The sequence below is a fragment of the Canis aureus genome, chromosome 2 (genome assembly GCF_053574225.1).
Source record: "Canis aureus isolate CA01 chromosome 2, VMU_Caureus_v.1.0, whole genome shotgun sequence".
In the NCBI taxonomy this organism is placed as follows: Eukaryota; Metazoa; Chordata; class Mammalia; order Carnivora; family Canidae; genus Canis; species Canis aureus.
In genome coordinates, this window is record NC_135612.1 from 84,168,906 (window position 1) to 84,238,838 (window position 69,933).

Consider the following 69,933-nt stretch of genomic DNA (forward strand, 5'->3'; position numbering starts at 1 on the left):
GCGGTTACTATGAAGGATTGCAGTTCAAATCCCATCTCTGTTACTTCCAGGTGCCTCAATCTCTCTGTACATCAGTTTTCCCCACATATAAAAAAGAAACAATAATTAATAATTAGCACTTACCTTATGGGAATTTTGTGAGAATCAATGAAGTGCCTGACAGTCAATAAATGTTGCCTGTAGACATTATTTTCCCCTCGATCTATATCTCACAATTAGACAGGACTCACTCTAGCCACACTGTGTGGGTGAGTGGTAAAGAAATAGAGCCAGAGAGGAAATCCAAAGACTCTGGAGCTAGAGCACTTGAGGTTCCAACTGCTTATGAAAGTAATAAGCTGACATTGGAGTTGGATTATCCAAAAGTAAAAACCCTTAGAGAAACGACAAATAATATCTGTCCCCTTAATGCTTCTCTTTGAATTCTAAAAAAAAAAAAAAATATATCCTAGGAGGCCTCATCATTTCCATTCCTACATTTTTCTCAAGTCAGCTGTCCTCACAAATGCTGTTGATGTATATACCAGTGAATAAAACTGAAAAAGATCCCTGCCCATGGAGCTCATATTACAGAACAAAATATATAAATAAATTAATAACAAAATAATAGGTCAGTAAATCATATAATATGGTGTCAAGTGGTATTAGGGGAAATAAAAGAGCAAGATAAAAAGAATCTAGAGTGCCCAGGGTAGGAAATTGCAGCAAACCTTAATTTTAATAGAGGGATCAGGGTAGCATATATCCTTTGAGAAAGGTGATATTTGAGTAGAGTTAAAGGAGACCAGGGGATTAGCCATACATGGATATCTGTGGCAAGAGCATTCTGGGTAGAGGGAACAGATATTGCAAAGGCCCAAAGGAAGGCACATACCTAGTATTTTGAAAGAACGGCAGGAGTTTATACAGACAAAGTGGAGTGAGTAGGGGAAATTCATCGGGTGAGATTACAGAGATCACTAGGCATTATTTTGGGTAGGGCCTTGTAGTTATTACAATGACTTCTACTCTGAGTGAGATGAGAAGTCCTTGGATAATTTTGAGGAATGAAGCAACACACACACAAAAAAAAAGGAATGAAGCAACACAATATAATTTATGTTCTAAAAGTATCATTCTGGCTACTATATTTATAATAAACTATGGAAGGAGCAAAAGCAAGTACAGAAGCCAGGAGATCTCTTGGACTATTCTAGGAATCCAGGAAGGCAATGGTAATGTCTTATCACAAGATGGTAACAGAGTATATGGGAAGAATTGGTCACATTCAGCTTATGATTTGAAGGTAGAGTCCATAAAATTTCCTGATATTGGTTATTAATTCCTCCTTATGTCTTGTCAATCTACCTTCTCTGTTTTGTCTTGCCTCACACTCTCAACCACCATCCCTCCCACTACATTGATGCCAGAGAGGTCTTTCCACACTTCAGATGCTATCATCCTACTTCCCTGAATTATATCCCATGACTGTCCATAAAATTCATAATATAAACTCCTTATGATAGTTCATAGGACCTTTCATGACCTGGCACCTGTCCACATCCCTAATCTCACCTCCCTCTGTTCCTCCAGAAGCACCCTCTTTGCTTCAGCCAGAGGACTCCCAAATGACTTGCACTGCCCTGAATTTTTCTTACTACTTCACACATGTCTGTGCCTTCAGACATACTATTTCCCTTCCCCAGCACTCCACCTGACTGACTTTTACCTTTGATCACTTAATCCAGTGTTTAATGAAGAAAAGAGACTTTAAAATAGAAAAAAAAGTCACTATAAATAATTGATTGAGAAAGTTTCCCAACAACAAGCTGCAGAACACCAACTGCATTTATGAAGAGCAGTGAACATAATTAGATTCCTGAGTTCATTTGATATGATTAAGAAAGATGAAGATTTCTTATGTGTAGAAGTTTCAGTTAATTATGAGTCAACAAAGACAATGCAGTAGAAGAGAATTACAGAAACCATTGCTTTTGTAAACTAAGGGGTATTCTCAGTGTCATTTAGTCACTGGATGACCTTTGATGGTCTGCTGAAGCTTTCCCAAATAGTGTTTCCACTGAGAAGATAGACCCTCCACCTATAACCTGAATTGAAGAGAATTTTAGAAAAAGATTTGATTGGGGCATCTGGGTGGCTCAGTTGGTTAAGCACCTGCCCTCAGCTCAGGTCATGATCCAAGGGTCCTGGGATCGAGCCCCACATCAGGCTCCTTGCTAGTGAGGAGTCTGCCTCTGCCTCTCCATCTCTCTGTCCCTCCCCCTGCTTATTCTCTCTCTCTCTCTCTCAAATAAATAAATAAAATCTTTAAAAAAAAGAAAAAGATCTGATTGAAGTTTAAGTGGGGAAATCATATAACCTGATTTTTTTTTTTTTTAAGATTATACTGGTTCCTTTGTATAGGATGAGTGGGAAGCAAGCAAGCTTTGAAATCAGAAGACCAGTTAGAAAGGTGTGGCAGAGATTCACATAAGAAATGTGGGGCCTTCGATTAGGATTGTAATTCTGAAAAGGATGAGAAGCAGTCAGATTCAGGTTGTATGTCAGAAGTAGGGTAGACGCCTCCCGTTCGTGAAGGCTTGTTGGTGTTTCTATGCAAGAGTCAAAGAGAAAACAAAAATAACTCCAGGCTTTTGTTTGAAGCAATGATGGGGTGGAGGGGGGGCAGTGGCTTATGTTGGATATGGTGTTGAAAAATCTCTGTGAAGTCAAATACCTACTGATACATATGAATGGGAATATCCAACATCACCCTTTCTACCTAATTTTTTGGATACCTCCCATTACCTCGCTACAATCAGTGTCTGCTACATGTGGCCATAACATTAATATTATTTCCTATCTGCCAGATTAGACTTTGCCCCAACCTCTGAGCGCCCACTGTCATCAGCAGCTATACATAATTTCAGGGTGTGATCTCTCCAATATGCCCAGTCATTAACCAGACAAAGTCAGCCCATAATCTAACACCTAAAAAACATTAAAAAAAAAAAAAAAAGAATTCAAGTATTCAGAACCCCAGAAGCCATCTACAAGTGTTTTTCAAATATACATAATTATCAAAATAGCTTATTAAAATGCAGATTCCAGAGACTTGGGGGCTCAATTAATCATCTGCCTTCAGCTCAAGTCATGATCCCACAGTCCTGGGATCGAGCCCCACATCAGGCTCCCTACTCAGTGAGGTGTGTGCTTCTCCCTCACCCTCTCCCTCTGTGTTCTCTCTCTTTCCCACTTTCTCTCTCTCTCTCTCACACACACACACACACACACAAATAAATAAATAAATAAATAAATAAATAAATAAATAAATAAATCTTTAAAATGCAGATTCCAGGACTTACTCCAGATTTACTGAATCAGAGTTTCTCAGAGAGGAATCTGTAAAGTTATTTTTTTTTCTTAACAAGTTCTCCAAGTTGTACCAACGATGAGCTAAGCTTGAGAAGCATGGATCTAGACTCAAGCCCACATTACAAAAGAGAGAACAAAAAGCTCAAAGGAGTTAAGTAATTTCCCAAAGAAGCCATTCGTCTCCCACAATTGAAAAAGAATTTTTCTTTTTTGCTCTTCTTTTAACTCTCCTCATTTCCCTTCCAATATATAAAGCCACATGTTTTTGATCAATCTCTGAGATGACTGATAGCACCTCCTAATCATGTGTCTCAGAAGTGACCTTGGAAGCCTAAAATGTTCTCAGAAACCGCTCCATCCCTTCCTCATGAAAAGCTCACCTTGAAACAGTGGCAGCCACACTACTCTAGGAAAATTATTTCTTCTTAATTGGGACCATCTAGAGAGGGTTGGAACCATAGATACTCCCTTTGCCCAGTTTAAAAAAAAAAAAAAAAAGAAGCATCCCTTTGTCCTTATTATTTTCAAGATGATACATGTGATCTAACAGCTTTTGCACACCATGAGGCTCTCATTGACATCAATAGGCATTATGCATGTAAAGGGCAGCAGGAGCCGCTCATTATCTCCAGCCCAAGCAGAGAGAAATGCAATAATCATCGTTCTCTGCTTTTCTTGAAGCTTTTAACTGGTGTTGGAAACATAAGTAACCTTAGTACTTTGGATTAGAGTGAGTAACACCTTTTACAGTTGGCAGATGGGGTTCAATGCCTGCTTACAGAGCACAAAGTATGGGGGTAAAGAAGCTGTTGAATGGGAGAAACTATTCTTATTTCTGAAACTGGAATGATGGATTCGGCTTTATGAAGAATGGTGACTCCCCATTAATACTTTCCAATACGCCCAAACTCTTAGGTTGGTGAGGATCTTAGGTGTCCATATAGGTTAAAAATATCCATGTCAAAAAGAAAGGTTGACCAGAGAGAATGTGGCACCCACTCTGAAAGCATAATTAAGTCAAACCACTTTGTTTATCAGGCACCTTTTACTCTTTTCCAAGTCTAGGACACTGCTGTAGGATTGATGAAGCTTTACACCATAGATCTCACAAATCCAGTTAAGTCTCAATTATCTGTTCCACTAACAGAACCCTTGGCACAGATCATTTAAACAGAAAAGGCGTATACCTGGATCAAAGCTTGGGTTTCCTTCCTTCTGAGAGTCAGTACCATCATCACTTTGAGTCCTTCTCTTTTCCTGTTCCCTTTCTGACACCACCAAGAAAAGGTAGTCATTCATCGTGTTTCCTTTGCTGAATTAAAAATTGTAAGAAAAATTGCTATATTTCCCTCATAACAATGGTTCCCTCCTCTCTACTTGGATAGTCTCTTAAGCGGTCTACTAACGGGCTTTTTTATTTTACTCTGCTCTATATCACTTCTTTCCCTGAGATCCTTTTAAGATCACAGGGGCATCATCCTTTCCAAAAAGTGCTCTTTTAATTGAGAGCTTGATTTCAGGAGGAGGATTTATGATGGAGATCTGTTAGGCACTGTCTCAGCCACCCACTATTTATGTCGGCATACTCCTTCCAATCCAAACTGACTCCATCAAGGACAATAAACAACAAAATCAATATTAAGAAAATGGAGATGAAAAAGATTTCAATTTGTCTTAGCCATTCAGTGAGAACAGTTACAATTTTTGTCTTTGCATTCTAAATCACTGCAAATATTCTAGGGTGTGAGTGTGTGTGTGTGTGTGTGTTTCCCTTAAGCAAGCTTTTCTTTAGTTTTCTTTTTTTTCTTTTTTTTTTTTTTTTTTTTTTTAAGCTCCTGAAATATACTTTGTCCACAGCCTCTTCAAATGTAGGGAAAGGCAAGAGGAGGCATGACATCCTTGCTCTATCCAGGGTGATCTCCAGAGAGCTGATTCACCATTGATTTACCATGATCCCTGCCAGCTTCTCTGTTGGAAGCCCAGGCCACTCAGCTGTACACTCACCTCACGTGCTCTACAGCAGCCATCTCTCCCCCCCTGTTGCAAATATGCATTTCCACTCTCCTAATTCAAGATTGCAATTAAACACCTGTGTAGGAAGAGAAAGATAAAAGCCAACTATCTTGCCTTCTCATGTCAGTGAAAAAGTGGGAGAATAAAAGCCAAGAATGAATATAAGGATTCTTTTTATGCATTAAACCTATTTTACCAAACTACCTCTCTTTCTACCAAACCACACTGGCCACCTGAGCTAGATTATTCCTTGAGGGCAAGGACTGTGATTGATACTTGTTTGAATAACCCTCAGACCCCAGCCCAATGCCAGTCATATGGTAAGGGTCAAGGTATTTTTATTAGTGGGCAGAAAATGTGATAGGGCTTTAAAAAATTACATAATTAAAAGCCTTATTTTACAAATAGTAAGATATTTTCAGAACAATGAAATGTAGTCTCTAAAGTCACATCATAACCAACTGGAGCCTGAGTCAGGACTGGAATACAGGAATTAAATCCGTGAAAATTCATGCTTTTCATGTTCCAAGATTCTTAACCTATAAGCCCAGCCAACTGGATCCTCAGATGAGGATGTGGGAGATGCAGAGCTCCACGATGCCAGCCACTCGAGCTAATGTTTCCTGTCAGAGGAGCATACCAGAAGTTCACATTACTAGCCATTTACTGAACACCTTCTTTAACAAACGTTGTACTGAGTACAAAACTCAGTGTTAGGCATTTGGAATAAAAAACAGCTAAATGCATTTTTTGCCTATAGTTTTAAAAAAATGATAACTCATTCACCATACATAGATCACTTACTTAATAGATATACATGCTTAATAAGAGTAAACTATAAACAAATACTTTTTAGTTGATTTTTATGAAAAATATATATAGTTCCTCAAGAAACAAATTATTTTCATTCATCCACTTGTTTATTCAAAAAATATATATTGGGCATCAGATACTTCTCAGGCACTCTCCCAGGGAATGATAATACAAAAGTGAATAATCCCAGATCCCTATGCTCTGTGACATTACATATAAACAGCAAGAGACATACACATACACACAAAGTTACGACAATAGAAGGGAAACGATGTTCTATGGGGGACCATTAGCATGAAGCTGGTAGTCAAAGACAAGTGAGAAGTCAGTTTCTAGAACACTTTAAGTTGGAAGAAACTCACTGAATAGTTGAAGGTGAGGTATGTTCCAGATGGAAAGAGAAATATAAGTCAAGGTACTGAGACTTGGTATAATATAAATGAAAGGTGTAGGAGAATAAATAGGTGGAGTGGGAGAGAGTTGCAGGAATCAATAAGAAAAAAACAGATAAGAATCTTGAGGCAAATAATAAAGATTTTGAACTTTATCCTGTGGCAGTGGAAGCCATTGAAAGTTATCTAGCAAAGACTTGGTCAAATTTGAGGCCAACGGGGGAGATGTCACAAAAAAGACATCTCAATGATGCCTGAAGTTGTTGCTTAGTAACAGACTTTGATATATGTAGCAGAAATTTGATATGAAATCAAAAAAGTGTATGGAATCTGAGAGCAAATTCAATTTTGGACTTTGTGGGAAGCAGAAAAATGACTCTGCAAAAATGTCTATGCCTTTATCTCTATACCCTATGAGTACCTTATCTTACATGGCAAGAGGGACTTTGCAGATGTTAACAAGGTTATGGACCTTAAAATGGAGAGAGTATATGGATCATTCAGGTGGGCTCAATCTAATTGCATGAGTCCTTCAAAAACAGGAACTTTCTGAGGCAACTGGGTGGCTATCAGTTAAGCATCTGACTCTTGGTTTTGGCTCAGGTCATGATCTCAGGGTCCTGAGACTGAGCCCCAGGCTGGGCCCCAGGTTCAGTGGGGAGTCTACTTGAGATTCTTTTGCTCTCCCTCCCCCTCTCCCCCCTGCTCCTCTCCACACACATGTTCTCCTCTCTCTCTCAAATAAATAAATATGTCTTAAAAGGGAAACAGAAATTTCTGAGCTTCCTATCTATGGTCATGGAGAAATGAAATAGAAGCAGAGGAGATTCAAAGTGTGAGAGGGATTCAACCCTCCATTTCTGGCTTTGAAAATGGAAGAAGGGGAACATGAGCCATGGAATATGGGAGGCTTCTAGAAGCTGGGAAGGTGCCACAGTGAATATCCAGCAAGTAAGCAGAATTTCAGTCCCACAACCATAAGAAATTAAATTCTGTCAAAAAATAAATGAGCAAGGACATAGAACCTCTTCTAGAGTCTTCAAAAAGAAATATTCCTGCTGGCACTCTGATTTTGACCTGGTGAGACCTAGGTCAAAATTCCAACCTTAAGCACTACAAAATAATAAATGTTTCTTATAAAAGCCACTATATCTGTGGTAACTTGTTATGGCAACAATAGAAAACTAATACAGACTTGAAGATAAAATGAGGAATCTAGAGAATGACCATGTAGAAAGAGAGAGGCGAAGGAAGAGGGTCTTCCAGAGAAATTGAAAACAATCAGAGAGGTAAAGAGGGAATCAGGAGAAGTCATAAAATCAAGGGAGAAAATGCCAAGAAGGGATGATCCAAATTGATGATGGCAAGAGTTCAAGTAAAATTGGACTGGCAGCCTTTGTAAATACCAGTCTCCAAATCCATGAGCGGAGTCTTTGAAGGATTAAATCAGAAGGTGAAAACAACTCTGGCCTTCAACCCCTGAACTTGTACCCCGTGTGCTGTCATCCTATAAATGAATTAGTCATTTGCAAAAGAGAATTTGACCCTAATTTAAATCAAGAAAGGAAATTCCCATAGAACAAATAAAGGCATAGAATATGGTCTTTGTCTTCCTTCTGACTTCATATTTCATGAAAGAAGTGCCTAACTAGATTAAAATTGTTATTTAAAAAGCACTTAAAATACTATTTGCAAGGCTAAAAAGGGTGATTTTCTTTATTCCCTGGGATTCTCATGGCCGTAAGTGAGGCTGTCAAAGAGTTCAAAAGCTCTAGTTGATCATTCCACTTCTCCTGAATACATACAAACTTTTGAGTTACCAGTTACCTTTTTTAATTAAATGCAGCTGCTTTCAACTTACATTCTTCACAAATATACTTGTGAGGACCTGTTTTATTCATCTCAGTAGCCCCAGAACCTAATCAATAGTGGCAACATAACAGGTCAGGAAGATTTATTTCCTGACTGCTTTGATGAATAAATGAGCTTTGTAGTAAATTGGTGAAATCATCATATCCAAAACACAATTCATCAGATGACTTTCAAAGACACCTATTACCATGTATAATATTCATATCTGAACTTAATTCTATTAAAACATGTACCAAATAAAACCACCCATCTTACATTAGAATAGAGATAATATTCAAAGTGCTACATGTTCCTGTATACTCACAGACCTTTGTTCCAGAAAAGAATTGTTCTCAGACAGTACCCTGTTCTGACAAGGCTGGTTTGGCCCACAATTATGATGTATGTCCTTGACTGTATTCAAGTTCATAGAACACAAGTACATATTTTCTTTTCTGAAATAGCAGAGCATTGTCTTGCTCCAAGCATCCCTGGGAATACTTGGGTGTTATTTGAAAATCATTTTGAGATTCTCTAGGCAGCTTTTTGCAATATTTCCCCAAGTAGGTCAATTTTCTCCTTTGTCCACGTCATCCTTAGCTGGCTTCTTTCTTTATACAATGTCCCACCAAAATCTCCAGGGCTCTCCTACAGCCCACTATAACAAGAGCCTACTCTCATCAGTTGAGTTTCATGGAGTTTCCAGACTGCTAGGGGATTTAGAGATATTTAATCTCACCAAGAGAATGAGAAAACTGAGTCTAAGGAAGTGAGGTGAGATGTTCAGGAGGAAAGGCTGGTTAGTGGCAGAGTCAGACTCCAACTGATCTTCTGACTTGTGTTCTTTCCACAACATAGATCGATGTCCACATTTCTTATAGGAGCTAGCCATTAGGCACTTGGCATCTTTAGAAATGGTTCTTTGGGCTCTTTCTCAGAGTGTTAGGCTAAGACTTGCAGATTATTAAGTCAACCATATTACCCCCTGGAAATCGACCCATGATTTTCCAATTTTGGAATTGTGACAGTTTTTAAATTTATAAATTAATTATTTCCCTACCTGACTCATTTCTTTCTACCTATACTAAAAACATATTATCAAATTTTATTTATCCATTCATTCTTTATTATATTTATATATTATTATATTTGTTGTTTGGTTATTTATGTATCATTTAACATTTTTATTTGTATCATTTAATGTGTCAATCTGTTCCTCTTAACCAAAAGTAGAGATGAGAACAGATATGCTTGTTTATCTGCTTAGAGTAGGAGAAGCAAGGAGATTCGGTTTCATTCCCTTTATGTGTTATGTGTGTGATGGGGACAAGTTTAGAGGCCAATATAGATACATAAAGGGAAGGATATTTTAAAATTAAAAAGTTTGAACAGGAATTGTACCCCTCTCAAAAAAAAAAAAACAATTTGTTTATTTCTTCAATGCAAGTGATTTAGTTTCATTTGATAGTTTTCAGGTAAATTCCATTACTTCTTTGTAGTATAAGAGTTTCCTTGGAGATGTGCAAAATTCAGGCTGGGAAGCAGATTTTTTGACTGATATAAAGCCATTTCCTTCTCTTTCAAGCATGACATCTCATTCCCTCCTTGCAATAGAGAAGTACTTATAAATATAAAAATAGATAGATAGATAGATAGATAGATAGATAGATAGATAGATGATAGAATAATGTACATATAATTATTTTAGGGATTTCTTAATCACTTCTTTAAAGGCCCTAATAACAATACAGTTACATGGAGAGCTGTTGCTTAAACACATAAATTTTTGGAGGGTACGATTCAGTGCATAGTCCATCTCCAAAGTCTCACAAGTGTTTCTTGAGTCCTGCAAGACTTTGGCCATCTCATTATTTTTAAAATGGTTTATATGATTATGATAAGAGAAAAAGTAGAAGCACAGATTTTTTTAACTTACATCTTGCTCTTTATCTAAAGGAATTAGTCACCCTTACTCCTTTGCAACGTAAGCATAGGGCCCTCATCCTGTAGGGCTTGTGCCACCAGAGCTCTGGCTCTCTCTCTTTCTACAATATGAGCACACAGCAAGAAGGCAGCCATCTACAAGCCAAGAGAAGACACTTCAGAATACAACATGCTTTGTGTGTACTTTAATCTTGAATTTCTCTGCCTCCAAAATTGTGAGAAATTAATTTCTGTTGTTAAAACCACCCAATCTGTGGTATTTTGTTATGACAGACCAAGCTGACAAATATAGACATTATTAGTCATATGAGAACAACTATTAAATCCATCTCTTTCCAAGGATTGTCATAGAACAGATGACCAAGGGTCTCCTATACTATGACATACAAAGATACCTTTTAAGAAAAAAATAATAATAATTCTTTGCCTTTGGTTAATTTCCCATTAGATAACTTTAGTGCTGTTATATATTAATTAAAATATATAACCCAGAGCCATTTTTTTCTTAGATTAACTCAGAGATGCCTACAGAGTTATCAGAGCCCAAATAGTTTCTCAAAGGAAAATTATTGTAAAAAGAATTAAACTTGCACAGCCAATGCCAATATTAGTCCAAGGACAGAAGTGTATTCTGGGTAAAGGGAGAGGCACATAATGAAAAGAACTAGAGCTGTACAGATACACAAAAGAAAAAGATGCCTTAAAAAACTCCACTAATTACTTGTTTATTTTCTTTTTCATAGAACAACTTTGGAAAATACTGAGGAACAAAAAGTTAACTGGAAGCCCCCTACCCTTCCTGACAGACATTTTCTCTTAAAATCAGCTAAAGCAGTGATTTGATCCTAGTAAAGCAAGGTCGTGTTTTATTTGTTTTATGCAGAGTGTGAATGGATTTTGTCAGAATATTGACAATGGGAAAGCCAAGTGGTAGTTGCAAATTAAGTCTTGGAAAGTCATGCAAGGTATACTAAGTGAAGACTGGTAGATTCATTCATATGGACTCTTCAGTAAGCAAATATGTTAGGATTGCTTTTCTTAAACCGTGCTCTTCAGAGTCCTCAGGTTTCCTAGAGACATCTCGGGGGAACTCCTGGAGAGGGAAGGAGACCCTACTGATGCCTCATGTTCCCTTCTTGACTCCTTTCCATGTCTTTGAAACATTTTAAAACCAATTGTGATAGGCAATTTAATGCCTCCCCAAAGATGCCCACCTCTTAAACCCCAGCTCCTGTGAACATGTTACCTTACATGACAAAAGTGACTTTACTGACGTGATTAACTTAAGGATTTTGAGACAGGAGTTTCTCTCAGATAATGTAATCACAAAGGTCCTTATAAGGGAAAGAGGAAAGCAGGAATGTGAGAGTTAGAAAGATGTGATGGCAGAGGCAGGGACCAAGTGATGGAAGGGGGCATGAGCCAAGAGATGTGGATGTCTCTAGGAGCTGGAAAAACTAAGAAATACATCTCCTCTAGAGCCTCCATAAAGAAATAGAGTCCTGCTGAAACTTTGTTTTTAGTCCATTGAAACCATTAGTTTCAAATTTTTTATCTCCCCTTTGGACTTCTGACCCCATAGTTGTAAGACAATAAATATGTGTTGTCACTGAGTTTGTGGTAATTTATTACAGCACCTTTGGAAATTGATACTGTTGGACTAATACAAGAATTTCTTCAACTTGAGTATGCATAATCTTTATCTGGGATGTTTGTCAAATACTAATTTCTAAACTACACTCCCTCAAATTCTGATGTCGTCTGCTGGTAAGCCCAAGCATCTGCATTTTTTTATTTTTATTTTTATTTTTTGCTTTTTTTTTTTTTTGCTTTTTTTTATGCATACATCCCCCACCCCCACGATTCAGATTTCAAGGTTACAACACTAAATGGAATCAGATTCACCATAAACAATGTCATAAGATATAGAAAACCACGATGCTAGCAAGAATAATGTTGCCACAAATCCCTCCTTGGTATTTCAGCAATCATCCCCATGAAAGATGCACCCAACACTGAACTCTGTATCACATTACACAGCAAGCTCCTACTGTAAGCTTCTACCTTGTGACTGTTCATTATATCAGTGCATTTCAATAGAACTTATATGTTTCATCAAGGAAATATTACTCTAAGAAAGTATAGTAAAAAAAGAGTCCAGGTCTTATGATCAGAAGACCTACCTCGAACACTCTTCTCAGTCACCATCTCGATATAAATCACTGGGCAAGACCTTTCTCTTTTCTGGACCTTAGTTTCTTCATATATAAAATGGGAGTTTTAACAAAACCATCCCTTTAGTACTTTTGGCAATAATATCTTCTCCTAGCATCCATTAAGAAATAATTAAAAGACATTAGGACTTTCCCTTTTGATTTTCTTTAATCTTGAATTAATTTTGTTTGCTAAGGACATTTGTTAATGTGTATGGGTTTCTTTTTCACTTTCAGGGCCCTATTTTCCTGGAAAAGCAGAAAATGTCTAATTTCAGCGATTATTTTTTTACAGTCACACCCTCCCTCTAAAGTCAATTTACATAAAGCTTGATGGCTCTCTAGGAGGCCAACATACTGACAGGCAGGCAAGATGTCTAGTGCTGGTGTTGGCCCCCACAGCCTTCATTGTTCTCATCCCAAAGGCAGTAAGCAGCTCATAAGGCACTACAGCTCGGTCCTCAAAAATGCTGCCAAAGAATGTGTTTTTTAGAGCTGGCTTTCTGATTGGAGCCTACACTGGGGATTTGTACAACAGCATCCATGTTTCTGTGCTTTTTACCTGCCAAGCTTCTACTTCAGCCATTACGTATGTAGGACCCGTGGCAGAAAGACTTGCACTGGGGTCATGAGGAGTGGCCCATTCAAGTTGGGAGATAGTTAGGAATAGCATAAGTCTAAGGAATTTTGGAAGCAAGGTTTCCAGGACCTGGAAGGGGCTAGCCATTTTTAGAAAAAGGTCATTTATTACTGTGTAGTAAAATCTTAGTCATAAGGACCTTCGGTTGTATACTGGTAGGTTACATCCTTGGGGGATGACTGCCAACATATATCTTGGGGGATAGATATAAAGGAAGTTTCCAAAGGAATTTTTATATGATCAGATAGACATACAGGATCCTGGAGGGTCAGGCTAAGATTGCCTTTTTCCCTTAGCAAAGTAGTAACATCAAGGCAGCTGAGTTCCTAGAGGAATGTCACTCCGCCTATTTCAAGGACTTGTCAATGGGCTATAGGTAGCAAGGAAATTTAAGTTTTCTTTTGCCTTCATTTCCCACGTCAACAACTTTTCTCCACTCTGAGTTGTTCAAACCAGACAACGAACATTGAGCTTACTTCATGGCTTAGGCAAGGGAGTTGTTACCACATTTTACAAAGGAGACTATAATGTATGCTTAAGAACATGCATTCTGGAATGCGTGAAGACATTAGTTCAAATTCTGGCTCTGCCAACTACTAGATATGCAGCCTTAGGAAAATACTCAACTTTTGTTTACCATTGGTTTCTTTGTCTATAGAATGAGGATGATAATACCTAACTCAAATCATTGTGGATATTAAAGGTAATGCTTGGGACGCCTAGGTGGCTCAGCGGTTGAGCGTCTGCCTTCCGCCCAGGGTGTGATCCTGGAGTCCCAGGATCGAGTCCCCCGTCGGGCTCCCTGCATGGAGCCTGCTTCTTTCTCTGCCTATGTCTCTGCCTCTCTCTCTGTGTGTCTCTCATGAATAAATACATAATATCTTTAAAATAAATAAATAAAGGTAATGCTTGTAAGATACCTGGTACCTATTAAAAGTTCAATATGATAGCTTTTATTATCATTCTTCCTCTTATCAATAAACTATGGCATGTGTAGAGCTGAGGAATCCAGAACATCTAGACTCAAAATAACATTCTATAAGGACTGGTATTATCAGAAATAATTTAAAAACAAACAAACAAAAAAGAAATAATTGGCATACAGTAGCATACAGTTGGCTTCAAATATATGGGGAAGAAAAGGATTGCATGCATTTTGTCTATCCACTGAGAACAGGGCAAAAGTCAGTAGAGGAATTTCTTCTCAACATAAAAAATAATTTTCTGACCACTAGCACTGTGTAGAAATGAGCTAGATTCCCTTGAGAGGTAGTGAGTATCCCATGGCTAAAGGAATTCAAGAGGATCCTTGCTAGCCCTTTGGTAGGAAGGCAGTATAAAAGATTCAAGCATGGGATGAACTATTGGATTTTTATGACATTTAAAATACCTTCTAAGATTGAAATTCTATGGTTCTGTGATCATTACCAGCCCCAAAAGAGGAGGCAGGAGGAAAATTTTAAAAGGTGAAAGAAAAGCCAATCAATTTGGCAATCTGAGAGCAATTCTTGAGAGAGATAGATGGGCTAAAAATGTTGACGGCATTAGTAAAACTAAGCATTGGGGATTGAAACATTCTGCATCTTCCCATTTACTACGGCTCTGAAATGTGCTTTTCTCAGCTACAGTCCTATAGTGCCAAATTCATTATGTAGAGCCTGAGTCAGTGGTTAGATTGAGACTCTTTAAAATGTAAACGCAATTGCAAAGACCATCATATGAAATTATCTTTACTTAATTAGCTAACGGTTTAAAGATAGTTAAGACAGGTAAACTGTCTTCTCTCCAGCAGAGAGATCATAAAAAAGGGATATGAAGAATGTTAACAAGTATCCAAGGATTTGTAAAATGTCAGGACCAGTGAACTATTGAGTTTTAAGGAAGTGTACATACAAATGTTTTGAAGTCTTAATAAAGGTTAGTTGATCGCTCTCTCAACTAGATTGTTCCCTCTCCCTCCCTCCCTCCCTCACAATGATTCAAGAACATCTCATAGAAGCAAGAAATTAGCAAGACTCGTCATTGAAAAAAAATTACTGTAGGTATTTCGGAAAACATTATGTACGAGGAAAATTCAACAAAAGCATTTAAAACAAACCTGACAATACATGCATGTACGTGTACCCGCACGTACGCACACATATACACACACAACAGACTAATATCCTGCTATAAGACTAGCAAAGACAGGTGTTGGTCTTTCCCTGACATCAACACAAGGATGAATTTCCACTGTGTAGTTCAAGTTCGCAAAAGGTTCTCATGACAATCTTGTTCTATCCTCACTCCGCTAGAGGAGGTCCAAATTTTGGACCAGGCAGGGCAAAATTTGAGGATGAACTGTATTCCTCACACCACAGCATCTGTGCCCGACACACAGATAGAAAACAACACACACCACCGAGAAAGCATTCAAAGTCTAACTATCCAAAGATGCTGGTGATTTTTTTTTTTGTTGTTTGAGACAATGATTACCTTTAAGTGCTATCCACACTTAGGATATTCATTAAAAGGCATGAGGTAGGTCAAGAACCCCAAACACCTAGGAATACACATTCAAAGCTTTTCTGTCACTCAAGAATGTTTATGTACTTTTCAACCGAGAATTGGATCCTTTACAGGTTCTATTTAAGCAAATGAGAGTGACTCCAGTGTGACACGTTGGCGATAAGTTGTACATTTAGTTTCTAAAAGCCTTTAAAAAGAACGTGTATGTAATCAACGCGAAATAAAATCTATCCATTATCCTCTGATTCTATCAGCCAATGGTACTATAAATAGCACCTAATAAAAGGACCTGAACAAAGCCTTCTGGCCAGGGAAGAGTGGATCTGGGCCCCAAATCATCTGAATTCTATTTAGGAGATTAGATTGAAACCAATTTAATCCTTAAACAGAGGAACTAACATCAGACCCTAACAGAGATAACAAGATACTGTGATAAATGGCATCAGAGGTGACCAATAAGCCTAAGAGGACTGGAAAAGTCTAAGAGCCATTCAATTTGCTGCTTTCCAAGTAAATCACTAACCGTCAGGAGCTGGCTCTGTTGGAGCCGTGTTGGGTTTGACTCATGGCTGAACCTGCCAAGCTCAACAGTGTAATTAATGGAACCTGGGAAGGAACTAGCACTGCCCACACCTCTAGACCAATCACCTATTGCCTGCTCATGGAATGAGCAGACATCTAAATGTTTGCCTCCAACGCTCTTTCCCTTTCAAACTAGAATTTTGTGTGGCATGGCATTAAACCTTTAATACCACTACTACTACTACTACTACTACTACTACTACTACTGATGATGATGATGTTGATGATACCTAGGACTTATTGAGCACATATCACATGTAGAAATCAAAGCTCAATAGAGTGTGAAAAGGCAAGAATTTCAGATGTACACAAGTGTCTTGGGTTTCAAAGAGCAAAATGGCAAGATGTGAACAACAAAGACAAGCATAGTATCCACTTTTAGGATTAAAGAGAAACCGGTCCCGAAAGCCACCCTGAAGCTGGTAAAGCTGTGAGAAGCAGCTGTTTGTCAAGGGCAGCTGAATGCATGCAAGGGCCGGGGATACACAGGCGAGCAGGCTGCCTGCTAATAGTTCTAATGCTCCAGAATGCTTTTTGTTTGTGTGGAGGAATTTACAACCCAGTGATTCACACTGCAGAGCTTATACTTATCTCCTTGCAACTCGTGCCAGCTCCTGGCGTGTTCCCATTCCCTAACTCAGATGTCAAGAGAAAGGAGGAATAAAGGTCCAATAATAAGAACTTGAAGAGAAACCACTATATTTAGATATAGATACAACCCTCTGTCAATGTAAGTAGTGTCCGTGAGGCACAAAGCTGTTTCATCTTTCTCTCTTTGTGTGTTTCCAAATCCCATCTCGTTTTGCATCCAGTGTGCTTTGTACAAATGCCAATCCCCTCCAATTCAGCCTTGATGTCAAGTGACAAAAAGAAATACTCCCACTTGAACTCTTTCCCTTCCAGCCTTTTCGCTTCAAGTCTCCTTCAAACAAAGACTTTGCCTCTAATTCCCGGCTTGAGGCCACTTTCTTACATGACGCAGAGCCTGGTGTGGCCTAGTAGTTTAAAAAAAAAAAAGAAAGAAAGAAAGAAAAAAAGGCAATGCCTCAATTTCCCCCCATGATGTAAATGAGAGAGTTGCCTCTCCATCAGGGTCCTCCGATGAAGCCGCCCGCTGTGTGAGGAACTACTGGATTTCCATCCGAGTGTCTCATACCATTGGTGGCTATTGTTTAAATAAACATTACTCTGTATTGCTTTTTTAAAACATTCAATACATGTTGATGCCTGGTTAAAAGGAAAGAAAATTGCAGTATTAAAAGACTAGTATTTTCAGAGTCTTGTGATGTAAATTGCTAATTTAAAACCCAAAATATTGTTAAAGTGTCTTTATTTAATAGCAGGTGATTGCAAGCTGTAATTTGCAAGCTGTAGATGCAGATGGTAATGTTTTTCCTCCCTTTTCAGCAGTGCAGTACAGTATTTACTGCAGATCTGTGCAGACATGGAACAGCCAACTGCGGGAAAAACTCTCTGGAAGAAGAGAGAGCCCAAAGTTCCTAAGATGAAGATGGCTTTTGAGACCTGTTCCTGTCCCAGTCGGAACACAATGCTACCCCTGTCCTGAGATTGAAGGGTGCCTGTTCCCTACAGGAAGGTATAGGTGCTTCAGGTTCCCACTAAGGTTCAACCATGGGAACGGGAGAATGATTTAATTTCGACTTCTTTTGGTTTTTTCCTTGGCTGGAGAGAACCTAGAGTAGAGAGGGAGTGTGGGGATAGCATAACCAGATAAAATGCAGGATACCCAGTTAATTAAATATAAAGTCCAGATAAACAACAAATAATTTGTTAGAGTAAGTATATCCCATGTACTATGGGAGTACTTTATATTTAACTGGGAGTCCTGTATTTTTATGTGCTAAACCCTGCAACTCTCTGTGGGTTACTGAGCACCATGCTAAGGACTTGCCTTCTGCTCCCCCATATAATTGTGGCAACAATTTGCTAGGTAGATATTGTTGTTGACCATATTTCAAAGGACCACAATTGTGCCTCATAGACCTTCGGTCACTTTCCTAGCTCTTACATTTCACAACAAGCCTGGATGTGTTGTCCATGATCTCTATAGCATCAAAGGTTGGGTTCTTTCCATAAAAGGATGCCTATGCCTCAGCTGTGTTCATTCTTTCCCATGACACTTAGGAAACCTACAAGAACTCCAGGGCCTTTCTCTAGCTCCAGGTGGCCTCCTAACTCCCCCACTCATGCAAAAACCAACACATAAACCCATCCACCCTCACCAAGTATCTACTCCTTCCTGTCCTCACCCCAGGGGCAAATAACAGCTGAATTTCCTTTCCTTTTGTTTTGTTTTGAGCTTTGAAGAGTAATAGCTCTTTCCTCAATCATGTTATCCAAGCAAACTCCTGATGATTATCATGTTATTTTCTTTTATTGTAGTCTATTACCAGAAGGTCCAGGAAGGCTGGCCTTCCTAGAGCATTTGGCCATAAGGCGACTTGGGAGGAATTCTGGAAGTGGTAACTGGGAGAAAGGGTTGCAGATTGTTACTCATTAGTTACCCCTCCCGTTGCCAGAGTCCTACTTGGTTCAGTGGTTGAGTCCTTTCCTGTGACTTGGTAGCAAGTCCTGACTGGGCTCCGGTGATTCTCAACAAGGACAACATTGTCACGGGGGCAAGACGATTCTTCATTCGAAGGGACTGATCTGAATATTGCAGGACACTCCTTGTTCCTATGCCCTGGGTCCTAAATACCTCACGTAGATGTGAAGTCTCTTGGTAAACCACAAATATCCTTGTACATTTCCAAATCCTTCCACTGGGGGAGGACACCTGTCTCTTAACCTTAACAGTCACTGGTTTGGTGGACAAGGGCACCCGTTCTGGCCAGTGAGATGTGAGCAAAAGTTTGCTGGGGGCTTCTGAGAAAGGTTTCTTCACACTGCAAAAGAGACCCAAGGAGGGAACGGTTCCTCTTCCTCCACCAGATATAGTTGTGTCTGTATGGGATGCCTGGAGCTGCGCTAGCTACTTTTCACCCACAGCAGTGAAAACTGAGCGTAAAGGGAGATGGAAACATCCTGGGCCTGTGCTAATATCCCCGAGCTGCTGAGTAGCAAACCCTGGAGCTGCTCTAGCTCAGATTTCCTTTGGGAAGGTATGTAATCACTTGTTGCTTAGGACTCTTGAGCAGGGAGCACTCAGGCCACTTGCAGCTCAGCCCACCCAAGCTGTCACATGGCAAAAGGACACTGGACTTTGGAAAGGAAGTCCCAGAAAGAAAAATGGTACAATATGGTACAATTAAAATGGAGAGAAAATGGAATCTGAGAAATGGAAATGGAGGCCTAACTATCACTCAATAACTCTGTGACCTTGGGTAGGACACACTAGTTCAGCCTCAGATTCCTGTCCTAAACATAATGAGGATTACTTTTGCAAAAATTAGCTCACAGCCTGTGGGCCGCACTGGACCTGCCGGCGTGCTTTTCTCCCCTGGCACACATGTGCCTGGCAGTTGCAGTTCTGCTACAAATGCCATCACATCCCATTGCCTTACATCCGGGCTTCTCTACTCATTTCTTTTTCTTCTTCTCCTCCTTCTCCTCCTCCCCCTCCTCCTCCTCCTCCTCCTCCTCCTCCTCCTCCTTCTTCTTCTTCTTCTTCTTCTTCTTCTTCTTCTTCTTCTTCTTCTTCTTCATCTACTTTCTTCTTTTTTAAGATCTATTCATTTTAGAAAGAGAGAGACAGTACACGAGTAGGGAAAGGGGCAGAGGGAAAGGGAGAGGGAGAGAGAATCCAGGCAGGCTCCTTGTTGGCAGTCAATCTCACCCTCCCTGAGGTCATGACCTGAGCTGAACTCAAAAGTTGGCCACTTTATGGGCAGCCTGGGTGGCTCAGCTGTTTAGCACCTCCTTTGGCCCAGGGTGTGATCCTGGAGACCCAGGATCAAGTCCCAAGTCAGGCTCCTTGCAGGGAGCCTGCTTCTCCCTCTGCCTGTGTCTCTGCCTCTCTCTCTCTGTGTGTCTTTCATAAATAAATAAATAAAATCTTAAAAAAAAAAAAAAGAAGAAGTTGGCCACTTTAACTGACTGAGCATCTCAGGCGCCCTTCCACTCATTTTACCTGCCCATTTCCTGAGCCATTTGAGCTCAGGACTCCCATTTAAACTCATCCCCTCCTGTCCTATGAGATGCTGATATTGGGTTGTGTGACTCTGAAATAAATGTCATTTGGGTCAACAATCAGCTCCAGATCTCTGGGTTTTCTATAAGTCTTCTTGTCGGCACCAAATGAATTTTATTCTAATTAAAATGCCAAAGACCAATTCTGAGACATCCACCGTTACAATGACCACTTTTCACTTTCAAGGAGCAACTAGCATACCTTTTAACTACAGAATGCACAAATGCTAACCCTGCACATTCCATTCCATCCTGTTCAACTCCTCATTAACATTTATTTGCAGAAAAATAAAAATTACTTCTCCTCATCTACTTATAGAGTTATTATTATATAAACCACTTAAATATAGTATTCTCTAGTGCCATCTAGGGGATTTCAGGCCAAGGCAAAGGAAATTGTCTGCTCAGCTGAAAGAGAAAAACAAGCATTGAGAAATCGGCTTTGACTCGCCAAGTAATTTCTTTTACATATCCGATAGTGTTTAGGTAATCTTTTATTTTACAGTTTGGATAGCTGAGCAAGGTCACACATGGTGCTGCATCTGGGGAATGCATAAATGAGTAAAATGTATGACATTGTGTCCATGCTTTGTAGCCTAATATTTCACAAACATAACCTTGAGAGAGGAAAGAAAAAAAAAAAAAAAACAGGAAACAAAAGCTTTCCCCATTTAAATCAATGCCTCTTTCTAAAACCAAATCAAACAGGTTCTGCTAATATTTTTTAAATGTGCTTTCTGGATACCCGCTGCCTCCATATTAATCGTGTGCATGTCAGGATTCCAGGAAATGCCTTTGAAGCTAATGAGAAACCCTGAGAATGAACAGTGTTTCTCAAAGACCTCGCCTCCATTTGCAGCCCCAAGCACAATGCCCAGCACATAGAAGTCACTCCAAGGTAATCATCTTATTCATGCCCAGTAAGCTCTAGAAGGTGTTAACTAATGTCCAGTATCCACCTCCTTCTAATGAACCATATGTGACTTGACTGCAGTAGCTTGTGTGAACCTCAGTAGCACATTTCTGGGAAAGTTTACTTGTTTGATGCCCCTGTGCTAGGCTCTTTTTCCACAGGTTACTGCGCTGGCTCCTTCCCTCAAAGCCTCTGATCTCTATAAATATTTAATTCCCATTTGACAGCTATGAAAACTGACACAAAGATAAGTGGAATGTCTTTTCCAAGGTAACACAATAAGAAATGCATAAACACAGTTTCAAATCCACATGACGCTCTAGCCTGGAGCAGTGTGCTTCCTCCTCTAAGGAGGAATTTCAAACATAGCCATTTAAATGCAACTTCTAAATTATCTTACAAACTATTTCCACCAAGGGGAAAATGCACATTAGATTGAACCATGTGAAACCCTTGATAGCCAACCACGTTTGACCCACAAAAAGAGTACTGACATGGGATTCATCATAGTAGGTTCACAAATTCAAAACCACTTCCCTTTAAAGCTGGCAGAAGAAAAGAGTAGCTTTTGTTATGTACCGTTTCCTTTACCTTGAGTTTTTCATGGTGTCTTAGCTACCGCAGACATCAATGAATTTAACCGGATTATCTCCAACCATGCAACTTCCTCATGTGTACTTATGTGATTGTCAAGGCCAAGGTCCCTGAACATCACCTCCAGGATGTATTGATCTTATTTATCCCATGAGTATTTTGTGACAGTAGGCACTGGCAAGGCAGTTCCAAATTCATTTGTTCAGAACCACTTTGTTTCATGTCTGGCTTGAATAAATGTTCTTTCTCAACTGGCTCATTTGACTAGAATGTCTTTGTGCCAGAGTCAACAGAGGTTGATGGGGGTGGTTAAGAATAGGTAATGGGGGGGAATCCCTCGGTGGGGGGGGGGGGGATCCCGGGCGGCTCAGTGGTTTAGCACCTGCCTTTGGCCTGGGGCATGATCCTGGAGTCCCAGGATCAAGTCCCACATCAGGTTCCCTGCATGGAGCCTTCTTCTCCCTCTGCCTTGTGTCTCTGCCTCTCTCTCTCTCTCTCTCTCTCTCTCTTTCTCTGTGTGCCTCATGAATGAATAAATAAATAAAATCTTAAAAAAAATAATAGGTGATGGGTAGGTAGATATTTTAGAATGTATCCAATAATTGTTCACAGTACATTTTACAAAAAAAAAAAAAAAAACACATTAGGTGTTTAATAACTGCTCTCCAGCTATCCTGATGTAAACTTCAGTGGTCTTTGCAAAGGCCATGTACCTGAAAGTAAAGATGATCAAAGCTTATTGGTTCCTAATCCAATAAAGCTCATGGATTTTGCTAAAGATGCAGTGAAAGCCTAGTTGGTTTTAGACAAAGATTCTCTAACTTACTTATACTTTGTCCCAAAATATTTTCTCTCCATTTTTGCCTTTCTAATATGACAGGGACAAAAGTAATTAATGATGAGTATACATAACTATTTTTCTTTGCTCAACCCAGACCTCATCTACCCACTAAGGAAACATTTTCTAGAGTAGTCAGAAAAAGGGAACTGGGGCAGAAAAATGAAGTCCACAGAAATGGATATGGAGAAGCATTCACAGAAAACAGAGACAATAAGGAAAACAAAGTTGGTCATGGTTAGATACTGTGGCAAGCAAGTAGAAGAGGAATGTAGGGAAAGAATTTAAGAAATACTGTCATGGATGATGAAGGGGAGACTTTTGACACCGCTCAGCAAAAAAATCAAATAAAGTTATAATTTTTATTTCCTTTAGAATGCTGAGCTATAGTAATTTAACTATGACCCTGCAGTTAGACTAGCCTTCATGGAACCCCAGGCTTTATTCAGATTATGACAACATGGTGTACAAAGGAAGATTAGTAATATAAATTGTTTGTATGTAATTGGTCCACCCTACCTCCTGTGGAGAGCTAGGATAATTGCATAATTTGATCTCTGATTTTAATTACTAGCTCTATCTACATAGCATCCTGACAGTCCATGTCTCCACTGTCCTCATTTTCTCCTCATCTCAAAAATCTCCTAATGGCATCAATTCTGAATTCCTCCAAACAAGAGGAGGAACAAATGCACAAAGAGCCAAATAATTGGGATTAGATTTTTAGTAGGATTATATCCAACAGAAGGTGCCCGTCACTTAATTAATAGTACTGCAATATGACTACAAATATCCAAGATGCTACCTAAATCCAAATTCCCAAACTTCTCTTCGGTATGGTGAAATCCACACAACCAGCAGTTGAAGGCTGAGTGATTTTCTTAATAGCCTTATTTATTCCTACCCTAAGGAAGTTTTTTGTTGTTGCTGGTTTCTTTTTTGAAGTATTTATTTGTTTTCTGTTGACACAGCCTGAAAGAGAGACATTGAAGAAAATTTGAAGACCTATTTTAATTATTTACAACACTTTATATTACTTTACTATCACAGTTTTCATATAACTATTTTTGGAAGTCAACTGACCACCACGTCTCAATTTTATAAGCCTTACAAAACAAGGATGTTCCAATATTCCTTCTTCCAGTTTGGCTTTTTATATCCTATCAGATACTTTGAGAGACACATTAACCATTTTTGACCATGAGAAATATGACACCTCAGGCATTTAGGTATTCAATTTATAGTATTATGTTATATGGGATTTTTTTTAAGATTTTTTTAAATTTATTTACAAGAAAGAGAGGGAGAGAGAGTTGAAGGGGAAGAATAGAGGAAGAGGGACAAGCACATCCCCTGCTGAGTGCAGAGCATGAATTGGGGTTCGATCCCACAGCCTGGAGATCATGACCTGAACCAAAACCAAGAGTCAGATGCTTAACCAACTGAGCCACCCTGGTTCCCCATGTTACATGTTTTTATTCACTAGTGACATTTGAAATGTCAAAAGTACATGACATTGGAATCAAAAGACCTAGGTTAGTTCAAATTCTAAATTATTTGTCTATAGCTACTAATATCTGACTCTGTGAGCTTAAATAAGTAACTTACCTTCTTTAAGCCTCATTACTTTATCAATAAATGAATATGACAATTATTTTGATAAACATAAGATAGTGACTGAGACAAACACCTTAAAACCTCAGTGGCTTAACACAACGCAAGGTTATTTCCTGTTCATGTTACTGTTCAGTATAGGTATTTAGCCTGTAAAGTCTCACACAGTAATTCAAGGACCCAAGCTCCTTCTATCTCATGGATCTGTCTTCTCCTTTACTGTCTGTAAAAGGCCTGACAGCAAATAGTTTAGGCTTTACAGGCCATATGTTACAACAACTTAACTCTGCCATTATAGTACAAAAGCAGTCACTGACAAAGTGTAAATGAAGCAACATGGCTGAGTTTCAATAAAACTTTATATATAAAAACAGGTGGCCGGCCAAATTTGACCCACTAGCTGTAGGTCTCTCAGACCCCTGTCCTATGTTTTGAGGTCCTTTTCTAGATACTTGCAACCAAGGTTAATGGGGAGAAATCAAAGTATGAGTGAGGAATGGTCGGGAGTTTTTAATTGATCGGGCTTAAAAATTACATATATAACTTTTTCCCATTCCATTGGCCAAAACATGGACATATCTAATTCCAAAGGAACCTGGAAAATATCTTGCATTTGTCCAGGAGGAAAAGAATATAGGGTATTATGAACTCATAGCATTCTCTGCCAAAAACACTTTTTTTCAATGGTTGTAGAGAGAGTCATATGAGATAATGAGTATGCAAAACTACTTTGTAAATTATAATCTGCTATGCAAATTTAGAGTGCTATTTTTATTATAATTACTATATGTAACGTCTCTATGAATACCTTACCACCAGGGACTGGTAGCCCCTCAGAAAGAAGAGAGTTTATGGATATAAAAGGCGCTTACAATTTTTGGATCAAGCAGATTCTGCAAATTACATTTTATGAGCCAGGGCAATCAGGACTCTTTCCTTCAACTTGGGTGCCTTGAAATGCCCTGAAATTTCTTCTTCCTCCATGGTAGTGACAAGCCTTGTATGCAAAGAGGCAATTACTGAAGCATTTTTCAGGTTATCTCAATAGTCTGATTATTTGCTGTAAAATTGAAATTTATTTGTGATACTGTTCAATGCCAGAAACAATGAGTTGGAAATATAAAAATGAAGCTATCCATAGTATTAACTAATTAACTAGAAACCCATGCTTAATATTCTCCAAGAGTAAAAAGCTGTACTAGAGAGATAGGATATATCAGAAAGTATATAAGCCAAGATAAAAACAATTCTCAATGTGATCCCTTCAATCTGATTTTGAAGGTCTCACTTCTAAACCATTTACTGTTTGAGATCGGGTCATGGTATTTTTTAAAACAGCCTTTTCACAGAGTAGCATGAGCAGCACAATTATTCTACTAATTTTAAAAGAGTTCTCTTCTGCTTGTGTCTTTTAAATGATGGAATTAAACACGGAGAAAATGAAAATGCAAAAGATTAGAATTAATTATATCAAATAGAGGATAAAGCTGGGATGACTCATTTATTTATTTAATTTTTAGCAAAGTGACAAATTGAAGGGACTTCCTATGAGCAATTAGCCATCCAACACTTGTTATTTCAAACAAAGTAAATACATCAAACATTTAAAGGGGTTCATAAAGACCTCACCATGTGTGGGTGGTGTAGTACAGAGGCATTTGTAGACTGTTGTGTTGGCTAGTGGGATGATAGCACCTTGCTGGGAGTGGTGATGTGGGTAGCTATCTCTATCTTCATATTACATATAATCTCCTCACTTCTGAATAACTGGTATCCGATGGAAAGGGTACACATAAGGCCCATTATGTTCAAGCCAATCCCATTTTATACTTATTCCCCAGCAAAATTATTAATAGTGTCCTCATTCACTCATCACTGTGTTCCCAGTTTAGGCAATATATAATATGGACTCACTGTTAATGGATATGGGTTCACGGCTTGATGAGCAGAACTTGGGAAGATGGCACTCATCCTTACCTCTGAACAGCCATACTCAAGAGACTCAAAATAGTAAAATATACCAAGTTCTGAGCACAAAGAAAGTAATAGGATTTATGAACCCATAACTGAAGTGCTAATTGGTTACAGCTATTTCTCTTCCTGATATATGGAAGGAAAACTCCTCAACAACAGGAAAAGGGCCAGTCGGTGCTGATTTGCAAGCTGTTGTTGCCTGATAGAGGAGGTGAACAATTATTTGAGGATCTGTATGAGCTCTGGTGATCATTGCTAAAAACCTAAACTTTGACACCTTAAACATGTTGCCCAAATTTATCTTCATCTTTTTAAGTAAAAATAATATCTCTATTTATCAATTAAATCCCTTCCTTAATCTTTTTAAATCCTTTCCTTATTTTGCCTAGGGTAAATTTTGAGGGTACTTGTTGTCTCATGGTTAGTTCTAAACTTTATTATTTACAATGATAAAATTTCATATGGCAACAAGTCAGAGGGAGCTTAGGCAACATCGAGTCCTACGCTCTTCGAGATGTAATACCCAGAATCAAAGACTTATCTCAAAGCATTGGCTGGTTGGAAAACTGTGAGACCTCTGTCCCAGTTCTTAACCCCTCATCTTGTGTTCCTACTTCTTCTCTCTGAGCCATTAAACACACTAAAAATACTTATCACCCATTGGCTTCCAGTTCCTGTATTTGTTTAGTAGCATTAATACTAGAGGTGTGTTCTCTCCAGAAGACTTAGAAAAAAGGAAATGAGTTTAGCTTTCAGCTAGAGAAATATGACTTCTCACTTAAGCCATTCTTCCTAATTTTAGCCATAATTAGAAAACTCTTGGTTCCTTCTGAGGTGGCATCAGTCAAGAGCAAGTGATATTCCTCCCTTTATCCTAAACTTTCTCAGACATCATCTCTTTCATCATCAGCCAAAACAATTCTCTCTAACCTCTAAGTGACAATCTTTCTTTCCATCTCTTGGCTGTTAGATCCCCAGAGCCTGACTTAGTGTCTACCCCTGTAGGTGTTCTACATGTATTTGTAAATAAATAAGTTAACAAAGGAATGAAGAAGCTCACCAAGGTAACATGCAGCCCAAATTTAAGGGTCTGTTGGGTGATGGACAGCAATGTGTCTTACCATGGATCGATGCCTTTTCACTACTGAGACTCCTACTGAGTTGAGGAATCACTGGAGTATAACTGCCTGGAAAGATCAAGAACTGCCTTAGAGAGGGAGCCAAGCTAAGCCAAGCAAGAAAGAGGTTTGCATAGAAGTAATTGACACCACAAAAAATAGTGAAAATATTAGTATTGCAGAGCAGCAAAAAAGATGTAAGAAGTAAATTGCTTCTTGGGGAAAACAATAGTAATTGGGGTCTGCAAGAGTAAAGACAGATGCTGATGGCTGCAAACAACAGAAATATGAACTCTAGCTGACTGAAATAATCTAATAATATATTTTCTCTCATAACTGGTAGTCCAGGGTAGATAGACTTCTGCGTTGATGATTCAGAGACTCAAAATATCATATGGGTTCTTATTCCCTCCCATCCATGGCTCTGCAGAATCTTTATTGTCAACCTGACCTCTGAATGGTAGCACAATGACTGAAGTCAGTGTCCCATCCAGATAATAATGTCCACAGGAAGAAAAAAGACAATTACTCCCTATGGTTCTCTCTTGACTTTATTTATGTATGTGTTGTCCATTTATTCTTGAGGAAAGCATGCTCTTTATTACTATTAATGAGGCTTATAATCCCCTGACTGCAGTTTTCTCCCTGAACCTGAGCAAACATAATTCTTAGAGTCAGAGCCTGCAGATCTACTTTACCAACAATGAAACTTTTTCCAAGAAACTCTCAGAATCTTTTCCCCTCACATCACATTGATTGGATTCCACATCTTTTCCTAGTACATTACTCACATGGCAAATAGAAATCCCCTTGCTACCCTAATAGGAATTGTGACCAGCTCATGCTAAAGCAAGTGGCTAAGAAGGAGCGAATACCTTAAAAAAACAAACAAAAAAAAAAGTTATGCTGGGAGAAGGAAGAAAGGGTAACTGCTATGTGGGCAGTCTAGAATGGCTCCAAGACACATGAAGATTCCAGTAATCCTAAAAGAAATATCTTACATGGGCATAGTACTTAACAGTATACAAACCTTTCCGAATCTCTGAGGTAGCTAAATACTATTATCTCATCTTTCCAGATAAGGAAACTGAGGTTCAATTGACTGAGATAGAGAGTTATATAATCAGGAAGTAGCAGTCATATGTGGGAAGTCAAACCATCGTTGAAAATTTGTCTGGTTCCCTGAATAGAAATTTCAAGTCACAGAATTTTGAAAGAAAATTTCCAAGTGAACACTTGATACACAGTGAAGCCATAAGTTAAATAAATTTTATTATTATCACATTCTTTTTTGCTACCCCATTTACTCACTTGTTTACTCATTCATTTATTCAATAGCTTATTATGTGCAAGACAAATTGTCAAGTACTCAGAACTAAAAAAAATGAAAAATTATTTTACCTATGCCTGCACTCCTGAGTTCACAACACAGCAGGCAGGATTAAAAGGTGAGCACGGCCCTTTTTCCTAATTCTAAAACGTCATTATGGGAAAACATCTCACTGACACTCAGAGAGGGGAGGGGAGAAAAAAGAAATGCAAAATTAAATGCACATATTGATTGTAAGTACATAGAAATTTCCGAAGTGTCCTAACCTAGAGGAAAAGACTGTCAGAAGACAAGAGATTTGCCGAACACAGCACAAGGGTTACAATAAGGTGTATAATCCACACAATGCCTTATGTTCCCACAAAATGAGTTTATGATTCATTTCCCAAGGAGGTGTGGGGGGAAGATGTGATAGAGGAAGTAGCATTTTACAAGTGAGCACTGAACAATGAGTTGGAGCTTTCCAGATAAAGAGAATAAGACCCAAGAAAGAACAATGCAATAAGACATGGGAGCAGGAAGCAACAGTGGATAATTAATTCATTGTGGCTTGAGGATGGAATCTTCTTCATGTCAGGCAGAAAGAAAACAGAATGAGAGAGAGAGAAAGAGAGAGATCTGGGTAAATATACAATCCAGTGTTGTCCCATATGAAATATTCAGCTTCTCAATTATTTATTGAGTTACTTTCAGGATGAAAGTCCCCATCCCACCACCAATTAGCTGACTATGTCACTTCACTTTACCAAGCCTCATCCCCATCCTCTGTAAAAGCAGTAGAGTTCCCATGCCTACTTCTCAGGAGTTGTCAGGATTTGACGTCATGTTGCCCATGAGGCACAGAGCCCAATACTTGGTGTGTGGCAATATCCAATAAATGGTAACAGGCTAAGAAAAATTAGAAAATAACCCCACTTTTCAGTCTTGACATTTAAAGGGGCACCTTTTTTAGAGCTAGATAAACCCTTCAGGCAGTAGAGACAGAGTGATAGAGACAGAGAGGCTGTGACCCCAAATGTAGAAACAGTTCAGTGTACCTCATATCTGCAACCACTTCAGGAGAAAAGGCAAGGCAGAGGGGGGTCTGAGGAAGAGCAGAGTGCAAATGTCAGAGGAGTAGAGGCTTCTCTACCAAGTGTTCCCTGAGGATGTGGAAGCAGCAAGAGAATCTCCTTGAGGTGTGGGGTGATTTCAAAATAAGGAGACTGACATTCACCTTTCATTTGAAGATGACTGAAAATGGGAGGCTTAGAGATTAGTCCCCCTCAACGGGGTGCAAGGGAACCAGATGGAAATGTGCCTCATCAAAAGAAGGGACCCCATCCTTATGTTCTGAAGGAGCGTTGAAGGGCTTTCTGTGTTTCTGGGCCCCCCCAAGCAGAGAAGCAGAGAGGTGAGCGGAGGTGTCATGCTGACACACTGCTTTGGACAGCAGTCCGGATGAGGGGCACTTAGGGCTAGCAGAATCTAAGGGGGGAGGGGTCATGACAGCCCCTCCTCACCATGAAGCGAAGTAAAACTGAATGCTAGTGGAGCATGGGTGGGGTGTGTGTGTGCAACACATAACCGAAGACCACCATCCCAACTGTAAGCCCAGACCTAAACCAGCCCACATGGAGAGAGGGGATGCCTCCCTGACACCTGCCAATCCCCTCTTGTTGCACCCAGCTTTGAACCACTCCCACTATGGGGACCAACCCAATGATGTGGAAAACCCTGTAGAAACCCAGGAAAGAAGCCAAACATGCAAACCTCCTTCCCACTAACTCAGATGCCATCTTGGGGAGGCAGAGAGGAAGGGGTAGAGTCTTGAATCTCACTGAATATCAATTCTAAAGACACGAAGCTTTAAAGCAATAGAGCTTTGTGGCCCAGGATTACATTTTCCACCATGTCTTAGTCTGTTTGGTTGTTATAATATAGTATCACTGGTTGAGTGGCTTATGAACAACAGAAATTTATTTCCTACAGTTCTGGAGGCTGGCAAGTCCAAGCGCAAGGTGCCAACAGATCGGGTGTCTAGCAAAGGCCCACTCCTTGACTTGTAGAAAACTATCTTCTATTATATCCTCACGTGGCAAAGAACAGAGAGTAGGCAAGCAAGCTCTCAGCTCTCCTTAGAAAGGCGTTAAGCCCATTCATGAAGGCTCCACCTTCATGGCCACAAAGACCCCAGTTCCTAATACCATCGTAATTGGGGTTAGGATTTCAACGTAGGGATTTGGGGGTGGAGGCACAAAAACAGTACATAATAGGCACTAATATGAAACATTTCGTGAAATATGGTGAGTTTGATCATAAAAACCCCAAGTTGTGGGCATCTAGTTGTTCCCAGTAGCTGAGAGGATTAGTCAGTAATAGCCAACATTTATGGAATGCATGATTTTGCCAGATGCTAGGCTAAGCATTTACGTGGTTTGCCAAATTTGACTCCCCAAGTATGTAGGTGATACTGTTATTTCTACTTCACAGAGGAGACAACTGAAGTAAAAATGCTGTGCTCTTACTGTATGCGTTAAAACTAGAGGTAATGGTTAAAAAAATAAGGAGTAACAAACTATTTTATCCTGCTTCTTGGATGAAGCAGCAAATGGCACCATGATAAGAGATGAGTACAAATATCACATAATATACGTCATGAGACACAACCCAATAAAAACATGTATTTCCCCAAGTCTGCGAGCCCAGTGCATCTGGATCAGACCATAGTAGTGCTCCGAGGCAAGCTTGGGGTAGAGATTTGGCCACTGCCTGTCTTTGTCCTCTCCCTAAGATTCCACTCTGGATCCCAGCTTCCAGGCTCACGTGCTGTGTGATCTTACAACCATGTAAACCGAGTAACTTAACTTCTCTGTGCCTCTACTTGCCCATGTGTCCAAGAGGACAAACAATGCCCATGTTCTGGGATTGTGGTGATGGCCATGGACAGGTCATGCAGAGCACCTCACACAACATCTGGCATAGTGGTTATTATTTTGACCACTATCAAAGCCTCACTCTCTCAGCCACCTGACTAGTTAGAGAGTAAAACTCCCCCCCCCAAAAAAAAGAAAGAAAGAAAGAAAGAAAGAAAGAAAGAAAGAAAGAAAGAGAAAGAAAGAAAGTAAAACTCCCTTCTCTGGTGCATAAAAGGTACAGGCAAGAATTTACATGTTTTTCCCTCCCGGGGCATTTTACCAGTAGCATCTTGGAAATCAATGCACCTTGAAAGACACAAAGGAATCCATTCCTAAGAGAAAGATATAAATTCCCTACACAATGGGTTATTATCCTGATTAAGATATTTCATGGGTCAAAGGCTTTCCCTAAACCCGTGAAAATAATACTTAAAGTCTTTATTTGCATCCTGTCTCTTTTCAGAAAGGGTGTGGGGTTGCCAAGAAACAAAGGCAACATACCATGTGAGATCAATTAAAGAAAAGAAACAGAAGATTACAAATCATGAAGAAAAGGGAATCAACACACTCTTCCAAAAGATCATCCAGAGTTATGGGGCCCAAACATCAGACCTGGAACGGAGTATTGTATTAACTATGGCAGAAGTATTGATAGTGTTTCTGGGAATTTATACTTTTTATACTTCACATACCTTTTTTATGTGTTTCTCCCAGCACCAGCAATCCAGTGAGAAGGAGGTTACCCTCCCTGTTTTACAGATAAGAAAACTGAGGCCTTGAAATAGGAAACCATCAGACCCAGCCAGGTATCTTTGTTTTTGTTTTTTTGTTTTGTTTTGTTTTGTTTTGGTATCTTTGTTCGGTGCTCCTCTGTCACACCACAGGCCCCTATTTTCAGGTACAGGGTAGAATTTTGAAGCAGAGTCCAGTTTTTAGAGAGCTATTCTGAATAATGCATGCATGTCAATAAACAGAATTAAATTTAATAAAATAGCAGTGAAATTTATGATTACCAGTGGTACACCCTTGACAGCACACCTGGCCACCATCCTTCAAGTTTGAGACGGGCCTTCTTATGACACAGAAGCAACTGGAAGGTCAAAAGATACATCAGAGTATGACCCAGGGCCATTTTGGTTTGCTCATCTAGGGCATCAAGGCTCTAACAAGATTCACATCATTATCAGTGATAAGTCATGAATTAAGCATTTTTTTTAACTCTCACTGGTTAAATAATGCTTAGCAACATCATCTTCCAGAAGCACTTCTCCTGTAGTCATGATTAGCCTTTTCTAATGATTCTGCTCAGCTAGGATTTTTAGTGTTTTTTAATTGCGTATTTTATGATATTTTAATTTTATGTTTATTCATTATTAATCATCTTTATTATATTTTAATTGTAGATGCAGCATCCTAAGCAGGGAGAGGGAACACTTCACAAATAAGAATATTAATTTATATGTCTTAAAATAATAATTAGAATTTTAATAAAATTACTTCCCTTAATAGGTCTCTGTGGAATGTAAATCCCCCACCCTTTACTGAACGAATGAGATATGAGGTGAATATCATTAAGCCCTGTGCTCCCTTATAACCAAAAAAATTTAAACAACAATCGTAAACCTTCAAAATATTTACCTAAAGGCAAGTGGCCTCTAAAAAGCAGTCTCAGAGCTGCAGACAGAGAATAAAGTCTAAATGTATCTTTGGGGCACCTGGGTGGCTCAGTCGGTTAAGCATCTGACTCTTGATTTTGGCTCAGGTCATGAACTCAGGGTTGTGGGATTAAGCCCCGAGCCAGGCTCCACCCTTAGCATGGAGTTGATTTGGGATTTTCTTTCCCTCTCCCTCTGCGCCTCCCCCTGCTTGGATGCCCACGCATGGTTAACCTCTCTCTCTCTCTCTCTCTCTCTCTCTCTCAAAATAAATAAATGAAATCTTTAAATGCATCCCACCTCATTCTGGCTTCTATCAGGAGGATGGACACATGGACATTGCCCATCTCACTGGGGTGTCTCAGATCACTTTGTACTTGACTTGCTCCCATACCTGTCAACACACAACTCTGCAAAGCATCCTGAGTGTCAAGGCCATTCGAGCTGCACACCTGAAGTGATAATACTGACCACTGTCTATGATGTGTTGCATCCGAGGATGCCATAGGGCTCTGGAAAGATCAAGTAAGCCTTTTAGGTTTTCAATGCAAGGAGAGGACCCCTTGGGTCCAGCGCTATAAATGGGGAAATTGAAGAGCAAGGATAGGAAGCCACTAGTTTGATGGTTCCTGGCCAGAACCTTATGGAGAAACAAAGGAGCCCGAGCATGTCTGGCCCTTCACTAAGCTCAGACTGCCTCTGTGGCTTTTGGATCGGATTTTGAGTTCTCCTACTTCTATGTTATGCGATGAAGAAACCATAGGTGTTCCTTTGAATGAATGTCCTTTCTTGTATTGCTGTCAAAGTTTATTCTCAATACCATCCTTTGATGTATAGCTTTCTTGTCACTTGACAGTTTAAGTTTCTTCCATGTTGTAATCAGCAGCAGTAATTCTTGGAGCTGGCATTTCCTCTTCCTGGGCAGAGGATGCTACAGCCATTGTGGAATTAACCTAAAACTCTTCCAGCATCATTTTAAACTAGTGTGTTTATCATGGCTTTGTGGGTGCATCTGTTACTGTAGGGTTTCCATGCGTCCTTTTAAATCCTGTTAATTGTCTTCCAGGGGAAGCTATAAAAATTCTCTAATAGAAAAGAAATATAAATATTAGTAAATTTTCCCATGTAGGTGGGAGATTTGTTTTGTTTTGTTTTAATTAACTGTTCACACAGTTCCATTCCCATTACTTTAGTGTCACTCTTTGCAGCCTCTGAGAGTGTGCCCACCCATTTCAGGAAAAATCACTGCCATCATTCTATTTATGAGGCTGGAGTTTATCAGAGCATGGCTACAAAAGGTAATCAGAAGAAAGAAATGCAGCTCTCATGAACTCTCAGCTGACACTTTGTCTTGTATCACCCCAGACCCCACCACCTCCAATACACACACATGCTCCCCTCGTACAGGGTAGCTGCAGCTCCATACATTTTTAGAAGAGTATGTGGTACTGATTATGAGAATGAGTCCCTCTCATTCCCTTCATGACCCATTAAAAGGTCACTGCCAACCTTCTATTACAAATCCAACCCCCATGATGTCACAAAACCCAGAGAAGAACTACAGAAACTAGGAGAAAAAACTTCTTGGATCCCTTGGCTTCCAGTCTCACTTTGCCAATCAAGGAGCAAAGTCTAACAAGGATGTCCGGGACTCCAAAGGTGATTTAAGCCCCATAGCAACCTGAGGAACAAATCTGGCAATAGCAGAACCTACCTCAAAGAGTGGGGATTAAAAGCAAGCTGTAAAATTCTCTTCAGCAAGTTGGCAACAGGGAGAAATAGTGTTAAGATGAATGCAGGTTAATTTTTTTTCTTTCCATGGAACAATCACAAACTCTTAGAGGAAACTGGTGACCAAAATTTCTTTATAAGTGACAGAAATAGGGGTGACCACAACATATAGCCCAAATTCTGAGACTTTGACTATGAAGGCAACACTAAGAGATGCCAAACATGAGAAAGATGCCTTAGAGACAAAATGGTTGGGGGTAAACAGGTAAGCAAATCAAAATGGACAGAACACAATAGAAGGAACTGGCTTATCTGAAGAATGAGGGAGTCAAGGAGACAGAACAGGGAAGGGGCCCATTGGAGCTTAGGAAAGCAGAGTGAAAGCCCAGTGTTGGCAGAAGAGAGGGGCCTTGGCTCAGTGGCCTTGAGCCCTCCAATCCCTGTGTGTCCCTCCTATGGAGAGATACTCCAGGCTATCTTAGTTCATTGTCATTAAACATTTATATCCTAAAACTAACTCTGTGTTTTAGTTCTGTGTTCACCAGGCAACCTTCCAATCTTCAATTCATTTCCAGAATAGATTTGCCAGCATTCTAGTCTAGTTATATTGGTAATTAAATTTATTTTGGTAAATCACTCAAAATGGCATGCCAGTTGATACTTTCTTGCTTGTAAGTTTGTCTAATGTAAATTATCTGAATCTCTGTTTATAGGAAATACTGGACAAACAATAAAAATAAAAATAACAAAATATATCTGAATAGCTTAGGCCTGAACTTGCCTAAGGATGGCTTTTCCAGTTCCCCCCTGTTGTGCTGTGCCAGCCTCTTGGCATCCTTGATTTCCCACCGTCCCCTCCTTCACACCACAGTCCCCACTTCCCACCAAGCCCCTCCAGGTGGGTGATTCCTACAGCTTCAGACTGATCACATGGCTTAGATTATTCTTACCCCTCCCGTGTAGGTCTATAGTACACAATTAGGATCGAGACCCCTTACATCTATGCAGCATCCAGGACAATTCCCCACCCTGCTTAACCCCATAGGAATCGATCAGAGAATGGAAGCCTTTAGGCAAGAAGCAGTAAAGGTAACAAATGAGACTGAGATCCCAATGTCTCACTGTTTTGTTGCTTTTTCTTCACCTCCCCCCTAAACTGAGTCATAATACTTTTCAACCCTAGAGAGAAAACTCCTGGCTTTAGCCCCTTCTAAAGCCCAGTGGTAGCCTTTTTGTTATTCTTAACTGGAAAGAGTGCCTGAGATTCTGTATCTCATGTGGAATTGGAAGCCAGGAGGTCTGGGTGACAGTTAAAATGTTCTCATTAAAAGGTCCCCTAGCATCATGCCATCTTGTATAGAGTCATGGATGCTGAAAGCTGCACAGGACCTGAGGGATCACCCAGTATGACCCATCTCTTAGGACTCCGTTTATAGAGCAAGACTTCTCTAAAGTAACATCTATAAAAATGAGGCTTAAAACTATTCTGACCCCCAAATCCGATATAGTTTCCACTCTACCAAGCCTCTTCTTCTGGTTTTAATTTCACCAGCAGCAAACTAAAGGGCTGAATTTGAAGGGATTTCTATAAGTCAACTTTCAGAATACAATGACCTCAACCAGGCTTCTAGTCTTAGGTTCCTATCCCGACTTCAGTTGGTGTCATGGGTGAAGGAGCTATTAAGACAACTTCTATTTGCAGCCCGTCTGCCAGCATTGCTCAGCTAGCTGAATGCAAGACATTACCCACCAGCTCTGAAAAAAACCCTGCCTGATGATGAAGCCAAGACAGAAGAAGGTGGCTCTCAGGGCTGGAGACAGTATCGTGACAATATCTTTGGGGCATCTGGAAATAGATGAGTCTAAAAGTAGGCCTGACTCTATGCCTGGACATTTCGGCTTATGAGTTGAAGGGGAGGAAAAAAAATCCCATTTCTACGTAATGTCTCACTTGAAACCAGAAAAGCCCTAATTCAGCGATGGAATTTTGGTGCTGCTCTGGAGGCAGTGTTAGCCAAGTAGGAGGCTCTGGAGGGAGAGCTGAAATTAAAGTAGAAAAAAGTGGGCTGAGCATTCCCAGAAATGCTGCAGCAGGGTTATGATTGAGCAAGGAAGCAAGCGCCCCCTTTGTGATCCAGTCTTCACATTTGTGAAACTGGGATCGTACCTCCCTCACCGGCTGTTGTGAGGACTAAATTAGTGTGTAAATATAAAATGATTAGATCAGTGCCCGGCATTCTAATATCTATATAATCACGTGCCATTTTATGAGACATTAATTAGAAATGCAAGTTAAAATGTGATTTATGGCAAACTTCACTTGGGAAACATTCTCAAGTTGGGAGACCTCCTTACTCCAAGGCCCAGCACACAAGGAATCTGGGGGAGCCCCAAACAGTGGGGTGGATAAAAGGGTTTACTTCCTCAGCTTGGAGAATTGCATATAGATTCCAAATGGTGCCCCACTATGTGAGTGACTCATTAATATGTATGTGTCTGTGTGTACATTACAGCTTCACCTTTTACACCCTAAAGAATCAAGATGTTCTTTCGTGTGGCAGCTACCATCTTTGTATTGCCAACTCAGGGCTTCAATCCATAGTCCAAGAAAGGCGGTGACCTGTTTCTCTAAAAATTTCCATCACAATGATCTTGTGAAGCTCTTAGTCTCTAAGGAAATCCCTTGCCCATCTCATTCCCAGGCAGAGCACAAGTCAGAAAAACCAAGCAACAAACTTCTCCCCTTAGAAAAACACTTGTGGCAATGAACTTCCATCATCCTTTTGAACTCTGTCTCTTTTGTGTTTGTGATGTGAATAGACCTTACAATTAATTATCACCATGAATAATATATGGTTGTGAGCCTAAGAAATAAGTCAAAGGTTCTAAAGAGGTTTATCCCTCATTTTATACACGGGTAGGTGTTCTTGCAAACACACATTCCATTTTAAACACATCAGCACGTTTGGGGATAGAAGCTTTTCGGAGCTGGCCTTCTTGCGGTTGGCTCATTAGTGAACAACTCATGTAATCAATAAGTTACCGACTGAGAGACTAAGAGTTTCTTATCTCTGCCTTTGCATGTTCAAGTGTCTCAGAAATATCGATGAAACTACATTTCTCTGTCTCTGTCTCTGTCTCTCTCTCTCTCTTCTGTACCACAATAATTAGTTGGAACAGAACGGAGTTTTGCTAATGTGTAATTCTTTTGAAGCCCAGAATGTGTCTTTTTGGTCACCTTGCTTTTTCCTCTCCCCATCAGCTAAAGGTTCTCATTTAAGTGACAGGCTGAGGCTTTGCAACAATTTCAAGATTTCAGGTAGGATGTCCAATATCTTAAGACATGATAAATGTCCAGTTAAAGATACAGTTCGAAGTTCCACAGGGGAAATAGATTGGGCTGAAACAATAGACATTCTTTATGACAATGTTTATGCGAAGTTAAAATGGTCATGCTCACTTTTTTTTTTTTTTGGCATGCTCTCTCTGGGTACCTAATTCTTGTCAATGTTTCTCATTAATGACTAAGGAAGCCAGTGTGCCAGAGAGCATGTTTAGGTTAATTTGGTTGACCAACTGAATCCAATTGACTGGTAGTGAATTACTAGCAGACCTGTAGATATGTATGGATAATTTTGGCAGCTATCCATAACGTTCCAGCCCATAATTCTTGCTGGTCTGTGTGGCCTAAGGACACAGTAGATGGACATAATTGCCCCTTTGGGCATGCCAGTTCACTGGCATTCTGGTGTTCACCACCCAGTGTATGGAGGATCCCCTCTCTTCTGAGCCTTACCAAGGTTTTCTTTCTCTTACAAAGGTAAGAGAAAACCACTGCATTATGGTGCTTTCCCTTGCTAAAGCAAAAGCACAATCCTTCTCAACCCATCAGGATCTCTAGGGAAGCAACTAGCAGACAGACAAAGCCCAACCTCTGGAAGGAGAGCCAATCTGACCAGGTGCTAGCTCTAAGGACTTTAGAAAATCATTTCTATTATGCGCTACTCATTTCATCATCTGCAAAATGGACGTAATCATGTCTAACTTCTAGGGTTCTTGGGAGGATGTTATGTCACCTCACTGATATAAAGTAGGACCTTGGGATATAATAGCTATTGGTAAAAAAATTTAGAGAAAAATGAAAGAAACACTTAAACAGAAGCACTTGAGAAGAAACGTAAAATATTAATATTATCAAGCAACAATAATACTAGTATTATTATTAAACTATCTCATTGGTAGAGTCAAAATAGGGCGTCTGCATATAGTTCTATGTAGTATTATAAACAAGACTGTCTAAAAATGATTCAGGGGTTCTTTCTGAATTGTTTGGACAATGAACTAGCTAGTTATGGGGTTGCTCCTTCCCCAAGCAAGCAGCTTCCCCATAATCCAGCTGCTCATGGGACTAGGGGCTTCCTCCCATAGCAGGAGGGTGTGCAATGGCACACAGGTCCCAACATCTATAGGTACTAGGAAGCTAGTTTTCCTAAACAACCTCTGTAAACAATAGCACCCAAATCCAGAGTATCTGGATTCCAAGTAGCTTATTCATCTTTTCCATCCACAGCACAATCACTTGATAAGGCTACTTTCCCATGTTAGATTTCCTGTCTTCATCTGTTTGGGCTGCTGTTAACAAAAGACTGCAGACTGGGTAACTTACAGACAACACACATTTACTTCTCACAGTTACAGAGGCTGGAAGTCCAACTCAAAGCACCAGCACAGTCAGGTGCTGGTGAAAGCCCTCTCCCTGATACATATGTGTCCTCACATGGTAGAAAGGGTGAAGGAGCTCTTTATAAGACACTAATCCCATTCAAAGGTCTCCAGCCTCAGGACCTAAGCATCATCTAAAGGCCTACATCCTAACATCATCATACTGGGCACGGTTTTCAACATACAAATTGAGGTGGTGGAGGAGACACACAAGCATTCAGACATCGCGTCCCATAATAAACAATAGTAATAAGGGACATGTTTCCTGCCCTGAAATTTATCCCCACAGTTTATTCAGCAGAGTATCCTATCCCCAGATTGACTCCCTTAGGGGATAATGAGGGTTTTGGGGACAGTGTACTTTCTTTTCTTGCTAACCCTTGTTTTATAAATCTCCCATATAAAGCCTGTTCCTTAACTATACCCTGTTATGTGGTACAATTTGTCTGGAGCCTGTTGCACAAACGTCTACCTTCAGAATTTTTTCCAATCAAACCTAAAGACCCATCTACGAGTTCTGGTCATATCATCAATCATTAAAAATGCACAGATTTGAGCGCACCTAGGGGGCTCAGTCAGTTAAGCATCTGCCTTTGGCTCAGGTCATGATCCTGGGGTCCTAAGATTGGGTTCTGGGATCGGCTACATAGGGCTCCCTGCTTTGAGAGGGTCTGCTTCTCCCTTTCCCTCTCCCTCTGCCCCTCCCCCAGGTACGCTAACTCTCTCTCTCTCTCTCTCTCTCTCAAATAAATAAATAAATAAATAAATAAATAAATAAAATCTTTATTTACAAAAGTGCACAGATTTTGTTTTCTGCGCAGCGCACTCTACTAACCCTAGGAGGGCAAATTAATTAAACACTATCCCTGCTCTTAAAGAGTTTGGTTTTTGTCATTATGATGCTGTTATTCTATGTCTTTAGTAGAAAGAAAATACAATAGCTTTGGTAGAACAGAACATAGATTTATCCTCAGTGGTCTCTGTGCCATCCATTGGTTAAGAATAAATTATGAACCAGGCACTCTACCAGACACTTTATAGACAGTATTTTACAAAACTCCCAGACTTACCCTCTGATAAGACAACTGAGGTTCAGAGAGGTTAAATAACTTGCCTGAGGTCACACAGCTAGTGAGTGATAAAAAAAAGAGTTTGAACTCAGTTCTGCTCTTGTAATAATAAGTCATCCTGCTTCTTAGTAACTTGAATAGCCAAAGGCAAACTCAAAGCAGATGAATTGAACTGGACTCAGCATCAACACATTTAGTCTATTTTTCTCCAGTCGCTCAAAGAGCGCCCCAAGGGCCTGGGAGTCCACATGTGTCTCTGCAAATGACTCATTTATTTCCAGGGAGTGACTTAGTCATTAAGGAAGAAAACAAGCAGAGTAGCTCTAGACACACAAATCATGTTCCAAAGTATCCTTGTCCACTGATCAGCACTCATAAGGCTCATATTTAAAGCCCTGTCATATCCAAAGTGCTGAAAGCGTAAGTTGAGTTTTTACATAGCAAACAGAAAAGAATGAGGGAGAGTTTCTGAACTTATAGCAAAGTCTACATAACATGTAAATGAAATAAACTGACATTTTTTGAGTTCTGCATGAACTGTTTTTTATAGTCTTTCAAATATTTACTGTTTTAGAGGCCTAAGGCACAGTTCTCCTAGTTGTTAAAAAAAAAAAAAAAAAAAAAAAAAAACAAGCAAAGAAACATTAAATGAGCGAGTGAGTGCTACAAATCACTTGAATGTGCTTTATAAATTCCATTAATATGACCATCAACAGTAAAGATATTGATCCAAAAGAGGTAAAAATGGAATTCACATTTGTTCACAGCCAACTGTGTGCTGGGTACTGTCTGGGAATCTTCAGACGGTGAACATTTGTATTTACTTTTGGCTTTCCATCAATTGATTTCTCCTCCTATGTTTATGTAATTCTCCCCCTAATGAGTCTCGCCAGGAGGCTGAGCCTGACTCTTACTTGGAAGCTGCCTCCCTTACAAAGTCAGGGACAACTGAGACTTTGTAAGGGAGGCAGCTCCCAAAGTCAAGAACATGCTCCAATACGCATCCAATTATGTCTGGCCTGAGAGTTGGAACAAGGAATCAGTGAGAGAAAGAAGCAACAATACCACCACTACCTATGACAATGCCCCTCCCACACCAGCCTGGGTCTTGACTTTGGCTATTGTTCTTTCAGACTCCATGTCTGGTTCTCCATCATGTCAGGTGATTCTTTCAATCACTCCTGCTCCTGTAACTCAACCAGAATTGCTTCCAACTCCTGAATGCTGATGGAACCACCTTACAGCAATCTTTCCTATGGCATGGGTTATATATATATATATGTATTCCTATTATATAATTAAGGAAATTGAAGCTTTGGGATAGCCAGTCACCTTCACAAGGCCATGCAGCTTTTAGGAGACAGGGCATAGGTGGCTGAATGGTAGCTAATATATTCTCTCTACGTTCTGGTAAGAACTATGTGGAGGTACCCAAGCATATGTGGGCGTCACCATCACCTGGTGAAAACTACCCATGGAGAGCCCCAAAGGCCTCTTCTCTAGAGTTGTAATTTGCAAGGTTGGATTATTAAGTAAATTCACTTGATTTAGGAGACCAAGTCCATATGTTGTCTCTTCTGAAAAGTGAGCCCTTTTTCAGTTGATATTGTGTGTTTTGATATAGATACAGCTATAATGGTGTATCTCTTCAATGCCATGAACCTGGGGCCCTCATACAGAGTTTAGCCACTAGAGATACAGGAAACTTTGTCTGAACTTCAGTTTAGATCACCTACAAGTGAGGGGTGAAAATGGCTGAAAGAAGTTTCTTCTCTTATGCCTCAGGAGGTCAAGACTTGGGAAATCTGTAGCTTTTCTGAATTGGAGGTTGGGCATCACAAGGCTGGGATTTGTCACTGTTATAACACAATGAAGAAGCTATTATGAAAGGTCATTGCAGAATGTGAGATCGTAACTTCTGCATTTACAAAATGCTCCTAATTTGTATCAGGGGCTTAGCAGGCCACACTCAAAGGAGACTGGAGAAATCCAGTGTTTTAAAATTTAAGTCTCTTTCTCCTCTGTTGTTCACACATCTCAATAAATAGACATGGTGGGTAGAGAATTGTTTGAGTGATATTCCAAGTAGTGAAGATTGGGACTTCCCTACCAGCTGGCAGAAAAGCCTGCCTCACAGTGAAAATAGACATAGAGTCTTGTGTTTAAATACAAAAAAGCACTGCATCCTGAAGGCTTTGACAGATCCCAGCCAGAATTAAGCAAGACCACTAGCAGCTCCAGTGAAATCTGTGACTTTCAAGTGAGAAAAGGCTCCATCACCCTACCCCATCCCTTAAAAGCCTTGAACACACTGGCATGGAGATCCAGGTCATCTTCAGAATATGGGCCTATAACAGACACATGAAAAAACATTCAATATCATTCTGCATTGGGGAAATAGAAATCAAAATCCCAATGAGATACCACCTCACACCAGTCAGAAAGGCTAAGATTAACAATTCAGGGAACAACAGGTGTTGGTGAGGATGCAGGGAAAGGAGAGCTCTCTCACGCTGTTGGTGGGAATGCAAACTGGTGCAGCCACTCTGGAAAACAGTATGGAGGTTCCTCAAAAAGTTAAAAATAGAGCTACCTTAAGATCCAGTGATTGCACTACTAGGTATTTATCCAGAGCATACAAACATAGTGATTTAAAGGAGCACAGACACTCCAATGTTTATAGCAGCAATGTCCACAATAGTCAAAATATGGAAAGAGCTCAGATGTCCATCAACAGACGAATGGATAAGAAAGATGTGGTCTATATACACAATGGAATATTACTCAGCCATAAAAAAGAATGAAATCTTGTTATTTGCAATGACATGGATGGAACTAGAGGATATTATGTTAAGTGAAATAAATGAGTCAGAGAAAGACAAATGCCACATGATTTCACTCATATGTGGAATTTAAGAAACAAAACAGATGAACATTGGGGAAGGGAAGGAAAAATAAAATAAGGTGAAAATAGAGAGGGAGATAAATCATAAGAGACTCAACTCTAAGGAACAAACAGAGTTGCTGGAGGGGAGGTGGGTGGGCAGATGGGGTAACTGGGTGATAGGCACTAAGGAGGGTAGGAGGGTATTTGATGGAATGAGCACTGGGTGTTATATGGACTGATGACTCACTAAACTCTACCCCTGAAACTAATAATTCACCATATGTGAACTAAATTAAATTTGAATAAAACATTTTTAAAAATAACAGACTGTGGGCCTAGGACTCAGTCTGCCTGATGTTTGAACCCCACCTGTGCTATTTGCTAGTCATAACTTTGTTCAAGGATTTAGCTTTTTATGTGTCTGAGTTTTCTCATCGATAAAATGGGAATCCTAATAGTATCTACCACATGGGGTTGAGACAAAGAATAAATCAAATCTTTCCTTTAAACATTTTGAATATAAATCAAAATGTTGTCTGTCTATAAATCTTCATATAATCTTTGGTTTCTAGGTAAATAGGAGTTAACAAAATCACCAGCAAGTCTAGGGTTAGCCCTGCCACTCTGACACGTTCCAGCAGCATGGCCTCGCCAAGTTATTTCACTTCCCCAAACCTCATTTCCATGTGTCTAAAAATAGCTAATGATAGATTAGAACAAGCCACAGAGGCTTTGGGTAAGGATCAAATGCAAAAAGCTATTGAAATTATTAAAATCGATGAAAACCTGGTGGAGGTGGTAAAAGTTTTCAAAGATAAAAATTAGGCTTCTTGCTGTTTCTTGAGCATGCCGGTCATAGTTTCACATCGGACCTTGACCCAGCTGCTGTGCTGCGTATCTAGAATTCTTTTCCACCAGCACCTCACATACCTCACATGGTTGGTTTCAACTCAAAGACATTTTTGTGGGCCCCTGATCATTTGAGAGTCCAACCCTTTTTCTTTTTTTTTTTTTTTTTTTTTTTTTTTTTTTTGAGAGTCCAACTCTCAATTTCAGCTCAGGTCAGGACTTCAGGGTCGTGGGATAAACCCCAGGTTGGGCTCTGCTCTTGGTGCAGAGTCTGCTTGTCCTTCTCTCTCTGCTTCTCCCCACCCCGCTCCATCGTGCTCTCTTTCTCTCTCTCTCTCTCAAATAAATTTTAAAAATCTTAAAAAAGAAAAAAGACCATTTTCTTAGAAGGACCTCTTCTGACCATTCTATTTTAGTTAACCACACACGCTCGCACACACACACTCATACTCATACTCATCCTGCAATATTTTATGAAATCCATTCATTATATATTTTTATTGGTTACTTATTCCCCACCCTCATCCCAATGGAATATAAATTCCTTAAGATAGGCATTTCTCAATCCCTGTCTCTCCAGGAGCTAGAGGAGTAGCTGGCACAGAGTAGGAGAATATTTACTGAATACCCATGAATATTTACTTAATGTATTCAAGAATGAATTCAATCCCATTGACTCTTGCATAGTACCCGTTAACACTGTGACTGAAAGCTTCTACTTCTTTCAGTCTCGAGGTTTTAGAGTGGCCAGGCTTTGTCAAGGTCACCCAAGGACAGTGATTCTTAAGCCATGCTCCCCAGCACAGCTTCCCAGGCCAGACAGTGCACAGAACTGATCTGCTGGGTCTTCACTTCCAGCCTAGAGCATCATTCCCCAGGATGATACTCCGGATTCCAAATCAACAGTATCTCTGTCTATGTGGGCCACGATGGGGAAAAGCTTAGGGAGCACTGCTCCACGGAGCCCAAGTGATTCTAAAGAGGTGCCTCAGGAGCCAGTGGTAGGGTATGAGGGAGAAACCCAGGGGCCTGGCTCCCAGATTCCCCACCCACTTCCAACATTGCATCTCCATTTCTTCACTGCTTTACATAGCAAGCTTCCAGAAATTGTGATGTTCAAGAAATGACTCTATAGCAGTTTAAATCAAGATCTGAAGGAGTCATGCAGGAATAGATTATATCCTTGGGGACATCCTTGCAGACACTCCAGAAAAACAACGATCTATGCCCTGGTGCCTAGTATTTCATTGAATGCATTCCTTTAAACCACAAATTACCTTGCAGAAGGTAACCCCTGAGTCCTTGACAGCTTAGAGAGAATGAGTTTATTAGCCTACCTTCCTGAGGATGGAAGGATGGCTATAGGCCTAGGGAAGTGATGGGAGCCAGAACATTCTGACATGAGCAGAAAGGGGATGAGCCAGAGACCACTGGCCTGTCCCAGTGTCACCCCAGGCTCACGCTGTCGCTGGATAACATTGCCCTCTTTGCCCTACTCTCTCTCTACACAGATCAGTCAGCCTAAAGCCACTCAGGAGCTGGCAACCAATGCTGCTTCCCACACAGACCTCCACATATCCTGCCAGTGAAACAGATTTTCAATGGCCTCTGTCTGTGGGATATTGCTACCCATTCAGGGGTAGATTTTCAGTGCAGGGCAGCGTAATGATTCCCATTAATGCTGATATTATTCATGCAGCTAAAATCCACATGCCCCCAGCTAAGACATTCCCCTGTAGAGGCTACAGCCCATATCTGCTTAGAAATCCTTCATTACAGGTAGATAATGTGTTTGCACTATATAGGAGTCTGACGCACAGTAATGGCCTCCCTCAATGTGTCTTTGAATCCTGCGAAACACCAGGGGATTTTTATGTGTACATTTAATCACTAAGCCCAGACTTCCACTTGCCGACATCCTGCTTCCAGGGCAGATGACAGGATGTGGTGCTCTTAAACTCAGTGTTAGGAGAATCTCATCCCTTGCAAATATATTTTCCACATAAAACAGTGCTCTTTATTCCCAATCCTATTCACATTTTGAGTTGGATAATACTTTGCTGTGGGGGACTATCCTGGACATTGTAGAACGTCCAGCAGCATCTCTGGTCTCTACCCACTCAATGCCACAAGCACCTCACTCCGAGCTGTAACAACTACAAATGTCTACAGACACCGTCAAATGCCAGGAGGGGCCCCAGTTGAGAACCAGTAACATAAAACAAAATGAAAGGAGGGATATCCCCTCCTGTCCTAAAGCCCCAAATGTGAAACTGAGCCTACACACAAAGAACTCCACCTGGACAGCAAGAAAGCAGGTATATTTGATATCAAATGAGGCATCAGATGGGGTTGTTAAGGAGTGACAAAAGTCAGGGAATAAACTCAGGTTTTATTGGATCCAAATTAAATAATATAAGAATCAATCCCCGATTAGAAGGCATTATAGAGACAATTTGAGGCCACTCTCCCTGAGACAAGAGAGGAAACTCAGAACCAGAAATGATAAGTGACCTTTGGGTGGTCTCATAGGCTTGACAGCAGAGGCTGGACTAGAAGTCAGGTCCCCAGACTCCAGGAAGTTAACCAATTGTGGCTTTCCTTCCCTCATTTGTTTATTCATCAAACACATATTTTTTTTTTTATTTAAGTACTTGTCAGCTGCTGAGCTCAGGCCTGAAGACAAAAGAAAAAAAAAAGTCATCTTTCCCAATAATGACAATGGGACCACTTATCAGTTACCTTCTTACCTTGTATCCATGGATGAGGTATTTTAGATCTATCATGTCATTCAGTCTTCCTGAAAAAAAAAAAAAATCTATGAGGTTGGTACTATTTCCTCACTGGTGATATTGATGGGTACAATTAGACATGGTAGTCCCATAACTCATGTGACAGTTACAAAGTCCAGCGTTATAATTGGAAATATGTCAAGAGTCTTCTAGGAATGATGTATCGACTAGAGCAGAGAGGAGTCCACAGTCTTCCCTCTTGGTAAAGCATCAACACCCATCTGCCAGCTACACGTGATGTGTGGGAAAAGAAGGGACATTTGTCGCAGCACAGTGCTGGGGTCAGATCTTGGCTCTGTCCCTTTCCTTGCATCCTTTGAGCTAATCATACAACATCACTAAGCCTCAGTTTCCATACTTGTAAAGAGACTTTAGGAGATCCAGCAGGCATTTGGTATGATGATCAAACAAGAGCGTGCCTTCAAGTCACCAAATGCTAGACCTCGGGATCCCTGGGTGGCTCAGAGGTTTAACACCTGACTTCAGCCCAGGGCGTGGTCCTGGGGTCCCCGGATCAAGTCCCACATGCCCCTCCCTGCATGGAGCCTGCTTCTCCCTCTGCCTGTATCTCTGCCTCTCTCTGTCTCTCATGAATAAATAAACCAAATCTTTAAAAAAAAAAAATGCTAGACTCCTCTCCTTTTCCTATTCTGTCTGGACTCAGTTTCTTTATCTATAAAATGGAGATGATAAAGATAGCTACTTTGTAAAATTGCTGTGACAGCTAGGAGGGTACATAAAAGGTATATGGTTTGGAGGCTTTAGTTATGTTTATAAATGTAAATAGCTATGGGATATTTTTAATGGGTAAATCAAAGGGGGAAACTCACAGATAAACCATAAAGATGAAGTAGCATGTTTTCCTTGCAGTGTCCACTGCCCTCCCAGCCCACCCTACCCATTAATAGATGTGTGATCTGAGATCCTTAAAACTGAAAATAATTTGCCCAAGATTCCTCAGCGACCTGCTGATGTCTTTTTCTGGCTTCCAAACCCAGCTCTTTCTTCTTCCTCCTGTTTCCCTCCTATGGGCTATCCTGAACCTAGCCAGGAGTAAACCTCTCATGGATGGAAAATGCGACCCCCCCATATCACAGACTATCATTGTGGAGGGGCCCACAAGGATATGACTAATAACAGAGCAATATCCACATAAAAGTGAGCTGCCTTGGCCCCTGTAAAGCCTGTCCTAATTGGAGACTCCCATTAGTCGCTCAGTTCTGGGGTCTTATCATCTCCTCTGGGAGCCCTTTCTGACTGCCCTGTCAGAAGCAGCAGTCTGTTTTCGTCACCTCATCTGTTTGCCTCCACAGCACTTACCAATATCTGAAAACACCATGCTTAATTGTTTACTTGTTTATGACCAGTCCCCCATACCAGAATGCAAAATCCATGTGGGCAATGGCCTTATCTGCTTGATTTGCTACCTTATTTCCAATGGTCAGAACAGTACCTAATTATTATTAGACTCTTAATAAATATTTGTAGAACTGATGCAGAAATGAGTGAATTTGAACCAGATTCCTATGTTCTTCTTGCTAGCCTTTCTTGCACCCATGTCCCATTACCCCAAGCCCCCACCAGCCCCCTACATGCACCCAACAGAACCCCTGGGTCACTAAAGTAGGCTGGATCTTTTTTGAAGCATGTCCTCGGCTTGGTCTGAGTAGGTCCCAAATCAAAATCTTAGGAGATCTAGAACTTGCCCAAGCTCTGATGATCTGCAACCTAGATGTCCAGAAGTCTACCATGATGCACTTGATTCCATGCATACCAAAATGTTGAAGTGTTTCCAAGACTTGAGATTTCACTGAAAGGCAATTCAATAAGCATTTACGAGGCACCGTCGATGCGCTTGTCATTATATCAGCAAAACAGGCACTACCACCAATCTGATACAGGATGTCTGGCCCCAGACTATTTCCCCTGCTTGCAGAAGTGGTGATGAAAAATTATGACATTAGCTTTTGGTTCGCAAGAGTGAATTCTGGTTGAATACACACATTAGGGGTACCATCTTACTACTCCAGTAAGCATTAGTCCACCAGATATTTTCCATGACGACCATTGACAAGGAATCACATAACACAGCACAGGCCCTTGGAAAGTTGATGGAGACAATGGGTACCAGAAATGAGAAAAGAGGGCACACGAAGGGATAGAAGAAGGATCTAAAGACAAACTGTACCTTTCTGTGGCAGTTGGGTGAATACATGGGAACACTTGAAGCCAGATCGACTTGAGGTCTCATCCTAGCTCAGCACCCAAGTTGGTGCTATGAACTGAATGTTTATGCCCTCCCAAAAAAATCTAGAAGTGGGGCCTTTGGGAGGTGATTAAGGTCATGAAGGTAGAACTTTGGTGAAAGGGATTAGTACCCTTAATAAAGAGACCCCAGAGATCTCCCTCGGCCCTCCCACCATGTGAGGACACAGCAAGAATACAGCCATCTGCGAATCCGGAAGTGGGTCACCAGAAAATGAAACTGCCAGCACCCTGATCTTACATTTCTCAACCCCCAGAACTGCAAGAAATAACTAACTTGCTGTTGTTCATGAGTCACCCAGTCTACAGCATTCTGTTACAGCAGCCCAAGTAGATTAAGACACATGGCTAATTGTCTGCTGTCTCTGAGGCTCAGTTTCTTCATCTGTGAAGCAGGAATAATAATACATAACTCAGAGATTTCTTGTGATGAATAAAGAATTAATATGTACAAAGTGCTTAGCATTATTTCAGGGGCAACGAGCAATATTTATCGTTATCCCTCTGAGCTTACTCAGGTGTAGACCTCAAGAGGGTGAGTGAACACCAGAGTAGCCTTTGGATGTACCCCTTTGAAGGATAAGAAAAATGTCATGAAACAGGACTCCATAGATGGCTCTTTCACTGTGCCTGACAGTGTTAAAGCAGCTTCCCCAAAGTACTTGGTCCCCAAGGGCCTCTTACTTACCGGGAGAATCTGCTTCCTCCCCCGTGTGCTCTGTTCACCTTCCTACTCCCATCTGCACCAATTAGCAGAGAGCAGATTGCCAGAGACCCAGGAGAGCGCCTGGAGAACAGACACACCATGCCAAGAACGGGGGAGCCTTCGGAGCCTGTAAAGGGAACGGGTCGAAAATGAAGATGTACTGGGGGAACAGGAATTACAACTCTGCTGATTAAGTGATGAAGTGAACGGAAATGAAAAAGGTGGCATAAATTATTAAGGAAATGCTAGCTGCTCCAGGCAAAAGGCAACCGATGAAGGAGGCTGGGTCTTGTTAAAGGTTATAGAAAGAACCTGCAGCTGTAAGCCGGGGCCTCACTGTGACACAAAGGACGGGAATTGTACTCCCAGTGTTTTTTTTTTGTTTGTTTGTTTGTTTTTATTTGTTACTGATTTTTAAAGGTTCAAAGATGTCTTCGATTCCCCAGGTAGCTGGCTCTGTCCACTGAATAAATACAGGAAAGGGCTTCAGATTAACCTAAGAACACAAGTTTGCACCTATAGTCAGAACAGTTGAGCTGAAACAGTCAGACAGGCCATTTGGATTCCAGATAGCATAATTTGAAAAACATTTCAGAGTGACAACTTCAGAATGCTTTCTTGATCAGCTATGCAGGGGCGTGGAGAGAATTCTCAAGTTACCAGCTTCCAGAAGAGAGGCGATAGAGTAGATTTCAGTAAACAGTAACTAGTGTGAAAATTTGCCTCATATAGAGGTACATCCTTTTGGAAGGTTTGAGCATAATTACCAATCAATGTATTTCTCATTACTTGATTTTTTAAAGATTTATTTATTTATTTGAGAGAAAGAGAGAGAATGCACATATGAGCAGTGAGGAGGCGAGCAGAGAGAGAGGGAGAGAATCTTAAGCAGACTCCATGCTGAGCTCAGAGCCCGACACAGGGCTCAGTCTCACGACCCTGAGACCATAACCTGAGCTGAAATCAGGAGTCAGACTACACCACCCAGGCTCCCCAATTTCTCATTACTTCAAATTGCCGTTGATAATGCTGTCAATCCTTCCTCCCCCTCACCACAAATGCATGATTGAATGGGAATCGATCTCTACCTCTGTCTCTGTCTCTCCAGCTCTTTCTCTCTTTCCTTCTCTTTTTACCTAGGTGCACTGACTCCAATAGTTTGTTGGAGGACAGAGTCTGTGCCTTAAAGATGGGGCTCTCAAAGATTATACAAAATGCAAGTGCAGAAGAAAGCAGGGAACAGAGAAACTTCACAACCCCCGACAGAGTGACCGCCTAGGCTCTCAATGACTTTACCAACACCCCCAATGCAGTTCCTAGAAGCCTAGCTGTGCTTCCTATTCTGTTCCAGGACAAGGATCCTGCTGAAAGCCCCCTCTTCTTGAAGAAGTTTGAGGGAGTGTCTCAGAACTAACAAAGGTAACTCACTGTTTATAGGAGGCTGAAAGTCTCTCCATTACAGTCCTTCGCCTAGGTGACATTCAGACTCTGCTTGATTACCTCTTACGACAGCAAACTCCTTATCTCACAATGTAGCTCATGCCATTTCTGAATCACTCTTCTCAGCCAGGTACATAGGTAGAAATAAGTGCTCCCATCGATTAATGAATCAATTAATAGCATTAAGTCAAGGCTGAGGATGCAGATATAACCAAAGAAAGAAAGGCTGATCACAATTCTATTTTACAACCTTCCCAACCCCTCTCCCCTACACGTTGGCAGCCCACGCACACACCACTGGATTGGGAGGAGCAGAATCCTTTTTGTCACCTTGCTGTCTGCTTAGATTTGGACCACTGGAAGGATAGCACATCAAAAGAAAGACAAGAAATCACTCAGGAAATACTACAAAGCACTAGGTCTGCCTCTATTGGATTACAGCTGGGGAATCATAAAAAAAAAAATGTCTTTGTAGCTTTTTTTTGTGTTTTTTTTTGTTTTTTTTTGTCCACAGTTTCTTGTGTAAAATTGTTTTTTTTTTTTTTTTTTTTTTTTAAGATTTCATTTATTTATTCATGAGAATACACAGAGAGGAAAGAGAGAGAGGCAGAGGGAGAAGCAGGCTCCATGCAGAGAGCCCGACGTGGGACTCGATCCCGGGTCTCCAGGGTCACGCCCTGGGCCAAAGGCGGCGCTAAACCGCTGAGCCACCCGGGCTGCCCTAAAATTGTGTTTTTAATCCTGGTGACAGAGTAATATATTTTCATTGAGGAAAATCCAAAAGATGCTAAAGCGCAAAGAAGAAAACAGAAAGTCACTTAGAATCCCATTATTCACAGATTAATACATTAATTTGGTGTATATCCTTTCAGGGGGTTTTGTCTATTTGTCATATGACTTAATTGGGAACCTATGTTTCATAGTGTTTTATAATTTTTGTGTTTAATATAACAATGTGCTGTGGACATTTTTCCAAGTTATTAAATTTCTTCTTCAACATAGTCTATAGCATTTGTGTAAATAAAGTACCCTGTCTATTTATGCTCCTATTTAGAGTCTACACATACGCTATTTATGTATTTATTTATACATCTGTTTATAGTGTTATTGGTGAGCACATAGGCTAATTGGCAGCTTTACATAATATTACATATGATGGAGGATGAATCAAGAACTCTGGAATCAGAGAGGAAAACTCAGAATCTAAATTTATGGGGGCAAGGAGAGCTTCCTGGAGGAAACAACACTTGAATATTACTTTTCAGATTAGAAAGTGTGATAGTTTACATTAAAATATTTAGTCTCCACAATTGGCCAAGATGCTCTTACAGTTCCCCTCAGTTGACTAAACTTTAGACAGATTTCTTCCTGACTCTAGGTTCTGACCTCCCTCTTCTAAAAGCCTTTGCTTTAGAAAACTTGTCATTGTAAATTCTCTCTCTGCTCCTTTGAGATGTAAATCTTTTTAAAAGCTTCTTGCCAGCTTTACAGCCCAAGAATTTCTCAAGGACCTGGGAGCCACCCATTGGAAATGTAATCACGGAGGAAGGAAATCTCCCAGTTTCTGTGGAAGGGTAGGAGCTTCACTTTGACAGCCTAACTTCCTGTCATGAAGATATAAGGAAGTTTCCTTTTCCTTTCGGTGAATGCAATTAGCAAACTGATGGTCTGTAATCCCCTCATCCCAACTCCCAAAAATTCTCCCAGACTTTGTTTCAGCAGAAATGAGCTCTCACTGAGTTCTGGCCTCTCTTTCCTATTAGAGTAGTATGGAATAAAGTCTTCCTTGCCTGTTAAACGTTGACCAGTGCAAGTTTTACTTTTAACAAAATGGAAGTCTTAAAAGGCCTCCTATCCTGTTGTGCAGGAAAACACAACTGAGAGAAAAGTATCAAGCGAGGAACTCCATGAGCACTTCCCTCTGAATTCCTACATACCACACTGGAAAAAAAAAAAAAAAAGAAACCTAGAAGAAAGAAGTTGAGATTAACTAGAGTAGTTGGTTAAATTATACTAATGAGAGCCTGACCGGCTCCTCCATGGCTTCTTCATCCACAAAATGAGACCAATAACAGTACCTGCTTACAGGGTTGTTGTGAGGATTAAATGAGTTCATATATGAAAAGGGAAAAATCAGTACTGGCACATACAGAGTGCTGTTCATAACTAATATTGTTATTATTACTATGGAACAGCATCAGTTTTAGAGTCAGAAGAGGCTGAGATCAAGAGCCAGCTTCATCACTTCCTGGGAGAGTGTATTAGGCAACTAACTTGTGTCAGAGCCGGTTAAAAGGTTTAAATTAAACAGCATCTGCAGGGCAAATGATTCACATTGGTCCTGTGGTAGACAGAATTCTGAAATGGCCTTTCAGGGTTTCTGAACCCAGTTATTCAATCAAATACTAATCCAAATCCTGCTATAAAGGGATTTTGCTGATGTAATTAAAGTCCCAACTCAGTTGACCTGAAAACACAGGGATAGTCTGAATGGGCCTCATCTAATCACACAAGCCCTTTAAAATTTGGAAAATGTTCTCTGATGGTCAAAGAAGAGTAAGTCAGAAAAAGTCCAGATGTGAGAAGGTTTCGGCATGGAGTTGATGATATCCTTTAAGTTGGAGGGGAAGGTGTCCACATTGACCCCCACCTGGCAGCCAGCAAGAAATGATTCCTACATCCCAAAGAGCCTATGCTCCAAGGAATTGATTCTTCCAGCAACCGAAATGAGCTTAGAAGTGGATTCTTCTTCACACCCTCCAGACGAGAGCACAGCTTGGCCACCATCTTGATTTCAGCTTTATAAGACTCTAAGCAAAGAACCTCGCCAACTGAGCCCCAACTCCTGACCTACAGAGCTGTGAGACAATAAACGAGTGTTGCATTTGGGCGCCGCATTTGTGGTAATATGTTGTGTATGCATCAGTGGAAAACTAACTCAGGCCCTTGGTAATATGTGAAGTTTCTTTTTTTTACCCCAAACCTCTTTTTACCACTGTAAAACCCACTACAAAGGTGAAACCAGGGGCAGCCATGTAATCTACTCTTTCCTATGTGCCCACATACCCTGACTCAAGGTCAAAGTACTACTTATCCCCCAAAGGACATCCTGCCACACAGGTGGGTGCCCTGGTTAAAAGACTAGGGCAACCTCAAGAGTCCCTTTGAAAATATACTTGCTTTTCAAGCCTCAGCACCAATGCACTAAAGAGATCGGACTGTTTTCAGAATGGAGAATCACAGGCAAGTCCATTTGTACCGTTTTATTGACATTTTTGACCTTCCTGGAAAAGCACGTTATGTTTTGCTATAAAAATTATCAGAGAGTGCAGCTTGCCGAGTGATATTTTATATTACAGGACAGAGCACTCAAAGCCACTCTCCTCAAAGAAGTGCTCCTGCCACTGAAGAGCTCTCGGATCTTGGTGGGCCTTTTTCTCCCCCTGTACCATGTCCACACTGTTAAGTGGGCTGCAATGTTAGCAAGTAATTTGGTAGATGGAACCACAGTGTGACATTTCCTTGATCGAATCACTCCAGCAAGTTTAGGTGCAGTTTTAAGTGAAATACTAAAAGTAAACTTAAAATCTTGGGCCTTTCTTTTTTTTTTTTTTTTTTTTTTTTTTTGGGGGCCTTTCAAGAAAAAAAAAAAATCATCATTTCCTAGAAGTTTTTGGTGTATACTGAGGATACCTGTGAACATTGGGTTTGTTTGGATGTTGATTCTTTTGACAAATCTCAAGACAAAAATGGAACCAAAAACCAAATTAGGATTCAATAAATAAATAAGCCCTTTGGGCCCTACACCATCTTGTCCAGGTTTCTTGTCTCAAGATAGAAAACTTTTTATGTTTAAGATAATTGTACTACATATCTGTAACCCCACCCACTCTAAAACAGCAGAATAGCCATGTTGGCCAGAATGCATTCATAAGTCAATTAAGTGTTGACTCATATATGCTAGGGGACAGTGATAGGTGCCAGGAATGTAAGTATGAAAGAGACATAATCTATAAACTTAAAGAGAAAAGGCAGATATTTTCCCATTATAAGGAACACAACCTACTCAATCCTCCTGCCCTAAAGATAGATCAAAATAAAAAGCTACACTGCATATTAAGAGGACAATTGAACAACAAGGGGTCAACTTCTATTCCCCTACTTACTAGCCATGTAACCTTGGACAAGTCATACAAGTTCTCCAAACCACATTTCCATCATCTATAAAATGGAGGTAATAATAATAACGAGATAATGGTATTGTGAAAATTAAAGGAGATGGTCCATGTAAAAACACTTGGCTCAGCGCCTCATCATTAGTAAGCAAGTGGTGAGGATGATCGTCATGATGATGATGATGGTGATGATGATGATGACAAAAGGCCTACTTGGCACTTACATGTGCGACGATTAGATTTTTCCAAGTGAAACCGTTAAAGCTCTGGTTCCCATGTGGTGTGAGTTTTCTAATTTGTCCCTTTGAGGGTTTCTTGATTTTATGGTTTTCCTTTATTTTTGTATTTGAATAGAGTTGATGCACAATGTTACATTACTTTCATGTGTATGACATAGTAATTCAACTTCTTTATATGTTATGCTATGCTCACCTCAAGCGTAAATACCGTCTGTCACCATATAACACCATTGTGACGTCTACTTTGTCCCCTTGGCTGCTCCTTAGCATCAGCTCAGAGCAGGAGGTCATGGAATTCCTGCTGTGAGGCCATCCCCAACCCAGAGAGGTGTGGTGTGATAAGACCTGTGAGAAGAAGAGTTTACCTCTGATGGGAAAGCATCCCAGAAGTGAACAATTTTCTGGGTGGAAAAGAAGACGATAACTAGTGTTGACAACTTTATGATACACATTGAGGTAGATGAAATAGCCAGATCTTGTGTGAGAGAAAGGAAATGATTAAAAAAAAAAGAGAGAGAGACCTGTAAGGTGACTGGGGATCATTTTGTGAAGAACTTCCTGTGCCACACCAGTATGCTGAAGTATACTGTGTAGGATTGCGGTATGCTCAAATGCCCATTTTTAAAAAACATCACCCAGGTAGCTATGAGACTGACTTTATAGAAAGGCAAAATGAGAGGCTGAGATCTCAAGAAGCTGTTAGGCTGGAAAGGGAAAGGAATGACTGAGAAAACACAGTCATAATAATGTGGACTGGGGTAGATATTAAACACAGAACCACAAAGGAGGGGCACCTGGGTGGCTCAGTTGGTTAAGCATCTGCCTTTGGCTCAGATCATGATCCCAGGATCCTGGGATGCAGCACCACAATGGGGCCCCTTGCTCAGCAGGGAGCAAGCTTCTCCCTCTGCCTCCTCCTGTTCATACTTATGTTCTCTCTCTCTCTCTCTCCCTATCTCTCTGAAAGAAAGAAAGAAAGAAAGAAAGAAAGAAAGAAAGAAAGAAAGAAAAGAAAATCCTTTTAGAAAATAAAGAAAGAAAAGAATAAGAACCACAAAGGACTATTACAGGATGTCATGACCCTTTGGTTATGGTGGACCATGACCCCTGTAAACCCAAGGGCCCCCTAGTGTCTTGCTGATGCTATAGTAGGAGTTTACTGCCTCTGCTATTTGAGGCACCTTCTCCTTTCCACTGTAAAAGTATGAGGTTTCCAGCTCTCCCCATCAGTTATCCTGGGTCTTGTATTCTCTTGGCCCATGTAAGCTTTCATCTAACCGGATACTTTGTGCAAATCACTGAGACCCAAAGAATGTTTTTTTTTCAAAGGCACAAATAGCCTTTGAAACTGATTGAAACTAGTTTTACACTAATCACACGTCCACTGCATGGACTGCTACTCCTTTGGAAAGAGAAAGACCGAGTTTGAGATGAATAGAAAGTGGGGAGTGGCACTATCCCTGCAACAGGTTACACCTAGGGTATGGCTCTGTTATCATTTTCCTGGACAAGGAGGGAATTTCAAGGGCTCCGAGGTTCCCACTTGGGCCAACAAATGTATCCACTAATTCACCTGCAGCATTTTCCTGTGTCGATTTTTCCCCTGATCTCATTATTACTCCAGTCAATCTAAACTGACCTCAAATTAGCAATTTACACCTTTGCAACCAACTACATTTAGAGAAATTTCCCATTTAAAACTTGTCTTACTGATTAATTTGCATCTCCCAAGTACACAGCCAGTGTTATATTTGCATTTTAGGTACAAATCAATGAGATTACTGCCACCAAAATTACATATATATCCAAAGGAAGAGCCTACAATTGGCAAACATCATAGTGATTTACTTTCAGGTTGGTTTTTGTTCTGTTTTGTTTCATTTTGCTTCAGTTCTGATAGTGTAGGGTTGCTTTTTATTATTATTATGTTTTTTACCTCAAAGTAGGGTATAACCTCACAATGGCTATGAACACTAACACATGCGCTTCTGTTAAGTCAGAAAGAAGCTGAAATTGACAAAAACAATTTTTTGCTTTTCACTTGTAAGACTGTGCAAAGGACTAATAATAATGCAAGAAAAATGATGTTAATAAACACTTCTTGATTACAAACATTTCATCAGGCTCCAGCACTTTCAACACTAGTCAGGGTTTGCCTGCTAAGACTGGACTTTGAGGAAAAGCTAGATTCGCACAAAAGAAATTCTGGCCTCTGTTCTAACACATATTTTGGATAAACCACCAATTTTCTCCATATCTCCATCTCCTCATTGTACTTGGTGTGCTTAAAAGTACCTTGATCACCACGACTGCATAATGTAGTGGTATACAGCAAAACAAACAGCCATAAAATATGTGAATTGTCCCTTAAAGTTTATTTCAAAATAAAAGACAAATGAAGAGAAATCATTTTTTAAATAAATGCATTGCATTCTTTAAAATCCCAACTGAAATATGTATTTCTCAAGGCCAGTATCCACAAGATATTTGTCTTGTTTCTCTGATTCCCTTTTAACATATTTTTATAAATACAATAGGCATTCAATAATTTTTTATTAAACAACTGAATGACTAAACTTATACGGAATATTGTCATTTATGTTCCAGACTCGTTAGATCCATAGATCTAGTCAGGACAGACCTCAGTCACAGCCATAGCAAATAACACAATAACAAGCTTTTGGGTTAATTTGGTCATGTAACTAGACACATAACTTTTAGCAATCAATTCCTATTCAGTTTTCTTTGCACTTGAGTGTACTTTTTTTTTCTTTTCTGCCCTGAACTAGATCTAACAACAGTACTTTCCTGTGCAAATATGTTATTTTTTCCAAACAGAGAATGTAATGGATTACAGTAGCTCTTCAGTCAAATACTGGAAAATACAGAAATTTGGGGAGAGAGCTTTTTAGTTTCTCCACCACCAGAATCCTTAAGATGTTATTAGGCACCTGGTGACCAAGGCTGCATTTTTTTCTTGCCCTTAGCTTTATTTTTCCCTCAAGGAACCAGTCCTCCCACCAATCCTACAAACATTCCTAAGGCATCTAATATTGGCTGGAAACTATGTTGGATGTGAAAGTGAGTAATACAGTCCCTGACCTCAAGTAACTCATAATCAGGTAAAGAAAATCTTTAATTGCTTTAAGCATTGCATTGTTAGTGATTCCAATTGCCTGTGATAGCATCAACCTTACAAGAAAGATGTGAGAGGAAGCTCAGATGAGATCATGAGTGAAAAATGGTAAAGTCCAAAGCCCGGTGCAGTGTAAGCACTCTACCGGTCCCGACAGAGATGATGGGGATCAGGCCCCCAGTGCAGACACTTGGAGGCCTGAGAAGAGACAACTTTTCCCAAGTGATGGGTGGAAATGGGTGGCAGGTCACTGTGAATGTAACAGAGTCTGGAGAGAAGAGGTCCTGGGGGTTTTCTTTTCCATGTGAAGGTGTTGGGAGAACAAAGCAAGAGGCAAAATAGTTTCCTTTTCCTGAAGCCAAGCTCTTGATAAATTTCTACTCTAAATTTCAATTTCTCTTTTACTCTGCTCTTTTTCATTTTCTTAGCACCAGCCCCCTTTTCTAAGGTAGCTGCACAGCCTCTTCACTGAGTGAGCTCAGTGGTCACTGCACACTAGCACCATGGTGCCAGAGGGCTGTAGAAAACCCCCTGCAGAGAAAGCAAAGGGAGGGCAGCTCTCCCAGAGGGGGTCTGTGGGAGGGAGTGGCCATGGGGCAATAAGCTGGCAGACAGCTCGACACACAGGCTTGGAGAAAAGAAGCTTCTCTGCTGAATTTCTAGTAACTGGGAAATCCTGCATGTCATCCAGGCTCTGCTCTCTCTCTTCTCTCTAGATCCCTCTATCCCATCACCACCAAGTACTAGAGACTTTTGTCTTCTAAATACTTCTCAACACTGCCTCTCCTCTCTCCTCTGGCTCTGGTTAGACTTCCACAGCGACTTCCTTACTTACCTTGTGGCTTTCAGTCTTTGCCATCAGTTGCTCAGTTGCCTAAAAGGCTCCCATGCTCCTTAAGATGATTTTCAAAACTCTTCCCAGTCTGCCTCTTGTCTGACCCTCTGCCTCATTTTCCCCAGCACTGTCACATACTGTGTCCTCCAGCAACTCTACATTGCTTCCAGTTCTCCTAGAACCTCTCATGCTGTTTCTCTCCTCCTTGCTTTTGTTCATGTTGCCCTTTGATCTAGAATGGTCTTCCCCAAACTCCTAGTCATCCTTTGAGAAGAGATAATGACAGTCACCAAGGATGACTAACTCATCTAGAGTTACCTGAGAATTTCTACGGTTTATGCTGAAAGTCCCACATCCCAGAAAATTCCCTGTAAGTCTTCACCTTCTCCAAGCCCTTCTTAGTCCTCCCTGATCAGGTCAAGTATCCCTCCTCTGTGATCTCATAGTACAGGTGTCCTGTCCTTACCACACTGTAGTATACAGCATGTAATAAGATATATATTTATATATCTTGACTCACACTTTGGCTCTAAGCTCCTTAAAGACAGGGACTACATTTATTTATTTTAGTTTTTGCATCCCCAAACAGCATGGCAGGGACTACATTTATTTATTTTAGTTTTTGCATCCCCAAACAGCATTTTAGTTTTTGCATCCCCAAACAGAACACAACTGGCACTTAATAGAACAGAAGAGAAGAAAGGAGGGGGAAAAGAAAGATGGAACCAAAGACTGAAGGTATGTCACAGGAAAACATGTTGAGCTCCAACAGACTAAGACATCATGGGATTCTTAGTCACATGTGCACTGAAGATGTAAGATCTGTTGGTTTAGTTTTTTCTCACAAGTGAACCTCTTTCTATTACAATATGTGGAAGTACAGACCAGTGTGCTATTGAATAAGGTATCTTTTCCAGGTATATACTAATGGGGGACGAAGGACAAATCCTAAAAAAACTGATGTAACAAATAAACACCAATATTTCAATAACATAATAGAAATGTATTTCTAAGTTATACAGTTCAACTTCAGATGCTTATGTTCCCCATTGGCAGACAACTCTCCCCCATGGGGTCACTCGGGGTCCCAGGCTTCTTCAGTCTTGTGTCTCTGCCGTCCCTTTGAGGTCAGAAGTGCCCTAAATCCAGACATCAAGCAGGAAAAGAGCATGAAGGATGGATTATGTGTGGTTGTATAGGTCAATTCTGGTAGGGCTTCTGCACAGCACTTCCCATTGGCTAGAAGTCAGTCACATGGCCGCACCCAACTGCATTGAAGCTAGGAAATGCAGCGTACCTGTGTGATCAAGAAGAAGCAAAAATGGGTTTCATGAGTGGCTAGTTATCTTCTGCCCCTTGACTGAAACAAGATTGCCCCAATAGATGGGCAAAGCTTGGTTAAGTCAGTTTGTTTCTCACACTCAACTTCCTTCCTGGTAAAATGGGGATAATAACCTTGCTCAACTCACAGGGAGAATGTGAGGTGAGGCTCAGGTGAGAAAATACACATAAAATGATAAACTCAAAGCCTGAGCTATTCTAAGTGTGCCATAAATATGCATTAGTTATTATTCATATTATTATTACTACTATTTTTACTATTATTATTGATATTACCACCAATCTTTATGTGAAGTGCATTCTGAGCAACGGGTTTATCATTAAAAACATTTTTTTTTCTGGATCCTTTGGGTTTCTGAAAAGCCATGGCCACCTTCACATAGTCTTACATCCTTCATCAACTCCACCCTCAGGTTCTCTAGCTGCCTATAAATCCTAAACCACCAGGAGGAGGGAAACAGAGTTCAGTTATTCAACCACAGATATACTAAATGTCAAGTGTTACAAAAGGCAGTGTTATCCACCATCAGACAATGATAAACTATAATGAAATACAATTTCAGTTGTACTCAACCATGCATTTTATGAGGATACCATAAAGTTTACCATCGGCCTCAAAAGGCAATAGTAAAGCCCTATGATTCCTTGTGTTTTGCTTTCCTGGGTGCCTTCAACAAGGAAAACTGTTGATTTTGAGTTGTCTGAAGTGCACTCTATAAAAAATTGGCCTCAGTCCATGGCTTTCTTTTTACTTGGCTCAAATAATGGGAGAAAATGGGAGGACACCACAGAACTACAGATCCAAGGGAGTTTTCTGGAGTCTAGTGATGAATGATGGCCTCCATTTTAACTCAGTTCAAACCTGAAACTAGAAGCCAAAACCCTAGCAGTGCCAATCTGTTTATAAAAGAAATCTCCATTCTTTTAAATACCAAACTGAGTTAAAACAGAGGCAATAGAGATGTATCCTTTAACTGCACAGCAGACTTCTATCTTCATAGGTTTTTAAATTATTCATATTTGATCCTCACAACACCCTTGTGATGAAGATTATAAGCTTCATTTTACAGATAAGTTTTTTTTTTTAAAGACTTTGAATTTAAAGAAGTTGTCCAAGGTGATAGAATATAGTATACTAGTGACTAAAACCCAATTCTTCTGTTCTGATTCCTGGAGCAATGTTCATTCCTAATTGCTGGCATCTCATGGCGCACCATCGAAAACCAGGACACGCTGAGTAGAAAGTATATACTGAAGGAGCCAAGACTGAAAAGGTATGTGATGGAGGGAGGAGAGACAAAGAACAAGGACCACGAAAAAAATATTTCTACCACAACTTAGTCCAAAGTCAATGATCCCAAATGAAGCTGAGAGGGACAAGATCCTTAAATAGCCAGGAAGATTTAATTCTAGAATAGATGCTAGAATAAGATATGAGTTCCAAAGTGGCTTCATTAGAACTCAAAGGCCACAAAACACCACGACCAGATCAAACTTACTCTTGTGGCCAAAAGGAACATGGGCAGCTGTGGAGTCTTCTTACCCTAAACCTTCAACCTAAACCTGGGTCTTCTGGAGATCCCAGCCTTCAGAAATGGCTACGGTAAACAGCAGGTAAAAGGCCCAAATATTTAAATTCCCTCCCTCCAGCAAGCTGTCTAAGGTGACCATGCCCTTCAGACAAGGTGGCATGTATGAAAGGAAGCTTCCAAACAGTGGGGTTTATTGTATTTCCTTTCTAATTTCCCCAAAATGCCTGCAGAGAAGATAATCAGCGTCTGAGCAGCTGTGGACAATCCACAAGGAGCTAGCTATTTAGTTCTTCTTAAGTGAGGGCAATTTATTTTCAGATTTTAATTTAAAACACAGAGCTGACCCCAAACCCAGCATTAGAGTCCTTTGCTCATTCTCCCTCGGCTTATGTATTTCCTTCACGACTATGCGCTAGTGTTTTGTTTTGTTGGGTCGTGTTGTATTTTTTCCTTTCTCTGCTCTGCTCAAGCTCGAGTAGGGTATGTGGGAGGTTGTGAGGAGGCACACATGGCAACATTTACACTGCACCTGTCTCACCTATAGCCCCATTACTTCCAAACAGAGGTCCCCCTACAGAGGCACTAAAACAACCTCCGGGAGGTTTCCTGGAATCGTTTGTAACGTGGCTGCCTTGCGCACACCTATAACTGTTAAACCCATTTGTAGTCTCCACACTGGCCACCCTGCCTTGTGTTCTACCCCAGATCGTCCCCTGAAAATATAAGTTCCTCCTGAGTATGCATTACCCAAAGAATAAACGCAGTCATCTGTACAGAAGTGTTTGTGAATGAAGACAATAATAAGAAATGACTAGAAAAAACCAGTGGCAAGTCAGAAGCTAGTAGCAGCTGATAGCTTCTGTACAACCTGTCTCAGGCAATTTGGTAAGGGTGATTTCAAGCCGCACGTGGGGTACACCCAGCTGGTTAATAGTCGGCCCCAATCTGCATCAGATCTTTCTGACAATGGTCTCCTCCCCAAGTCACTCAAAGGCAAAGGCAAGTTAGTACACCTTTGCCATTAGATGTTTAGTGCAATGCAGTCTTGTCTTGGCTCCTGAACTTCATCATTTGGAGCCTGATGATAGAAACAAAAGATAAAAGGTTGTTTTCACATTTTATTTAGCCTGTTATTGGAGTTGTAAAGGCCTCTTTTCTTCTCCACAGCCCTCAGTGGCTTGGCAAATATGACAAGTGTGATTAGGCTGGAACCTCATTATACAGTCATTGAGGCAGCTCGGTATTTCATATAAGCAGAGTCCTTATAGCCTTTACTTGATTACCAGGTCCTTGAAGAGGGCTCGGTGCTATTCCAGCATGCATTCCCCCACAACGCCCAGCCCTGAGGTCTGCAGGGCACAGTGGCTGCCTTTCCAATTGAATTGAATGCAAAGGAGTTTATATTGAAATAGCAAAGGGATCCCTTTCCTCAGAAAGGTCTCCTTGCAGGTGATTTTCATTTTCTCATTTGGCCTTTATACACCTTTTTTCAGATTTCCTGACATGAACATTCATTACTTTCGTAGTCATTTATTCTAAAATCGGTTGTTTAAAAATGAAGTCTCCTCAGAAGACCCTGGGGCCCTGCCTCCAAGAGGGCAAATTTTTGTTCTGAAGATACATCAAATGCAGCCTTCCCCAGATCACTACAACCTGAGCTTTATGAAATGATTGTCTGCACAGATGGGGGGGGGGGGCGCAGAAACTGTTGGGGACCAAGTTTTATATATATTTGTGGCTGCCAAGACACATGATATATAGATGCCATATACATGCATAATGCACCTCATATCCATATGTGTATGCGCCCACACATGTGCAGAAGCCTTGAGTATAGCTTCAGGGTTTGAGCTTGGGCGTTGAGGTAACATTTATTCCCTGGATGAAAAGACTGCCTAAGCCTTAGATTCTAAAGACGTATATAACCTTCTTCCTATGGCCCCAGAACCCAATCTGTTTTGATAAGACCCCCACTGGCATAATTGATGGACTCCCAATTTTCCACAGCCCCCAAAACTGTCATTTCTTAACTAAGTGGAAGGGATGGATTCTGAATTCTTCTTGCTGTACGAGGCTCTGGCAGTTACTCCTTCACAGATGTTCCTCTCTGCCTTGAGATCTCTCCTCGTCTCTGTGGGTCTCCCAAGAACGGTCACCTCCTGTAATCAATGCCTCCTCCACCACTCATGTGCACACACACCCATACACACACACACACACACACACATATACACTGCTGCAACTGCGGCCACCTCCTGAGTGATTGGAGTCCCTTGGAGTGGACATTTGCCTAAACCCTGCACTGCTTTGGAGTGTGTCCCCCAAACTTCTGGGTACTCCATGGCCTATTCACTGTGGGCATATTCACACCTCAGATTTTATGGAAGGAAGGGTGTTTGCCCCTTCTCTTCTAGCAGGAAGCCCTCATGGGATGCTGGTTGCCTACCTTCTCCCTAAAGTTTCCAAGACTTCTGTTTCTCTTTTGGTTGGAAAAAAACTACAAAGATAAAAATTCACCTGTGTCCCAGTCATCTTTTCAATGATTAGCTACCTTTGCTTTTGCCCTTTTGTATTAGTCAAGAGCTACTCCGGAACCCTAGACAGGTACCTGTCTCTAACCAGCTTGTTTGAAAATGCAGAGCATGGAGGCTGGTGGAGAGCACTGGAGTCATTGACTCAAGTAAATGACAAAGGCCAAGAAACAACACAGGATGAGGAGACCAGAGCTCACTGTACCCAACCCTCTCAGATCAGCTTCTTTCTAGGTATCAGCTATGTTGTCTCCTAATTCCAATGAGAATGCCTGATAAATTTAATCCCAGAATTTCTTGCTCAGACCCTTGCACCTCGTAATACAAGAGTAATGCTTCAGTATGAAAATCCAGACAAGAACTTTTGACAGTCCAGCTGGGATTGTTGTGAGGTTAGGATGCCAGAGCAAGTCTGTGTTCATGCTCTCATTTGAACCCAATGAGAAATTTGTTTGCAACTCTTACTACCTTGTTTCAAAAATGAGGAAACTGACCTGAAACCAGCTCAAGTGGCTTTTCTGGTATCTTGGAATTCAAGAGTGTGAGCGGAGGAGTTCCCACAGTTGAAAGTAGAAATACAAGTAGAAGGTAATAATGAATATACTATAATAGTTAGAAGCAATATATTGTTTTCCAGAGATTGTGCTTAGCATCTTTGTATGCATTATTTCATTTTCCTTCCATCAACTGAATGGCATAAGTTGTACTGTTCTCATCATTCTACAGAGGAGAAAACCAAGAGATACAGAGGTTTAATAACTTGCCCAAGGGCACAACAGTAGGAGAAGAAGACTGAGGGAAGGTTGCGTTCTGAGCCATTCATCTCCAGTGTGGTCCCAGTGTCCAAGAATCTACTTATCTATTGAAAAGTTGACTTTGTAAAACCAAAAGGACAAATAAGACATAATTAAATGATAAATTGGGTGGGATACACCGTAAGTCCCATAGGAATTCTCAGCAGGAAAAATTAAAATCAATGCAACCTAAAGTAGCCAGGGAAGGCTTGATGGAAGATGAAGTTCTGGGTTCCAAAGGTTCCAGAGGAGTTAGATGAACAAAATATCTAGGTGACAGCATTTAAGGAAAGAGGACAGCATAAGCAAAGGAGTATAGTCAAGAATAACCTGGCATCTTTGAGGATGGAGAGAAGGAAAAGAATTAGAATGGAAAGGACCGTCTCTAAGTTTTCTTGTCTTTTCATTACTTCATCGTATTATTAGAGTCCTTGGAATCTGATCAAGGCCATGAATTCTCTTTCCTTATTAAAATGTACATATGCCATAAAAATCGTACGGTGCATAAACACTAGAATAGACCCTACTCTATAGACCTTCCTTTGCCCAACCAAGCCCATCCACGAACGTCTGCTGCAGAACTCCTAGGTTGGATTCTTTCTAGATTAAATTAAAGTTGGGTACCAAGTAGTTGAGGAACTACATGGGACAGGAAGACCTGGATTCTATATTCTGGTAATTCCAGCCTCAGTCTGTAACCCCAATATCCAAGCCCTGGGGCACCCTGTCCCCTCATTTGAGAGCTATTTATTGAACACAGCGACTATAGAAGGAAGTCTCTGTGCTAGGCACTAAGGAAACAGTCTGGTAGTTCTGCATCCTCCAAAGAACTCATGACTAACCCCCTTGTCTTAGTTCGCACCCTAATATTTCTGTTCATCATCGACCCTTCCCATTCTCTGTGAGTTGTCAGATGCCTTAGCATTTGGCAGGGTTCTGGGTAGACTCTACTACCCTGACACTTCCTTGTCTCAGCCTACATACTTGATGCACCTGACATTTGCCTGCTGAACAAATCCTTCTTAGATAAATTCCCTTGGACCCCTAGAGTTTCTAAAACACAACTCTCTCTTTGTGTATAGAGGCTGTTTACATATCTGGAAGGTCGCATGGCTCATCGGAAGCCAGGCACCTTTAAAGCAAGAAAATTCAACACTTGGCTCAATGGTTACCTGGCTGGAGGGTCTTGGATAAGGCAAAATTACTTGGCCTCAGTTTTTGGACCTGAGAAGTGGGAATAATAATCACATTTGCATCTCACAATTTTTGTATGAAGAAGAAATTACTTACACCTGGTGCTTGGAACTTACTAGCTGTTCAGAACTTTGTATTTTTTCCCATTTTTGTCAGCATGTTGATTGCTTTACATTTTAAACTGTTGAAGAGCAAAACAAACAAAAATGCTAGAATTATATGTGTCATTTAATCCTGTAGGGAAGGTAAATTTTTGTCAGGGCATTTAACCAGCACCCTCTTCATGTATTTCAAAGTTTGGCATTATTCCTGGTTTCAGTTATCAGATAGTGTTGCATAAATTCGGATTTCTACTTCAAATGAGATACATGACCTAATTATTTGGCTAACCAGGCAATGAGAGACTTTTTACTTTAAAATATCAGTTGTAAGTCTCTATGTTGCTGGGCTATATTTCAGTACCAGGGGACCTTGTTAGATCATTTCTTGTAATCAATTAGTTGGTGTCTAGGCAAGGCTATAAATTCTTTAGCTACCCTCTCCCTCTAGGTTTTGATAATTTTCTTTCTTCTTTTTTTATGAAGGATAAAACACCCAAGAAACACCGTAAGCAGTCACCAACACATTTCCAATGGTTTAAAAGTGATAGCCTGAAAAAAAATAAAAAAATAAAAAAAAATAAAAGTGATAGCCTGCTCTGGCTCAGCTTCCACTCCCACAGAAAGCAGGAGGTCCACTGCAATCCCTCCCGGCCTAATGGTGGGAGGCAACCTACTCTGGGCTCCCTGAGGATTTCAAACAAAAGCACACGGTGCCTTGGAAAGTTACTGCAGATGCAAAATACCACCATTAAAGGAACTATTTTAAACTAAATTGATTCTTTGTTCTTTAGCCAATTGGCTAATCCTCCTCTTGAGATGTGCTTCCATTTAGGAAAGCTAAAAACACAGCTCTGAGGACCCAGACTTAGGAGGGGAGAGATATGCTGACATAGACATTAAGTAGGATTGAACCAAGAGGGCAGCTGCATCCTAATTAGCTACTTGAGGATTCTTCTAGGCTATGTGGGCTCTTATGGCAGGAGTGTGTCCATGGAAGGGAGAGAAGTCAAGGGAAACTGAGAATGAGGCCTGGGTGTCTGAGTCAGTGACGATGCCAGCCAGGATGGTCCATCACCTGCCTGTATGCCAGCCACTGGATTCTAGCAGTGGCCTCCTTCCCCACCGGAATGCTTAAAATAGTTCCTAGGCACCTCCCTGGCCTTCACGAACAAACTTCACTATCCTGGTCTTTACTTTCCCAATGTGGTCCTGAGGAGAATCCTTAGGTGTAGGAAGTAAAACCATTCCATCTACTATGTGGGGTTGGTGTTGCATTCCCATAAGAGAAAATTCAGTGTGGGGAAAGCGGAGATATATAGGGAAGGGGGGAGGGGGGAGTAAGTCCAGGAAGATGGAGCTACAGCCTCATTAACATCTCTCCTAAACTTTAGAACAACTTAATTTTTTTCATTTTTAACCTTTTGCTATTATTTTATTAGTACAGGATATCTGTTCCATGGAGAAATGTAGACAGACAAAATACAAGAAAGAAGAGCCATAACCCCAACTCCCCAAATCCTTCTAGTCACTTACACGTATATGTGCATATATGTATATGCATCTTTTAGGCATGTGAGATATACTATAAATGGTGTTTATTTAATTATGTACATCATTCATTCATTTGGGACTAATAAATTGTGATGATTAATTGTATATCAACCTGAGTAAGCTTACAGAGTGCCTGACACATGGCTGAACATTATTTCTAGCTGTGTCTAAGAGGATATTTCCAGATGAACTTAGCACTGACTCAGTAGACTGAGTAAAGTGGATTGCCTTCCATTGTGGGTGGGCATCATCCAATCCCCTATCTTTGGAGAAAGGAGGAATTCACTTTCCCTGCCTGACTGCTTGAGCTGGGAGGTGGGTCTTCTCCTGTACCAGGACTGGAACTTACACTGCTGGCTCCCTGGACCTCAGGCTTTCAGTCTTTGGCCAGAACTCCACCACTGGCTTTCCTGATCCTCCAACTTGCTTACAGCAGATCATGGGACTTCTCAACCTCCATAATCATGTAAATCAACTACTTATAACCTCTCTCTGTGTCTCTCTGTCTCCTCTTATATGTTTTTATTAAGTAGAAGTTTCCAGAGAACCCCAACTAATACATGAATATATATCTACATTGATATTGTTAGTGAATTAAAAATTCACTTAAGTCCCATTCAGTATAACTGAACTATAATTTATTATTTTTT

At 40.5% G+C, this 69,933-nt stretch overlaps 2 long non-coding RNA genes across 2 annotated transcripts; one reads left to right on the forward strand and one right to left on the reverse strand.

Annotated features, from left to right (window-relative positions):
- Window positions 1-32,701: 32,701 nt before the first annotated feature.
- On the reverse strand, window positions 32,702-60,642 carry LOC144302742 (uncharacterized). The gene is made up of 5 exons (XR_013369783.1): window positions 60,240-60,642; window positions 50,397-50,541; window positions 47,402-47,451; window positions 33,693-34,477; window positions 32,702-32,827 (listed from the first exon to the last, which is right to left on the reverse strand). It is a non-coding gene; the product is annotated as an uncharacterized LOC144302742 (long non-coding RNA).
- Window positions 34,944-37,882, forward strand: LOC144302749 (uncharacterized). Its single transcript, XR_013369800.1, has 3 exons — window positions 34,944-35,051; window positions 36,826-36,991; window positions 37,637-37,882. It is a non-coding gene; the product is annotated as an uncharacterized LOC144302749 (long non-coding RNA).
- Window positions 60,643-69,933: the final 9,291 nt, after the last annotated feature.